The 60,948-nt window shown below is 39.9% G+C and overlaps 1 protein-coding gene and 4 long non-coding RNA genes across 7 annotated transcripts; 1 reads left to right on the top strand and 4 right to left on the bottom strand.

Moving 5' to 3' along the window:
- Positions 1–497: 497 nt before the first annotated feature.
- Positions 498–7,619, bottom strand: LOC112843334 (uncharacterized). 2 transcript variants are annotated; one of them, XR_003215633.1, is made up of 3 exons: positions 7,254–7,619; positions 1,203–1,334; positions 498–825 (listed from the first exon to the last, which is right to left on the bottom strand). It is a non-coding gene; the product is annotated as an uncharacterized LOC112843334 (long non-coding RNA). The 2 variants fall into 2 exon arrangements; XR_003215632.1 differs by lacking the exon at positions 7,254–7,619 and adding an exon at positions 1,631–1,728.
- A 1,267-nt stretch (positions 7,620–8,886) lies between these two features.
- Positions 8,887–15,204, top strand: LOC102077162 (uncharacterized). Its single transcript, XR_267275.4, has 4 exons — positions 8,887–9,032; positions 12,156–12,191; positions 12,613–12,715; positions 13,396–15,204. It is a non-coding gene; the product is annotated as an uncharacterized LOC102077162 (long non-coding RNA).
- Positions 15,205–19,988: 4,784 nt separating this feature from the next.
- LOC106096562 (low affinity immunoglobulin gamma Fc region receptor II-a-like) lies at positions 19,989–24,405 on the bottom strand. Its single transcript, XM_019354905.2, has 8 exons — positions 24,310–24,405; positions 24,192–24,233; positions 23,591–23,842; positions 23,144–23,404; positions 22,895–23,050; positions 22,212–22,280; positions 22,033–22,101; positions 19,989–20,083 (listed from the first exon to the last, which is right to left on the bottom strand). The coding sequence occupies exons 1-8, from the start codon at positions 24,338–24,340 to the stop codon at positions 20,010–20,012; spliced, it is 954 nt and encodes a 317-aa protein (XP_019210450.1). The 5' UTR covers positions 24,341–24,405; the 3' UTR covers positions 19,989–20,009.
- An 11,507-nt stretch (positions 24,406–35,912) lies between these two features.
- Positions 35,913–36,715, bottom strand: LOC109199624 (uncharacterized). Its single transcript, XR_002059942.1, has 3 exons — positions 36,660–36,715; positions 36,153–36,413; positions 35,913–36,062 (listed from the first exon to the last, which is right to left on the bottom strand). It is a non-coding gene; the product is annotated as an uncharacterized LOC109199624 (long non-coding RNA).
- Positions 36,716–36,718: 3 nt separating this feature from the next.
- Positions 36,719–59,582, bottom strand: LOC109199628 (uncharacterized). 2 transcript variants are annotated; one of them, XR_002059947.1, is made up of 3 exons: positions 59,488–59,582; positions 59,367–59,411; positions 36,719–36,911 (listed from the first exon to the last, which is right to left on the bottom strand). It is a non-coding gene; the product is annotated as an uncharacterized LOC109199628 (long non-coding RNA). The 2 variants fall into 2 exon arrangements; XR_002059952.2 differs by lacking the exon at positions 36,719–36,911 and adding an exon at positions 58,855–59,017.
- Positions 59,583–60,948: the final 1,366 nt, after the last annotated feature.

Below are 60,948 nucleotides of genomic sequence, written 5' to 3'. Positions count from 1 at the left end.
GTGGAACCCCGACTTACGAAATTAATTCATTCCCGAGGGTCTTTCGTAAGTCGAAATTGTTTTTTAAGTCGAAGCCCCCATCGCGCCTTCTGAGTGAACGATAGGCTATAAGCTAATTGCTAACTGCAACAACAATACGTTGTTCAAGTGGAACAGCGAAGCGCAAGTACGAAAGCCAAGGGGTTGTCACATGATTCGGAAGGCATTCTGGGCATTCTGGGCTCAGCCAATCAGAGCCAGTGGATTTTGTTACCTGGGCATTTTGCCGTAACACAGGCAGAAATATTGCCGTTAAGTGCCTTCGTAACTTGAATTTTTCATTAAATGGGGTATTCGTAAGTCGGGGTCCACTGTATAATAATGTATAAAGGATTAGCAAAGCTGATAAAACATTTTCTATGTAATGTACAAGTATGTTAAGAGTGTCATTTAAATATTCAAATATATGGTGATTTGATTGCTTAAGATATGATACAAACAGTTGTGTTTGAATTCCAGCTTTATTCTGTAGTTGGGTGTTTATACACTCAGTGATAAAAACACACAGGTTACTTGATTTTCAGTTGGCTTCACTTTGACCTTTGACATTCAGAGTCTCTCTCTGTGACAAAATTAATTCCATTTGGTTTCAAAGGACTGAAACACTGGAGGTCTGAAACTGCCTTTGATATGAGTCAGATTCTGATCTGAGAAACAAATAAGAAAATTACACAAGTTATGAAGGCATAGCATTTTAAATACTGGCATGTTTAAAGGCTTACTGTCAAGTCTTACCATTGCTCATGGCTGAGTAAACCACTATAGTCTTAAGTTCATCTTTAGCTGCTGGAAAAAAAAGACTCAAATGTTATCTAAAGACATGTTGGTATTATTAATGACAATCTGGGGCGGCTCTAGCCTGTTTGGTGCCCTGAGCGAACAATCCCTCCCTACAATGTAGCTTGTCATCACCAGTGTGTGGATGGGTGGATGACTGAATGTAGTGTAAAGCGCTTTGGGGTCCTTAGGGACTAAGTAAAGCGCTATACAAATACAGGCCATTTACCATATGCATATTTATGTGAATTTGACTCGATACTGTTGTCCATTATTGTTGAATAGAGTCGCCTCTTTTCACAGAAAGTATACAATAGCTGCATAACAAATGCTTATTGGCATGATTAAAGTCATTTTGCCCTTGTTTCCAGTTGTATATATTTTACCTATATCTCTTGTACAGTGATATAGTCCCATCATTAATAGTGGTAGAGCAACCAGGTAAACACAGATGATAATCCACAGTGGGGACGGATACGAGGAATGACTTTGGTGTGGTTGATTTTCTTCTTTAGACACTGAAAAAAAAACAAAAACAAATCAGGATTCCACGTAATCAGTGCATTTTCCTGTATGAGCTTGTGTAATACTGAACCCTGAATTATGAAGGTAGTTTCAATATAAGATTGTTTATATAGGATTCAAATATCCTAGCAAGGCTCATGATTATTACGTTGTATATTAATACTGTTCTGTTTTGCAATGTTTTTTCCTCATTGTTTAAACTTCAGATCTAAATCTTTTTTGTGCATGTTTCACAAATAATTTCTGAAAGTAGAGTAGTAATTCATACATTGGGATGAGAAAATCGTACTTATTCTGGATGATATCTGGACTATACGGTGTAAATCAGGGGTATGAAACAAGGTCCAGGTGGTTGAATGGCCCAGTGAAGACTCAAATCTGGCCCCAGTTTTAGAAAATATGAAGGAGTGCATAGATTTTGATTTGTAAACTGTATTTTCACAAGTTTTTCCTATTGATAAAGACTGCCCACTCTTATAATATGCCAAAGTAAATAACACGAAAGTTCCTGTTTTTCCACTGTCATTGGATCATGGGTGATCGTGGCTCAAGAGTTAGTTAGGAGTGCGCCTTCTAATCGGAAGGTTGCCGGTTCGAGCTCCGGCTTGGACAGTCTTGGTTGTTGTGTCCTTGGGCAAGACACTTCACCTGTTACCTACTGGTGGTGGTCAGAGGGCCCGGTGGCACCAGTGTCCGGCAGCCTCGCCTCTGTCAGTGCGCCCCAGGGTGGCTGTGGCTACAATGTAGCTTGCCATCAACAGTGTGTGAATGGGTGGATGACTGGTTGTGTAAAGCGCTTTGGGGTCCTTAGGGACTAGTAAAGCGCTATACAAATACAGGCCATTTACCATTGAGTCTATTTATATTTATTATCACAGGACATTATGAACTATTATGACTTTTTCTGTAATTTTGTAGTTTCACTGCTCTGGCGCACTTAAGATTAAAGTGGGCTGTATGTGTCCCACAATGTAAAAAGACTTTCACATCCCTGTTGCCATCAAAAGCAACACAAAAGAAAAAAATCTAGATTCTGAGCAGTACTTAAAAATTGTTACATTATTAAGAGTTTATACCTTCAAACACATATTTTCGGATAGTCAGCCAGCTCTGTGGTGATTCTCCCTCTCCAGGGAGATTACAGCTGTAAAGTCCTTCATCAGATTTAGAAAACATTGCGGATGGTAATGTATCCTTTATAGCCAGTTTTTAATAAAAGTTTATACTTATAAAATTCAGCCACAAGTTCAGCTGAACTTTTCTTTGTACAGCGCAGAGTCACACTGTCTCCCTCCATCACAGGCAGAGCAGGACTCTCTAAGATCACAGAACCAGCTGAGGAAATTACATCAAATGTCAGATTGAATCAAAAAACATTACAAACAAAACAACCAGTTACTGATATTGATATAGAGAGTCATTAGTGACACTATCTGTCACTAGTGACATTATCAGCATTATTGTATCTATGAGTTGCTAAATGTTGTATAGCTGTCAGCTTGAAAATTGTTTTGTAAATACATTTTTTCTCCCTCTTTGAATGGAACTGAATATTATAAGGCACTTGTAGACTATGAATTAGCAAGAAAACTTCAGTGTATAATGGGATGGCACATGACAATATTTTTTCTCCGTACCGGTCACACTAATGTTGATAATGCTGCTTTTTAGTCCACCTTCATTTTCACACCAGTATCTGATGAAAATGCAGGTTCAATGGTGCTGGACAAAGCTGATGTTACCCAGTTAGAAATGTTTGGTGGAACTGTTTCTTGGACGTCCCTCATCCCTTTCCACACAGATGAGCCATCAAACTCACAGTTTAAAGTGATGGATTCATATTCAAAAAACTGCAGTCAGTTTGGAGAAATACGAGGAAAAGCTACACCTGAGGGATATGGAGGAGGAAACACATTAGCCTTTTGTCATGATTTCCTGTTTTAAAATTTTTCTCAATTGCATATTACCATACTCCTGAGCAAAGGAACTCTGCCGTGTGCAACCAGCAGAATCAATGCATTCATCATCCAAGGTTCCTCACAGTGTTACTGGAGGCCAAGGTAATGCCATCCAGAGTAAGAATCTGGTTAGATACCATATTTCTAAGATTTTCAGGGCCGAGTACAATAACCTCAGTTTTATCTGAATTAAGAAGCAGAAAGTTAGCGACCATCCAGGTCTTTATGTCTTTAAGACATTCCTGCAGTTTAACTAATTGGTGTGTGTTATCTGGCTTCATTGACAGATAATGGACCATTGATATTCATTTAGAGTTTTTTTCTCCAATTGATCTTTCTGAGTTAACTTCAATAATTACTTCCTCCAAACCATCAATGTGTCTTTTAGACCCCATTCCTACAAAACTGCTCAAAGAAGTCCTGCCATTAATTAATGCTTGAATCTTGAATATGATCAACTTATCTCTAATAATCGGCTATGTACCACAGGCCTTCAAGCTGGCTGTAGTTAAACCTTTACTCAAAAAGCCATCTCTAGACCCAGCTGTCTTAGCTAATTATAGGCCAATCTCCAACCTTCCTTTCATATCAAAAATTCTTGAAAGAGTAGTTGTCAAACAGCTAACAGATCATCTGCAGAGGAATGGCTTATTTGAATATATTTTATTATATATTGAATATATTTTTGCATTGTTTGATGAATCCTTTAAATTCTTTCCATTTGCAATCAAACTTCTGGCGTTCCACCGTAAAATAATCATATTGTACTCTCCCCTGGTCCTCCTGCTTTCCCTTCCCCTCCAAGTCTTTTATTGATATGTTCCTAAGATATATCTTTAATGCCAAAGAACCTCTCTGCTCCTTTCACAGTTATTTAAATTTTCTCTGTTTTGTGTTTCACCTGATCTGTGCAATTTATGACATAGGCAATAAACAAAATTCTCCACTGTCAGTCCTGAATGAGCTCCTTGTGTTTGTACCAATTCTGACGTTGATGGTTGAACCTTTCCTGTCTCGTTCTTTGCCTTCTGTACCCTTTTGACAGCCTCAGCGTAACTTATGTTGTGAGCTACTTTGACCTGCTCGACCTTCTTCTTTACTTCACACCCACCATAACTCACCCTGTGTTGCCCCCCACAGATACTGCATTTATCCTGTACACTATCCCCACATTCGTCATATCGGTGTCCCCCTCAACAATTGGGGCGCCTCTGTTTCCATTTGCAAACTGCAGCGATGTGTCCGTATCTTTGGCATTTATAGCACCTGAGGGGCGGTGGCACGTATGGTCTAACAGGAAAGCTCATGCATCCTATTTTAACTCTCTCTGGCAGGACAGCCTCCTGAAATTCCAATAATACCGACAAACTACTCACCCTCTCCCCATTAATTGTTTTTAACAGTCTTTTTACTTTGCTGACCTCACCACCATTAATACATCGCTTGAGCTTCTCCAGGTCCTCTTCTACAGGGATACCCGTAATCACCCCTGTGTCACTTTGTTTTCTCCTAGGATCTTTTTGTTTCCTACAGTCAGGCCCGGCCCTAACCAATCTGGCGCCCTAGGCAAGATTTTAGGTGGCGCCCCCCTACATCGGCAGTGTAGTGTATGTACTCACAAGAAACCGAATAGCTTTGTCTTTGACCTTTTTTTTTTTTTTTTACTTAAAGAAAGCAGATTCAATCAGAATAATTAACAAGATAAAAAAAATATATGAATAAATAAATGAATACAAAAAATTAAAAATGAATATATGAAATACAATAAATTTTACATACAAACACAATAAAACGTGTCAACAAGTTGGATAAAATAAATTAAAAATACAATATAAATAAGGCACTGCACAAAACAAGATATTAAATAAACCAGTATGACTTTAACAACTATATTACAAAAAAGGGGATCCTACAGAGTTCTCTAGTTGTGCTTTTTAATACTGCATTAACTAGAATGACTTACAAATTACTGTACACCACCCCCTCATCAACCTCACATCACCTGCTACAGCCTTACTCTCCTAGTCCTTCTTGCAGCAAAGTCATCTACAACATCATCATATGACAACTGATTTGAAACCACATGATTTATGCTTATGATGGAAAGTCCACTGAGACGTTCTCGCATCATAGTAGATCTCAGGTAGGTTTTAATGAGTTTGAGCTTAGAGAAGCTTCTTTCAGCAGCAGCCACTGTAACAGGAAGAGTGGCAAAGATTCTCAGAGCAACCCACATGTTGGGGTAAATTTCTGCCAGCTTCTTCTCATGCAGGAAGGTCAAGAGTTCCATGTTTGTCATGTTCTTTGATGGCAATGGTGGGAAATTCTGCATTTCCATTGCAAGTTCTGTGCCATTAATGTCCGGCTGGCTGTCATGGGTCAGAGTAGTACTCAGTGTTTGGCACTGCTGTAGCAGCTCTTCTTTTTGTAAGTTGTGGAAATTGAGGAGTACTCCAAACTTGTTGTGCTGCTGAGGTGGAGGCAACAGGAACACCGCTTGATGCTGCTGCAAAACTGGTGGGTTGTGCTGCTGAGGTGGAGGCAACAGGAAGACCGCTTGATGCTGCTGCATCATGGCTGGGTTGTGCTGCTGATGCTGCATCACTGGTGGGTTGTGCTGCTGAAGTGGAGGCAGCAGCGGTAGATGTGGTAGATGGCCCAGGGGTGGGATTTAGAAACTTCAACAGTGCATCTGAAGAGAGGAGTATGTGACACCACTGAGTATTAAAGTCTAATAATAAAAACATATGATTCCAGGAATAAAATGAAATGATATAATATAAATGAAAAACCAAAGAGATATATGTATGATGTTAACTGATATGCAAATTAGATTAGATTCAATTTATTGTCATCATTACAGTGAAATGCTGAATAGCAGAATGCAAAGTAACAGTATAATATCATATGAGAATGTTATGTTATGATTATCTTTGACCGAATCACAGCAGTGCTCATATTAAAAAACAGCATTCCCTCTCATGTGATATTGCTTAATTAACATTAATGATGTGCACTTTAACAACTAGGGTTACAACTATAATATATACAGGGGTGGAAAAGTGACTATTACCAGCAGGGTAAACGTTAGCTAACCAGAAGGCAATAACAATGTAAACAAAAAACACCTGCTTAAAAGATGAATACAAATGAGGAATGGTGGGAAAGGTGGGAGTACTGTAATTACCTAACGTTACATTATTATTTTCCATAACAATTTAGCCCCCTCCACAATATTAACTGACGTTAAAACAGTTAACTAGCTATTTATTGATTAGCAATTAGCGAATCATGTAACATTAGCTTAATGCTAAAAATTTAGGTTACTATCACATTCAGACAAATAATTTCATGTAGGCTAACGTTACCTACCTCTGTCTTTTTCTCGTTTCTCCTCCTCTTCTTTTCTCTTTTTTCTTCCCTGGGCACCTGACAGTTTTGGCCGTTTTGACATCTTGTGTTGATTTTTTGATGTGGTGACGTCCAAAAGGAACCATGATACGGGAAGGGAGGGGGCGCACCGTGCGGGGGGGGGTAAATGTTGTAACAAATAATATTTCTATTAAATAAGCTTTACTTTGCATTTTAATTAACGTGGGATTATTTTTTGTATTTAGAAATAATAGTACCAACTTTTTTCTTTCTTTTTTTTTCAACATTTGTGGCACTGGCGTGGCGCCCCCTGATGGACGGCGCCCTTAGCATTTGCCTATACGGCCTATGCCACGGGCCGGCCCTGCCTACAGTCTTCCTACAAATACTTTCAGAATTCAACACTTTATTTTTTTGTTCTTCTGTCTTAACCACTATTAGTAAGTTTCCATCCCTGAGAATTTTAGCCAGCTGAACTTCTCCAAAATTCTTTTTCAGTTCTCTAGACAAAGCTGTTGGCCTTAGCTGCACATCCTCATCTTCCTTCCTGAACTTTAGAATTATTTTGAATTCCTCACTCACCGTTTTCCTCCGGACAACCCTGGACCCCTCTTCCGAACTGTTCTCCTCCAAGCTCCGTTTACTAGTCTGTGTCCCAAACAAACTTGCTTCCTCTCTCCTGCTTCTCCCTCTTCCTGATCTTCCCCCGCCAGCAACCGGGGTCCATTCACCAAAATCCATATCATCATCCTCATCCACCTGAGATGCCATTCCAGCCAGTCACATACCAGTTTATGCCAACCGCCAAACACTGTGATCCAAATCCGTAGCCAAAGTCAAAAAACAATTCCCTTAAACCCTTTAGTGCGTCTGCCGTCAAATTTCCCGCTGTCCTTCCTCCTTCACCTCGCAACCACCTCGTGAAGACCAAGCCCCACCAGAGCCAGAGCTGGGTCTAAACGCTGCAGCTTAATTAACCTCAGGTGCAACTCCCTAGAGATGAACCCGACTCCGCCCTGGAGAGGTGGTGTAACAGGCTATGGAAAAACACTGACACTCACCCAGACCATGACAATCACATGATTTTCTCACCCAATAAAGGAATATTTAATATATCAGTCTACTCTTCATTTTATCAGAAACAGTTATCACAGCTCGTATATTTTCTTTTTACACATATATGTAAGCATTGAGACAAATTTAGTAATGCCAACATATTAAAATAACAATATTTGTCTCTTATATATATAAAATACATCTATATATACACTATAACAGATACTTGTCTTTGAGTGAAGATTTAAGGTGATAGGAAATATAAATAATTGCAACTTGAATCTTTACTGAAGCTCAGTATTTGACACAGAGTTCAAGGTCACTGCTGTGATAACTAATAATAATTAAGATATTAATAAATTTAATATTGGACATATATTCAAATTACCAAATTGAGATGACAATAGTCTCATAAACAACATTAGCTAATTGTTACTAACTCATTTCATCTTAAAATTACTGTTCGGTACAGAAATGAAGCCCAACAATCAGAATTTGAAGCATGGATGAAATACTTTTTATGAAAGTTTTACCATATTTGACCCTAAAGAAGAGGTCAGAGGTCCAAAGTAACCTGATATTTACAATCCACATGTATCATTCTCTACATGCTGTCAGTACCAACAATGACAAAGTTTTAAATAAACGGCTCTATATAGCAATATCATTACTTTGACTTTCAGGTTGATCTGTTGAATTTAGGGAGAGGTCAGAGGTCAAATGTGATATTGTAAATATTTGTACTTTATAAATGTTGAAATTACACAGTGCACTTTTAAAAATCATAGTTTCTACTTTTTAAGGCTTTTTGTCAATTTTCCACCAACAAGTCATAAAGTTGACCTTGAAGACCTCAGTGGATGTAAACCAGACTTTAATGAATTGCTATAACATGATCCTGCTCTACAGCCTACAGAGTTTTATCAGAATACATTCAAAACTTTTAGAGCTGTTGTGTTTACAGACAGAATTAAATGCAAATGCTGCCAAAAACATGAGCTCCTTGTTGAAGGTAAGAAGAAACTGCTGAAACCATTTTTAGCTCCTCCTCTTTTTTACACATGATCTGTACTGATTTGATGCAATATGCAATCAAGGTCAACTGTCTCTGTGTTTGTCATGCTCAGTTTTTATCTGATAAAAAGACCGATGAATGTTAGAAAGTGATCCGACCGGAGTGTCTGGTTTGCAGTGACTCGTTCATACTTGTCTCAGTTTTTGTTTCCTGCTCGGCTCCAACCACTCGTTTCACTTTGAGAGCGATAGTTTGGATCACTGTGTCAGAGTCTGGGGTCTTTGTCTGTGGTAAGCCTTTTTGTTTATTGGGTTTCTTTATTGTTTGTTTTGTTTTTGAGTCAGAGAGGAAATAAACAAGAACCTTATAACAAAACATTAAAACTGTAGTAAAAAACAAAGGGATATTTTCTACATGTTACTGAATGAAGTCAGGATGTTTTTTCTCCATCAAACTGTGAGCTGTGAGCTCATACAAGATAACAAATGTCTGTCAGTGTTTAAAAGCTCCCACAAAGCTCCAAATGTAGCGTGAGAAAAGCTTTATGTACTTTACTTTATGTTTATGTTTATAAAGAACTGTTCTTGGAATCGTGCAGAGACCTGCACTTTAAGCAGGACTTTGTCTCATCGACTTTGTGTGTGTGATGTTGCTTATATGATATTTCACCATCAGTAAAGATTTTACTTTTTTTTATACCGAATTAGATCTTGTGATACATTAACTTTAATTGATGCTGCATGGTTAAAGCTTTTCAAATATATATATATTCTAAAAATGCCTAAATGACAAATCAATTTTGTACTACATTATGTGATGATGATGATGGAGCCTTTATTTGTAACTTGTAGTTTCCTGCAGAGAAATTGGACCCCTTCCAACCATACAAACATTACACAAACATCACATTGGGGCGACAGGTCAGAACAGGTAGCATTAAAGAAAAACAACAAAATGTACAACACACTCTGACTGAGCTGCTGGTAGGGGATCAGTATGAGAACAAAAAATAGAAACTCCTCAGCACAAAAACACATGAATGTTCACAACATAACACCATGAAAACACATGGCAAGCAACAGGGGGGGATAAATAGGGTTAGAGTGGGCCATGTACTAATTTCACAAATATGATGAACTTACCAGTTATGGTAATGTTGACACTGTTGCTTCTCTGACCCCCTTTAACCTCACACCAGTACTCTGCACTGGCTGTTACATAAGTTTGAGTAATTGTGCATGAAGACAAAGTTCTTTTACTGTTACATAATGGATTAAAATGTTCTAACTTTTCCTCAGTGGATCTGACTCCTGAAGCAGGGAGTTGGACCTGTTCCTCTTGTTCACTCAAAAAAATTAAATTGGGTGGTTAGTCGATTTACAAGAGTCTAACTAATTGCCTGGACATGTGATATCACAGGCTCACAAGAGATTTCAAACCACAGGAAAATCAGTGGGGTTATAATAGGAAGAGAAGAATACACACTCCACATGTATGCTATTATTATTATTGTATTATTGTTATTATTGTGACTTAATCTATCAAGGACAAATAAGTAAAGATAATTCTGTATCAAGCTTTGTAATCAGTGCTTTCCTAATTTTTTTAAATATGGAGGAACAGCTCAGTGGTAGGTGGTTAGCACTGCTGCCTCACAGAAAAGAAGTTCCTGAGATTGCATGGTCTCCCTGTTTTTGCATGGGTACTCTGGCTTCCTCCCATGTTCTAAAGACATGCTGTTAGTGTTAGGCCAACTCAGTGGTTCCCAAACTTTTTTGCTAGGCCCCACTTTGTTTTTACAAGAAAATCTTCACAAGCCCCGCCTCCCTGGGTAAAAACACATCCTGCAACCACACACACCCATATTTTTTTTTAAACTCCATGCAACTAAAACCTTCTGTAAACGATTAAACAAATTAAACTGCAAAAAATTACAGGTTGCAATAAAATAAAACATTGTTATGATGTAATTATTTTATTTGTAGTACCCACATAGCAAGCAGGTCTGGCCCGGATCCGGCATAAAGCTGGCACTTCTGACTGACTGGTGTCATGGCAGGGTGTATGTCAACCAGATGTGGGCCAGGTCTGGCAATGATGGCACTATTTATGTTCCTATTTGCCTATTTTAGTTAGAAGACCCAAATGCCATGTGGCAATACTTTACTGCTAACGTTTCAAATGCAGGTTTAACAGGTTTGTGATTGTACACTTCATCTATAACCTAGTGACGGTTTACTCGTGTTTACCACTAGGTGGCTGTAGCTCAGGAGGTAGAGTGGGTCACCTGCTGATCGGAAGGTTAGTTGTTCGATCCCTGGTTCCTCTAAACTAAATGTGTGGGCTGCGCTCAGAGGAGGCTAAGGGCAGGGCGGTGTGTATAGTAGGGGTGTCTACAGTTCTCTGAAATAAAGCAATTTCAATCTTTGCCATGATTGTTTTATGTTCAATAGTTATTTGTTTGAGTATTAGTTGAAATAATTAATTAACAAAAGTAAAAGAAAAGCTCATAACCAGCAAACATACTCCCATGGAGACATGGACACTGTGGGCACCCCACTGTAGCCCCCATGTACTGGCATAAAATGTAGGATATATTTGTCCACAGCGTAAACACACAGTAAGCAAATACTCTGGGTGTGGACTGCCCTACTGGGATTCCACTGCGCAGGGCCCAGACTCACATGTCACATCGATACCGAGGCCCACAGTTGGCTGCCCACCTGTGCTCCACAGTGAATCATGGTACAAAGAAAAATTGACCTGACACACTGATATGTTTTTTATTACTGGGAAGAGCTTATTGACGTGACCCACTCCTCCCCTGCAGCTGAGCCTAGGACCACACCTCCACAGTACATTACTGCCACTAACTGGTATCAAATATGGAGTAGAACATTGCTCCATATACCTCTGAGAACTGTGGAGCTTTGTGAGGAGGCCAAACTTGCAATTATATCAAGTAGGCTCCAGGTAGGTGTGTCTGTGTGGGCACACTTACTATAATGAAAGTACTGAGGGGCAAAACTACTGTGAGGACATGGACTAACCCACAGGGAGAACAAAGAGGATTTCCTCTGAGCGATCTGTACTGGGGTAAACTAAATGGGCAAAGCTGCCTCAGCTTTCTTTCTTTTATTTTGGTTTTTACTGTTTAACTCTTACTTTTACATTTCTATAAGGTTGTAAGAGATATAGCAGCAAATCTGCCCCTTGCAGCCAAAATACAAAATACAAACAACTGTAAACTCTTTATTAAATTGATAATATAACAAAAAAGAGTCTTCATTAAGAGTGTTTATTTATTGCCGCTGCAGTGTTTGTGGAATTTATGTGCTACTTAGTAACAGGCTCAAAGTTCACACTGTAAGTGAAACTATCACTGATCATTTGTACTTGTTTTTCTTTAACAGTCATTCAGTGAGTTGCAGAGAGAGCACAGTCAACAGGTATGTCATCTTCTCAGTTTAATGTTATTATTAATGTGACATGTAGCTTCTATAAAAATCAGTCAAAACTTTGGAGTCAAACTGGGTTTGAAGAATATAGTCCAAGTGTAAGTCGATGTAAAGCTTTTATGTGGGTGGAAAAGGTGAATCTATAAATTAGATGTTTCTGTACCTTTACAGTAGGTGACACTACTGTAATTCCATAAGACAGTATAGATAGGATGATCCACACTCAGTGAAGTACTGCTATGAAAAAAAAAAAGCATAATTTTATGTAGATCTGTCAGTTAGATGACAGACAAGAATTCCTCCCAGAAATTCATTTGGTCTTAATTGTGTAACATATTTTACTGAAACACAAATTAGAATTTTCCAGTCAGCAGTGGTTTCTATTGTATTAATGTTTTCTGTCTGTTTTCAGAGCTGCAGGATGGCTCATCAGCTGAACGGACTGTTTCCTCAGTCACTGCTCAAAGCTTTCAGTGTTCTGATCTTCATCATTCTCCTAAAGGACGTCTGTAATGGTAATTCATACATAAATAAATGTTGTTTTTTGTCATATTTGAAGCACACATATTAATTATTTATATTTGTGCTCTTAATGTGCCTTCATTAAGATCCATGTTTTAAGAAGTCAAAGCAACACTGGCTGGATACAACACAGCTTTATTTTTATGAACCAACATATTTCAGTTTCTGTCAGCAGAGGTATTTAAATAGGATAGGTATATAATATTATACATCAACATACACTATACTCTGACACTAACAATAATCTTAATAGTTTTAGAATCAGAGAAGATGCTTGTTTGAGACATGGCTGACTGGACAGCTACATCTTGCAGGGAATTGCTGAAACAATGTTTAGGTCTTTACAAAATCATAGTGATTGTGATTGGCCATGTGATGCTGTTGGCCTCTGCCCGCACCAATTTAGTCTAGAAATAAACACATGACAGTTTGAGGTGAATTGTCTCTTAAAGGGAAATTACAACTTGGGGTGAACATAAAACAAGCAAGTCATAGACACATTAATAATAGATAGGATAGCTTATAGACTCTACCCCAGCAGAGTTTACATGCGTCTCTACGGTTTCTACATCAGACCTTTAGGTTCAGTAATTTAAAAAGATATTGTGAGATAATGCTAAAAAAACTCCTTCTGGCCATTTCTTATTTAAGAATTATGATTACTTGTTTTCAGGTCAGCCTCAGTTGATTGGTCCATCTCAGGTCCTGGTGGCAAGAGCTGGTGATGATGTCATTTTGCCATGTCATCTGGAACCTGCATATGATGTTTCTGCAATGACACTGGAGTGGACAAGATCTTCACTTGAACCCAGATTTGTCTATGTTTCACGTGGCAGTCAGGAACTCGAAAAACTAAAAAATCCTTCTTTCAAAGGAAGGACGTCAGTGTTTGTTGATGAACTCAAGAATGGAAATATTTCACTGAAAATCTCCAAAGTGAAATCTGATGATACAGGAACATACAGATGCTATGTTCCAGTTTTGGAAAAAGAAGCTTTTGTCGAGCTAGTTGTTGGTAAGTAGCTTCTTGTTGATGGTCTTGTCTGGTTTCCTGGGTCGTTGACCCAGTGTTTTCAGTTTTGTCATGTTCAGTTTATTTTGCCACATCCATGTTTTTCACTTCCTGTTTCCTGTTTTAGCCTGTGTACCTGTGTATTGTGTTCCAGCTCATTCCATGTATCATTAGTACAATTATGCTCAGCTGTTCACTCACCTGTCACCTATCAGACATTATTCAGCCAGTGTATTTAAGTCCTCAGTTCCTTCCTGGTCTTGGTCGTGTCATTAATGTTGATGTTGTCTTGCTACCGTTAGTGTGGGTGTAGTCAGTCAGTCCTCAGTTTCATATTCTGTTCATCATACTAAACACCACTATCCTGCACCATGAGTCCAGCGTTTGGGTCACTTCTTCTCATCTACACACGAAGCATCCTGGCAGGTCTTGTGTTGTGCAGTCCTGTCCCTGGGATCATTTGAAAGCTCTTTGTTCTTCTTGATGTTGATGGAGAGGTTAGAATAGAAGAAATTAAATCTCTAGACATTTTTTTCTGTGTTTTTGGTTCATGGTCTATCTCCCTCATTTAAAATTAAAACATGGCATAAAATTATGATACAATTCATTTCTTTGTAAGTGACAAAACTAATGAATTCAGAACTCAATTAGCTTTACAGGTACACATGTATATCATTGCTTCTTGTAAATTCAATAATGCCCCTTGACTTTGAATATTTCATGTTCTTTTTTCTTTTGCTCAACATCAGTTGCTGCCACCTCACCTGTCATCAGTTTATCAGGGATTGACAAAAACAGTTACACACTATGAAAGGCAGCAACAAGTTTAATATTCAGAAACCTAAAGTATGTATCAGCAGCAGAATGCACCTGAAAATAAATGTCCATATTTTTTTCAGTTATGTGAAACTTGTGAGTATTTTGGATTAGTAGCACTGCTGTGTTTGTTGCATCATATTGCTGTAATTGTTTATATGCTTTATATATTCTGAGGTAAGTTGATCTATAGTGTTACATCATATTCTATAAGGATGTTATGTGTTTGTAGACTTTGTGCCCAGTTTGACCCATTTAGCAGAAGTCAGCCTGTTTAAGGCTCTGATATCTATTCTGTATGACTTAAAGCAGTTATGACATGGTGTTGGGAAGCATTCATGTAACAAAGTGTTTTGCAGGTTACCTCTGTGGTGGCCATCTTGTTTTCCCAGTAAAGAGGAGGCCTGCCTCAATTGCAGCTCTTTTATAGGCCAGTCTGAATTGAGAAGGTGTGGTCTTTAGAGTATTTAAAGGGAGCAGGAAATGAATTGGGGGCCATTTTGAGACGTTGCTATCTGTATGTGCATGATATTGGCAAGACACAATAAAGCAATTACTTCAGTTAAGATGGAGTGAAGTCTGATGTTTCCCTCACCGCGTCTCTCTGCATAACACATGGTATCATTTTCTCACCCAATAAAGGAATATTTAATATATCAGTCTACTCTTCATTCTATCAGGAACAGTTATCACAGCTCATACATTTTCTTTTTACACATATATGTAAGCATTCAGACAGATTTAATAATGCCAACATATTAAAAGAACAACATTTGTCTCTTTCATATATATATATATAAAATCTATACACAAAGTGTAAAAGATACTTGTCTATGAGTGATATAAAATGATAGGAAATATAAATAAATGCAACTTGAATCGTTACTGAAGCTCAGTATTTGACACAGAGTTCAAGTTCACTGCTGTAATAACTAATAATGATTAAAATAATAATTTTAATATTGGCCATATTATATTTACATTACCACAGTGAGATGACTTTAGTCTCATGAACAACATTAACTAATTGTTATTTACTAGCTAATCTTAAAATGACTGTTCAGTACAGAAATGAAGCCCAACAATCATGTTTTACAGTCCCATGGTCTCAGCCTCAGATACTTATCAAATCACACAAAGCTCATATAAAAACAAACAGATGAACAACAATTTTGTAGTTCATTTCTGTCAAACTATGCTGTATGAAACGTTTCCAGCGGTTAGTATCATGGTTGCTAGGCAACCTGAGCAGCGTAAAGGAGGCTAGACCGTCTGATTTCACAAGCCTCGCACTTCCGGCCTTCTCGGTCTTCGGAGGACGCGGCCAACGTAGACCACGTAGGCCGGGTCCTCCGAAGGATGCAGCCCCTGAATTGGGACACAGCTATTGTCTGTGTTTTCCTCAGTTCAGTATGATCTCCATCATTCCTTCCTGTGTGTTCTGTCAGCCTGCCTGTTTAGTTATTTTGTATTCTGAGTTTTGTTAGTTTTTCTGCCGTGCAGTGTTAAAGCTGAGTTTGAGTTCATGTTTGCCTCCTGGAGTCTGCATTTTGGGTCCTCCGTTCCTGCCTGCCACACACAGACCATGACACTCTCCTGCACACATGTTTATGATTTATGAGTCCTGTGTAGAAAAACAACATGTGCCTGTAAGTAATTTAATTTATTAGTAATTTTAAGCCTCTTTTACCTGAAACCACCTATGTTCTATGTGACAGTTTTTAGTGTTTTTCAGCTTTATTTGATAGATACAATAAAGAGAAGACAGGAAAACAGGGGCAAGACATGCGGCAAAGGGCCATGGGTGCTGCTCTCAGCCATATGGTATGTGGTCACCCACTCATCGCACTGAGCAAAACCGGTGGCCATTCCATGTAACCGTTTTAAACAGAAACAAAAAACATAATTTATCCTGCTTGGCATATACTGTGATGTTTGTACTTGGGATATAGATGTGTGGCTGGGACTCCACACACTTTTTCCCAAACTTCTCTGATCACTGCTAGTTTGTCTTGATGATTGTTGACTACAGCCTGGTCTTATATAACACTTGTCAAAGATAATCACCTGTAACACCATTCAAAATTTCTGGAGTAACATGATGGCTTGAAGAATTGTCCAACCAGACTCCTGTTAGATTTGTTTCTGCATCTGTAAATACCACTTAAAATCAAAAAGACTTATGCTTTTATGTCTTTCTGGGCTACCTCACCTACCTAAATGCTTAAATGTTTTGTCAGGCCCATGCATAGTGGACTGCACAAAGCATATATGTAACTTCCCACAGTGGCTCATTAGAGGGAAGTACTGAGTCATCGATGACCCTTAAAGTTCATAAAATTAAGTATTAAATCAAAGGTTATGGTAGTTCATAAACAAAGGGTGCACTTTTTAATACCCCCACCCTGTACTGTGTGAGAAAAAAAAAAACTGACATGTTTAGTGCTTTGTTGTGCTATAGTTAATAAATACTTAACTATAGTAAGATAATTTTAAAGTCTAGTGTCAGTTCATGTGTCAGTTACTGTGGGTTGAACTAAATTTGAGTGTGCATTTCAGACAAACACCCTGCCGAATAGGCATCGTATCTAAAGAAATATCAGTGGTTTAATATGTCAATGGAAACATAAAAGCAATGTGCTGTTATATTCGTAGCTAACCACAGTGAATGTATTAAAAAAAAACAGAACCTGTGGTCATATGCATAGCATCTTCAGCTGTGTTAACAAACTGAGCAGGTAAGACAAAATGGTTTAACTGAAACTAATAGACGGAGACGGAGACCAATATAGAGGAGGTGTGTGTGGGTGGGAAGGTCTTCAATCTAGGCCAGATGCCCCACTTGCTCGCACACTTTGCAACTATGCAAAGGAACATCTTGATGCATGCTCAATCATCCAGGTAAGTAAATCTCCAAAGGTTGATTCTGTTCATCTGGACGTAGCGTTTTCAGCGGGAGAAACGTTTCATCACTCATCCAAGTGACTTCTTCAGTCTCAGCTGACTGCAGGTTTCCCCAACCTTACAAACAGTACATTTGCATAATGACTGAAACCAGCCCACTGAAGGAACAATGGGCTGGGAGGTCAGTTCCTTCATCAGAATTATGCAAATTCCATGACCATTGATCAACAATCACTGACCAAAACCCACTGATCAAAGAACACTGATCAATGGCCATGAGTACCATTCACAGAGAGTTGGGGAATGGCTGCAATCACAGCGTTGTAAGATGGCGAAAGATGAACCCTTAGGCCCCCTCCTCGATTCAGAGATGGTCTTTCCCTTTTCACATAAATGGCCTCCTTGACTCTGCGCTCAAGCCAGCGTTCTTCCCTGTCCAGGATGTGTACATCCTCATCATTGAAAGAGTGTCCACTGGCCTGTAGGTGTAAATAGACTGCAGAGTCCTGGCCTGATGAGGTTGCTCTTCTGTGTTGTGCCATCCGCTTCGCTAGAGGTTGTTTGGTTTCCCCGATGTATAAATCCTGGCAATCCTCCTGGCACTTAACAGCGTACACTATGTTACTCTGTTTGTGTCGGGGGACCCGATCCTTGGGGTGGACCAATTTTTGGCGCAGCGTGTTTTGGGGTTTGAAAGCCACAGAGACCCGGTGTTTGGAAAAAATGCGTCTCAACTGCTCCGATACTCCTGACACATATGGGATCACTACAGGTTTTCGCTTGGGCAGCGGTTGTCCTTCTCTCCTGGATCAGCTGGAGCTTTCTTTAGGTGCCTTCCCAGCTTTGACAAAAGTCCAGTTGGGATAAATGTCCCCCATTACTGATGGAAATCTCACAGTCTAAGAAGGCTAACCTGCCACTTTTCATATCCTCCCTGGTGAACTTGATGTGTCGGTCCACAGAGTTAATGTGATCTGTGAAATGTAGTACGTCCTGAGATTTGATTTTCACCCAGGTGTCATCCACATATCTGAACCAATGGCTTGGTGGTGTTCCAGGGTAGGATAGCAAAGCCCTATTTTCCACTTCTTCCATGTACAAATTGGCCACAGTGGGTGAAACTGGGGAACCCACGGCACACCCATGTTTCTGCCTGTAGAACTGACCCTTGTATGTGAAGTAGCTGGAATGAAGACACAGTTCCAAAAGCAAACGCACTTGGTCGATGCTGAGAGTGGTCCTGTCGCTGAAGTTGGAGTCATCCTGTAATCTCGTACGAACTACCTCCAACGCTTCTGTGACTGGGATCCAAGTGAAGAGAAATATAACATCGTACGAGACCATGGTTTCATCTGCCTCCATAATGACATCTCTCACCTTCTCAACAAAATCCAAGGTGTTCTGGATGTCGAGGAGGGGGCCTAAGGGTACATCTTTCGCCATCTTACAATGCTGTGATTGCAGCCATTCCCCAACTCTCTGTGAATGGTTCTCATGGCCATTGATCAGTGTTCATTGACCAGTGGGCTTTGATCAATGATCAGTGGGCTTTGATCAATGGCCTTTGATCTGTGGTTGTTGATCAATGGTCATGAGAATTTTCATATTAATGATCAAGGAACTGACCTCCCAGCCCATTGTTCCTTCAGTGGTGCTAGTTTCAGTCATTATGTAAATGTACCATTTATAAGATTTGGGGAAACCTGCAGTCAGCTGAGACTGAAGAAGTCATTTGGTTGAGTGACGAAACGTTTCTCCCACAAAACGCTATGTCCAGATGAACAGAATCAACCTTTGGAGATATGCAAGGGAAAAAAGCATTTTCAAAGGTATAAAGTCTGTATGTGTGTGTAACAATAGACAGAAGGTATTCTTTACCACTGAAACATAGATTGATAAGAGATCTTTTTTGAAAGAAGACATTGTTTGAACTTGAGGAAATGATAATAAAACACTATTTACTGGAACTAAAATATCTTTGGTTCTCCAAGTGGTTTCTGTGCATTTTGTACTTACTGAAATTTTGGTCTTTGAGGGTTCAATAGGAATAAATTGTCAGTTCATTTCGGTCCACTCCCAGCACCACCCTGTGACTTCAGTATTCAATAAAACCTCAGACTATAATTACTGCTATCAAAACAAAACAAAAACAGTAATTTCTTTCTTTCTTGTTATTTTTTCCCTTATTATTGTTGATTTTAAACATTACAATGACTGAAGAAAGAGATACAGAAAAGCTGTCATTCTTAAAAAGTACATAGGAACATAATATCAATTTCATAAATACATTAAAAAAAAAACCCTTAATGTGCCATTTAGGAAAGTGTTATCTTTATGAGATAAGTTTTGAGGCTAATTGTATTTCATTTCATTTTTCTATAAAGCTTGAAACAACAATAACAATCATCATTTTGTCTTTTATTTTTCTATTTTTCATTTTCTCCTTTGCTTTTAGCAAATTACTCTAAGCACTATCCTGTGATTTCAGGGCATGATGTTAACCAACCTCATGCAATGGTTTAATAGGAGTCCAACAACTACACTATGTATGAGGCTCACTTGACTGAAGAATAGATGACAGTTCCCTCTTGACAGCATGGATTCATGTCTGCTCTGGACAGTTTTGTTTCTGTGTTGGAAACAAAGGTATCTGTTAATATGTCAAGAAACACCTTTTTTTTCTTGATGCATGTTAGAGCGTCCAAACAAAGAAATCCCAGAAACTTGATTTGGTCAGATGAACAGAGCACACTAAACTTACTGGGAACTTCTTTTTTAATTTTTCTTTTTTACATATATATATATATATATATATATATATATATATATATATATATATATATATATATATCTATTCAGGGCTCGCAAAATTTCAAAATCCCTGTTAGCCCTTCGGGCAGGGACTCTTCAGTTTTTGGTAGCCCAAAATAAATTTAAGTAGCCCGGATAAAAAAGAGAGCAATTTTTGGATTGTTTTCTTTCCTCTTTTGTTTCCGTTACAGTATTATACATTAAAGTATAATATTGTAACGGAGACAAAACATTAATCAAAAAATTGTTGAAACACAAATTACAACATTGTATAAAAATTACAATCATCAACTCAAATACTTGGATCTAATTGAACAGAAATTTCTATGAACTTGTAAGAACTGTGTAGAACATGTATCAGTCTGTGTCAAATCCTGAATTTGAAATTTCCACTGATGTCACGGATAAGAGATAAGTGGAACCAAGATCGAGGCCATTTGCTTTTTGAAGTTTGCAAAGACTGCTAAATTTTGCCAATGGCAGTTCACTCTTTGCAACATGGTACGCTGTTCTAAACAGATTTTTCAGGTTTATTCTTAGTATGTTCTTTGCAATTGGTGTTTGTTCTGGGAAAGATATTGCCGACTGAGCAATAATGTTAAAGCTTGCATTTCTCATGGGTTCTACTGGGGGTCTTTCTTAAAATTACTGGTCCCAGTAACAAAGGCGCTTGTCGACTCAAAAATCGAGGGAAAACCAACAACACACCCGGCAGAACATTATGTTATTTACAGGGGTGCACATAAGTGGTCCGCAGGTGAGCATTCGCTGTCAAAATAAAAGACGCGCACCAGATAAGAAGTTGCAACGCGCGTTTGCGTCCATATAAAAGGCACTGTTTTTGTCCGCTAGAGCGGGATTTTCACGGCACATTCTGCACCACATCTCTGTGCGTTCATCATTTGTTTGAAGCCAGCTCACCTCCTGCAACCACTTTTCCGAGAATACGCGCTTCTTTTGTGGTTCGGACTCCTTCTGACATTTCTTTGGAGGTGGAGGAACACCAAAGTAATTGCTTAAAGGAGCTTCTTCGACATCTTTAAGAGTTCTAAACAAATGTCTTTCCTCCTACCGAAAATCTTATGTACGCAAACGCTCGTTGCAACTTCTTATCTTGTGCGCATTTTTTATTTTGACAGCGAATGCGCACCTGCGGACCACTTATGTGCACCCCTGGTTATTTAGCTCGTCATATTCCAGCCACAGAAATTCTTTTGTCCATGAAACCACAAAGCTGCACTTTCTTTTTGCCTCATAGTCTGATTTGTCATAGCTTTTCCGTTTTGTGGTAGACTTTTCTTTGGCTGTCACTTCTTCACCCTGACTTGTCTTATTTGGCTCAGCAGAACTAAAATATATATCCTGCGGCTTTTACACACGCACTCACATAACACTCAGCGATTCTCTGCGCAATCAACCTCTCACATGTTTAAGCTTGCTGTGGGAGATTTCACTTGTCACATTTCAATAGTAAGCTAATGAGTGATAAGACGATAAGTGATAAGTTCGCGCAATCGCAAAGTGAAAGCAAAAAACAAGCGCAAATTCAAACGCGATTTCAATATGTCACATATTGACAGTGGCTCACCGATGCCAATGACATAATTACCCAGCTACATTTCCGAAAGAATGCAAAAGCATTGACATATATTTTTCCTTCCTATGATAGCCCGACGGGCAGGGCTGAGATAGATTTTGGTAGCCCGACTGGAAAAATCGCTAGTCCCGGGACATCGGGTATGTGTGTGTGTATGTGTGTGTGTTTACCTTTTTTCTTCCAGTGATTTTTAATAGTGACATACAGGACATCATCTGGATGATCTGAATTGTCTCCATCTAACAAAAAAACATTAAGATAAAACCTGAAGACTAAAATGCTAATTTACATACTGTTTTAATTGTTTAACGTCCTTATAAAAATATAAAAGACTAAATAAAATATTTACTTTTCTGCTTCCTTTCTTTTCTGCCCACAGCATATTTCGCTTGATGTAGGTCAGTGGTGTCTTGTCGCACTGAAATGTAAAGGGAAAAAAAAATGTGTGGAGGACTCATATTTGGCACAAAACAATACCTTAACATTCATGCTATGCACACAATGCAAATCATGGTTACAATAGTTAGTATAGTATATGATTATTATATTGAAATCTCATCATTTCTAACTGCATGTTTGAAATACATGACTTTTTAGTGTAGTAAAGAGGATAAGTGAATATTTATGTAATGATATATAATAATCAAAATTGACAGCTAATACATTTGAAGAAAACAACCTGTTAAGGTTGTTTTGATCTAGTAGAGTGAGTCAAAATATTTGCTTTTCTGCTACTGCAGCGCCAGGGAGCTCCAGGCCTCGAGAGCTGGTGTCCTGAAGGTTTTAGATGTGTGCTTGTGTGTGATCCAGCACAGCTGATTCAAATGGCTAAATTACCTCCTCAACATGTCTTGAAGTTCTCCAGAGGCTGGTAATGAACTAATCGTTTGATTCAGGTGTGTTGACCCAAGGTTATATCTAAACCCTGCAGGACACCGGCCCTCGAGGCCTGGAGTTTCCCACCCCTGTGCTACTGTAACAGCAAAATGAAATTAATTTACAATCTGTTTCTGGGAGACAACTTTTCTGTACCTTTGTGCTTCCTATGTAGAACCAGGACTATTACCACCAACAACAGAGCCACCAATAAAGCACAGATGACAATCCAAAGCAGAATGTGGTTTTTAGGGAATTCATCATGTGAAATTTTAGGGACTTCTTGTGAAAGATCAGTCTCATTGTAAGGTGCTGGAAAGAACATGCAAATGTTAAAGTAAAGCTGAAAAGAAAAAAGACAAATGACACAAAATAGGGATATATTTTAAAAAAAATCTAAATCACCTGGATGATGTTGTTTTATAACAGTTAACCAGCTCTCTGGTGATTCTCCTGCTCCAGATATGCTGCACTTGTAGAGTCCTTCATCAGACTTGGAGACATTTTTGATGTTCATGCTGCTTTGATTCCAGGTCCCGAGAGAGACGCCATCTTTGTAGAAGTCAGTTATGTGTTCTGACTGAGTTTCCTTGTTTTTACAGTTAAGGTTCACCTCATTTCCCTCCTTCACAGGGTGGGTCGGGGTTTCCAAGATTACAGAACCAGCTGAGAAGTGTGATGAAAAAATATTTTATGAATTACTTCATAATTATTATTTTTAATTATTACATCTCACTATGCTAATAAAAAATGTGACTTCTGTTTTTTTGTGTTATTATAAAGTATGCTTACTATGGATATATATATATATATATACATATATATATATATATATGTATTTACTCAACATACCAGTAATAGTGATGTTCAGGGCCTCACTTTTTATTCCATCTTCAGTTTCACACCAGTATTCTCCACTGTGACTTTCAAAACTGGGATAAATTGTGCAGGGTGATGTTGATGTGTGGGAAGCATTCGCTATTTTATGGGATTTCCACTTCACGCTCCATTCAGTGATGTTGTTATCTACCTTGCAATGTACAGAGACAGACTCATATTCAAAGAACTGAAGTCTGTTTGGAACAATGCGAGGAAAAACTGCACCTGAGACAAATATGTGAAGAAAGAAGGCAATCAAATAAATTATCTCATCTTAATACAAGAAAATAAACATTTTTTTCAAAATCAATAACTATTACAAAACAAAAAAGTGCTAAATTTGCTATATTGTCAACCAGTGAAGGTTTATACTGGCAGGATCTGGATCTGTTGAAATAAATTCAAATCATTATAATTTTCAGAGCCTCAAACACTTTCGAAGGAAGTTTGTTTTAAATTCACTTCACAACATGTTGTCATTTTAAATTATTCTCAGTATTACAGGATTGTTAGCAATCTAAACATTCCTGTTTATATTAGTAACAATATACTGTATATATTTCTTCTAACTCACCAGCAAAGGTGCAGCCAGCTTGTATGAACACAAAGACCAAAACTGAAGAGACAAATGAAATTCTGTGCATCAAACGTATGTGACAACTGTATGCTTGATTGGTGGAATCAATACTTACAAAGTTGAATGCTGAGAGTTGTAATCTCCATGATGTCTTGCTGCTGACTGCGAGAGCATCAGACTGAAATACGACAGAAAAAAATGTAGGTTGGTACTTCCTGTTCCTGTTTATTTTTTTCTGATGTTGATGATTCAAATTGTACCAAGAAGTATCTCTAAGACACATAACTGCTATGACAAAAAAGATGTGATCCTGGCTCAAGCTATTCGCAGCAGTGACTGTTTGGGGGAAGAAAAAGTATTAATTTATTCATCAAATTGCAGCTACAGCACTTCAAAACAAAGATACTTGGGCTGGTAGGAAACAACAGCTTTCATAGTCAATTTAACCTGATATAAAATGAATAAACTTGAGATAAAAAATGTCCAGTAATTCACCCTACTTTATTTTTTATGTGAACATTTAAACGCAGTTCCACTCTGCCCTCTGATGTCAGTCACTTCAGTAAGGTGACTTGCTGAAGATCAAACAGAAGGTGACCTTAAATTTACATGGATGGTCTGAATTTCGAAACTGCAGATTAAAGTTTGGACAGGCTCACCAAAATGTCTAGAAGAATTTAAATCTGGAAAAATGTCTGAGTCTTGATATGATTTGATTTGATTCAAAATTTGGCATAAACTTAGAAGGAAAAATCGATCCTGGCTTAGAGTTGGCAGTGGTGGTGCAATGGTGTGGGGGATATTTCTTAGCACACTTTTGCCTCTCTAGTTTCAGTTTAGCATTTAAATGTATCAGACTACATGACTGTTGTTGCTGTTTGAAAATCCCCTTTTCACCAAAATGTACCATCTTCTTGATGGCTGCTTTGTAAGATTCACATCAAGAATGTGCAGATGACAAATTTGCAACAACCAGAGCTAGACGGTCATAGTTATAGATGTAGCAATATCAAGTGATAGCAACATCAGGAAGAAAGAACTGAGAAGTTAGAGAAATTCCAAGGGCTCTGCTCAGGTGTCACTGTGGATGATGACAACATCCAAATATGCAATGGACACAGCACCCAGTCCATGAGGCACTCTCTAAACAAGTCAAACGGAAGTGTGACAAATTGGTACAAGCAATAGAGAGTAGAGAAGCATGTCTTTTGCTTGGATGTTTTTTGACTTGGACTTTACCTTGGACTTGCAGACAAGGAAATCTCCCAGTACCCCTTGGTTAAATCCAGTGTTGTGAAAAAACAAGTAGTGCCTGATTGGTCTCGGAACTTGTCCACCTGGTGTGTGGGAATAGCATCAAGTTGTGACAATTTGTTCACCTTGCAGTGCTCAACACAGAATTGTATAGAGCCATCTTCCTTCACCACAAGAACTATGGGCCTACACCATGCACTGTGTGACTATAATAATGACAAAATCGGCCTTTCCATAAAATATTGATATAGATATATGTTTGCAGCAAATGTTCTTCTGTGCTTTCTGCATGTCTTGCTTTAGATGTCTTCACGACATTGGTCTTGATAGACTTCTCCATTAAACTCAGCATATTTTTGAGATCACTGCACATAAATGGCAGCGTGGATTTGTCAGTCTGGTGTAACTTTAAAAATAGCGTGATTTCCCTGGCTGCCATTACAAAGAAGTTGACCGTTCCTGGGAGGAGTTCATCTTTCAGAATCTTCTGAAGCCATTTTAAAAACTTTGTAATTGGCTCTGTTACAGTTTTAGTTTTTGCAGCTGTCATGTACATTTTCAGATTGGGTAAAATCTGAATGGCGCACTCAGCCACCTCCATATTTTCCGGCAATTGATGATTACAAAAATCAAAAAGAGAAGATGTGGAACCAGTGACTTCTGTCTCGTCTTCCCTATAAGCTGGAACATCCTTAAAAAGCTATAAAGGCTTGACTGAGCATTTCACAGCTCCCAGTCTGTGGATGCACACCCTGATCTGAAGGCATCATGCATTATATGTAAACAACAACTTCTGAAATTTTACTTTTTTTGTTTGTTCATTAATTTTATGCTGGGCTTTTGAGAATGTCTTCCAAATTCTCATTTGGACCATCCACAGCTACATCAGATTGTGGAAGCCTGTATCAGAATACACCTTTTTAATCTTCTCATACATTGCAGTGTGACGAAAAATGATGTCAGGTACCACAGGTTTACTGTTTATCATTCCAGAATGTGAATGTCAAGCTGACATTTGTTCATTTTCCTTTGGAGACTTTCATCAAATAGAAGTACATATGCAGACTCTTTCTTGGCTTTAGCTTTCATTGAGGAGAAATGAGGAGCAATCCCAAACTTAGTGAGGTATTCCACTTTTCTCTCCCCACCAGTAAATTGCTTTGCTATGTCACTGTCAGGGAACATGCTTCTGAAAATGTCCCCTATTATTCTCACAAAATTTGTAGGAATACTGGCTGGTTACAACGTTTGTTGTTTAGCATATTTCTGCTTTTAGAGTTTCATTTGATGTAAGAAATGATGTTGTAGTGCTTGTGGTCGTGGTGGTAAGCACATGTGGATTAGATCAGCGGTCCCCAACCTTTTTTGCCTCATGGACCGGTTTATGCCCGACAATATTTTCACGGATCGGCCTTTAAGGTGTCGCGGATAAATACAACAAAATAAAACCAGTACCGGTACCGAAAAAAAGAAGATTTATTCATAACACACATGAAAAGACCCAGGAAAACCGAGTTAACGATAAAAACGATAAAAACGATAACAAAATAACGCTGAAAACCGATAAAAACCCTGAAAACCATACATTTCACACCTGAGCCTCAACTCTCGCGGCCCGGTACCAAACGACTCACGGACCGGTACCGGTCCGAGGCCCGGGGGTTGGGGACCTCTGGATTAGATGACTGTGAAGAGTAGAGGGCCAACCCATGCTGCTACCACAATGCCTGGCTCCTTCCACTGCACTGTCACTCTCTACACTGCTGGATCTTCAAGTGGATGTAGCTTTAATGTTTGGGGGGCTGCTTGTCAGCTAGAGGTGTGAGAGGCTGCGGAAGCCTGTCCATCTTATCTTTTGCCAGAAAGAAAAACATTTTAGTGCTCAAAAAATGTTATTCCCCTGAGTAACACACTACTAAACATACTATTACTAAAATAGACCTAAAATATGTTTGTTTTGTTTTTCAAAGTCAAATTCAAATTTAGATTTTGAAATTTACAGTAAATAATAATAATAATATTAATAATGATTGCAATTAAAAAAGGTCTACCATATGTAAAGAATAATTTGAGAATTTTACCTAGGAAGTAAAGACTAAACTAAGAGTTAAAGGTAAATTATAAAGATAAAAAATAGAATGTGCAAATAAACAGAATGCATGTGGTGCAGTGATGTATGAGAGTCCAGTCCTACACCTGCTTCAGGGCCCAAATAGCCTGGGGAAGAAACTCCTCCTCATTCTCTCTGTTCTGGTCTTAAGGGAGCGGACATCAACAGTGAGAAGAGTCCATTGTTTGGATCGGAGAGGTCCATCATAATCCTACTGGCTTTGGTCTTGCGCCGCTTGGTGAAAACAGACAGCAGGTCAGGAAGATCAGAGCGAATGATGCTCTGTCTACATCCTGCTTGCTGCTGTTCCCAAAACAGGTGCAGATGTTTCCTGCCAGGATGCTCTTGATGGTGCAGGAGTAGAAGTTCTTAAGCACTCTCAGTGGCAGATGGAAGTCTCTATGTCTTCTGAGGAAGAAGAGATGCTGGCGGGCTTTATGACCACGGTGTTGATCACGTGACCATGACGGGTCCTAAGTGTCGTCAGCAAACTTGACAATGGAGGTGGTATCAGATGTGGCTATACAGTTGTAAGTGTAAAGTGAGTACAGCAAGGGGCTTAAAACACAGCCCTGAGGCACTCCAGTCCTGAGTGAGATGGAGGGGGAGACATGTTTTCCCACCCTGACTAATTGGGGTCTGTCTGTGAGAAAGATGAGGATCCACTGACACAGAGTTGAGCTGAGTCCTAGATCCTTCAACTTGGTGAAAAGCTTAGAGAAAATTATTGTGTTGAATGCTGAACTGTAGTCCATGAACAGCATCCTAAGATAATTCCCTCTGCCAGTGTCCAGGTGAGATATGGCATTGTCTGTGGAACGATTAGTCCAGTATGCAAACTGAAGTGGGTCAATGGTGGCAGGAAGTGAAGAAGTGGGGTTTTTTGGACATTGAGAGTGTATATATGTATCAAAGTAAGAACACTAGGGGGCAACACAGAGTCATAAATAGTCATTGGTCCTGGGTCATTTGATTCAGTGTTTCTATGTTTCTGAACTTATTAGTTTTTTTTTTTTAATATTCTATGTTGATTCATGGTTTAATATGTACTTCATGTATTCTGACATGAATTTGGTCTTGTCTTCAGTTTACAATGTATGATCTGCATTTCCTGCAGATGTCAACAACCTGGGGCTTGAAAATTTAAAGAAACAATTTTTTGAAATGGCTTATTATCCAATGATCAAACTTAAATCTAGATGCAGATGTTTGCAAATTGTGGTCGCCGTACTTCAACATCAAGCTACTGCTACAGCAGAGGGTTTGAGCATAAGGGGAGTAATGATTTTTCAAGTGGCAGGTACAAATATTGTCGAATACATAAGAACACAAAACCAGTGATGCAGTGAAAAAAAAGGAAACTAAAACTCAAAAGCAGTCTAAGGGAGTCATTTTTGTACTGTACCTGCAACAATGGGTTTTATAAAAAAACAAACAAAAAAACAAGGGCATACTGTGTTGTGTGACTTTATCAGTAAGTACTTTCTCATTACTGGCTAGCTGCAGTGAAATGGGAAAATCTATCCATGAGCTATAATGCTAGAATTTGTAGAGCATTTCATAAATGATTGTGTTATTCAGGTGAACCAGTGGTTCATGTGACTGAAAAGCTAGAGTAAGACACTCCTCCTGATTTTGCACCATAGTTGGGCGTACTGAGCAGTGCAATCAGCTGAGAGACCACAAGTTTGCAAGGTCCAGTCAGTACGATATTATGTATTTTTCCCGAGGATATCCAGTTTACAACATAACTGGATATCCATAAATGCTCAGCTTACTTCACTGAAGTAAGCTGGATGCAAGATGGCGCCGCGGATGGCAGCCTCGGTACTGCGTTCTCTCGCGCTTTTCTTGTTTTTGTTTATTTTCTGCGCTTTTGGTCACTCAGACCACATCACTTTCTTCAGAGATCAACTGCTAAACATCAGGCAGTCGTCTCAAAATAGTTCTCAACCATTTTTCATAAACCCGGAAAGTTTTTCAGAGATTTTAGTCGGAGGCACAGCGGCTCTCTGTGGCTCCCGGAGGAGATGCAGACAGGGGACTCGCGCTGGTGCGCTAGTAAAACTACGTCGGCGAGGATTCTGCGTAGCACTCCCCTCCATTCACTTCGCGAATCCCCGCTCTTTTCCAAACAAAGTCGACGAATTACTGCTTTTAAACCGGACTAACAACAACTTTGCACGCTCTGCTGCCCTCTGCTTCACTGAAACCTGGCTCAGTGAGCAAATCCCAGACGCTGTCTTAAATCTGCCGGGCTTTCAACTTCACTGGGCGGACAGCGGAATGGAGCTTTCAGGGAAAACAAAGGGTGGCGGAGTCTGCTTCTACATTAACGAAGGTTGGTGTAGTGATGTCACAGTGTTACAGAAATACTGCAGCCCAAACCTGGAAAGGTTTTTTCATCAACTGCAAACCATTTTATTCACCGCGGGAGTTTTCTTCCTTCATGCTGGTCGGTGTTTACATCCCTCCTCAGGCTAAAACGAACAACGCACTGTGCGAGCTGGCTGACCAGATTACCACCTTGGAAAGGAAATTCCCGGATTCCTTTACAATTGTCCTTGGGGATTCTAACAGAGCAAACGTAAACCACGAACTTCCTAAATACAGACAGCACATAGACTGCCCCACCAGGGACAACATCACACTGGATCACTGTTACACCACTTTAAAAGATGCCTATCGCTCTGTGCCCCGGGCAGCTTTGGGACATTCTGATCACTGCCTGGTCCATCTTATTCCAGTTTATAGGCAACAACTCAAACGTGCCAAGCCTGTAGTCAAAACTGTGAAGAAGTGGACTAACGCAGCAAAGCAGGAACTGCAGGACTGTTTTGACTGCACTGATTGGACTGTTTTTGAAGCTGCATCTGATAACCTGGATGAGCTGACGGACACTGTGACATCATACATCAGTTTTTGTGAAGATGTGTGTGTGCCAACCAAGACCTTTTTCACATACAACAACAATAAACCATGGTTCACTCCTAAACTTCAACATCTTCATAAGGCCAAGGAGGACGCCTACAGAAGTGGTGACAGGGCCCTGTACAAGCAAGCCAGGGACACACTGACCAAGGAGATCAAAGCAGCTAAAAGGATCTACTCCCAGAAGTAAGGGCCTGCGGGAAATCACCAGCTACAGACGCCCCCCACCCCCTGTTGAAGCAAACAAAGACCTGGCCAATGAGTTAAACACTTTCTACTGCAGGTTTGAGATGGACAGACTCTCACCCCTCACCCTCCCCTCCCCAGAGACATTGTTTCAGACATTGACCCCCAACACACCTCTCACACCTCCCCCCTCCCACCATCACCCTCCCCAATCCAGACTCAACAACCACCACCACCACCACCACCCTCCCCAATCCAGACTCAACGACTACCATCACCCTCCCCAATCCAGACTCAACGACCACCATCACCCTCCCCAATCCTGACTCAACCACCTTCATCACACCTCTCACCCCCCTTTCCTCCTCCCTGAAACTCAGAATACGCACTCAGGATGTGAGCCGACTGTTTCAGAAACAGAAGCCCAGGAAAGCCCCTGGACCAGACGGTGTTTCACCCTCCTGCCTCAAAACCTGTGCTGAACAGCTGGCTCCCATCTTTACCCACATCTTCAACAGATCCCTGGAGCTGTGTGAAGTTCCCTCCTGCTTCAAACGCTCCACCATCATCCCGGTCCCCAAGAAATCCACCATTACAGGACTGAATGACTACAGACCTGTCGCCTTGACATCTGTGGTCATGAAATCCTTTGAACGACTGGTGTTAGCCCATCTGAAGGACATTACAGGCCACCAGTTGGACCCCCTGCAGTTCGCCTACCGGGCAAACAGGTCGGTGGATGATGCAGTGAACATGGGGCTGCATTACACCCTGCAACACCTTGACTGCCCAGGAACTTATGCCAGGATCCTGCTTGTAGCCTTTAGTTCGGCTTTTAACACCATCGTGCCTGAACTTCTCTCCTCCAAACTCTCCCAGCTCAGCGTGTCACCAGCTACCTGTCAGTGGATCACCAGCTTCCTGACAGACAGGAAGCAGCAAGTGAGGCTGGGGGAGATCACCTCTGAAACTCGGTCCCTCAGTACTGGTGCCCCTCAAGGATGTGTCCTCTCACCACTATTGTTCTCCCTCTACACTAATGACTGCACCTCCAAGAACTCGGCTGTTAAACTCCTAAAGTTTGCAGATGACACCACCGTCATTGGCCTCATTCAGGATGGTGATGAGTCTGCATACCGGCAGGAAGTTGAGCGGCTGGTACTCTGGTGCAGTCAGCACAATCTGGAGCTGAACACGCTTAAGACCGTAGAGATGACAGTGGACTTCAGGAGACATCCCTCAACTCTGCTCCCCCTCACCATATCAGGCAGCCCGGTGTCTACTGTGAAGATCTTCAAGTTCCTGGGTACCACCATCTCCTAGGACCTGAAGTGGGAGATCAACATCAACTCCATCCTCAAAAAGACCCAGCAGAGGATGTACTTCCTGAGACAACTGGGGAAGTACAGTCTTCCACAGGAGCTGCTGATCCAGTTCTACACTGCAGTCATTGAGTCTGTCCTGTGCTCCTCCAACACAGTCTGGTATGGAGCAGCCACTAAACAGGACAGGTGCAGACTGCAGCGGACTATACGGGCAGCAGAAAAGATCATTGGCGCCCCCCTGCCCTCCATCCAGGACCTCTACCTCTCAAGAACCAGGAAACGGGCAGGGAAAATCATCACAGACCCCTCACACCCTGAATACAGACTTTTTGACCTGCTGCCCTCTGGCAGACGGTATAGATGCCTGCAGACCAGGACCACCCGACATAGGAACAGTTTCTTTCCCCTCGCCATCTCCCTCCTAAACAGCTGAACTGTCACACTGCTCCCACTGCCAGACTGCAACTGCACCTTATTTATTTATGGTTGGTTTCCACAGCTTTGTGTATGTTTGTGTACGCATGTGTACATGTATATATTCACACGTGTGTGTGTGTGTGTGTGTGTGTGAGTGGGTGTATTGTGTTGCTTACATTGTGGAGATTTATTTACACTGCTGTGCTTGAGAGTCAACATCTACCGGAACCAAATTCCTTGTATGTGTGTGTGCATATACATGGCCAATAAACGCGATTCTGATTCTGATAACAGGTTACTAACTGAGCATCACATGACAAACATAACAATGTTTGTTACTGAAGCACAATTGAAACACACCTACAATATTAATCACACTGAGTAAATCTGAAATTCGTGTTACTCGGGTCATGTTCAGTTAGGAAAGAAACTCACACAAGCTCATGTGCTGCATCTCTGGAAGGGGAAGGAGGGGAAGAACACTGTGCCATTTCAGTTTCATTTTCATTCTAAATGGTTAAAATATAAATGCTTAACTGAACTATCATAAAAGAGATGGAAAGTTTTAGTGTCAGTTCATGTTTCAGTTAACTTGAGTTGAACTTAATTTGAGCGTGTGGTTTTCAGAAATACACAGTGCTGCATTAGTGAGGGTGTGTTTTTAATAGATGTCAGTGGTTAAATATGTTAATGGGAACATAAAGCAGCAGTGTGCTGTCATGTTGGTTGCTAACCACAGTGAATGTATTTAAAAAGACGAAGCATCTGTGTTTATTTGAACAGCATCTTCAGACGTGGTGACAGACCGAGCAGGTAACACAAGGTGGTTTAACTGGCACCAACAATGTGACTAAGACAGAGACCAATATAGAGACAGTGGGTGGCAGATCTGGTGAATGTATGTTTGTATGTGTAATAATAGGCAGAATCTGCTCTTTGCCACTGAAACGTACATTCATTATGGTAGTTTTAGATAGAAGAACTAAATGTTTTAGCCTGAGGAAATGAGAGTACAACTTTATTTGTGTTAGAACTTGAATATCCTTGGCTCTGTACTTTCTGTATTTCCTGAGATTATGGTCCACGGGAATTAATCTTCAGCAAATTTCATTTCAGTCAACTCCAAACACCTTTCTGTGACTTCAGTGTTGTCCAACAAGATCAAACACTGACTTCTAAAGAAAATAGTTCTTTATTTACTTATTTTTCCTTTATTATTATAGTTTTATAAATTACAGTGATTTCAGAAAAAAAACAGAAAAGCTGATAGTTTAAAAAGTACAAAACCAGACAATATGAATTTTAAAATGCATAGAGAATAATGTAAATGTGCCATTTTACAGAAAAAAATTGAAAGAAAAAAAAATACAAATAGAGAAGAAAGCTATATTTACAGGATAATAACTGTTTAATAGTCCAGCAAATAAAAAATGTATGGGCCTCAGTCAGTCAGTCAGTAGGTTAATTGATGTTTCTGAATTCCCCACAGGTGTCGATGTGAGTGCAAATGGTTTTCTGACTCTATATGTTAACTCTGCGACAGACTGGCAACCTGTCCAGGGTGTTCCCCACCTCCCAGTGTCATAGGCTCCAGTCCCCGTGACCCTATAATGGATAAGCCAACACGTTCTCACTCCCACAGTGTAACATTTTACGCTAGGTGACAAATCGTCAACATATTACGTTTTCGGCTACCCAACACGTTCCTAAATGACGACCTCGGAAAAATGAGGAAATATGAGAACCGTCTGGACTCAGTCTACACATGTTCCCTCTTTTTCTTCAAATCGCTTAGAAACACGCTATTTCATGTCATTAAAGTCCTGGTTAAGGTCAGGAATAAGGTTATGCTTAGGGCTAGGGATAAGGTTAGGTTTAGGGCTGGAATACAGGGCTGGAACGTCTATTACCGCGGGAGCGTCATTCCACTGGATTTCAGCCATAACCTGGCGCATACCATAAGAACGCTGAAGGTCTCCTTTCGCGTTCCTCAGGAACGCCGCGGGACGTGACAAAACATCGGCATGGATAGGATGGATGGATGAGCCTCAATTCACTGAAGAATATATCACAGTCTCGATGTGTTCTCCAGACACTTTCAGTTCTGTGTTGGAAACAAATATATCAAATTAAAAATCTATTTTTTCTCCATAAATTTAGATATTTATAGAGTATGTATACACACACAACATAGTAGTTGTGGTTGCTCACAATGACAATTCAATTGTCTCCATCTAACAACATAATACAAAACTTTCAAAGAGTTTTCTCACATGCTTTCAGTTATGTACTTTAATTCTTAAAACCCTCACAAAATATAAATGACTCATAGAGTTTACCTTTCTGTACAATGGCATATGACACTTGAGTGTACTCCTCTTGCAAGACTAAAATGTTTAAAAATAAAAAGGGGGCATTATGAAAAGGTAACATGCATTTCATTGACACAGTATGTATCATGGTTAAAATATGATGGTTATATAAGGCATCGTTATCAGGAGTTTGAGTGTCAGACAATAACTTGGTCTAGAGCACTCTGGTGCAGATTATCAACAAAGATGTCTCTGTAGATTGCTGGATAATTTTTTTTTTTCTGCACCCTTCTGTAGATCTGTGCTTTTAAAAAACCCTGCTTATATTTTTGTTTTTTATTAAACTTTGTCTCTTTGTCATTATGGAGTATTGGGTGTAAAATTTTGAGGTGAAAATTAATTTAATCAGTTTTCTGTAGATCTGTGTTTATATACAACCTTGTCTTTGAGGTTTACAAACAAGACCTGTCTACAGACATAACCTGTTATTTTTTATTTTTAACATTATCATTGTCACTATGGAGTGTTGGGTGTAGAATTTTGAGGTGAAAATTAATTTAATAAATTTTGAAATAAGGGTGTAACATGACAAAATGTGGCACAAGAGAAGCACTGTGAATATTTCCAGGATGCTCTGTACATGTTAAAGTTACTGTGGAAGGAAATCAGCTCATTAGGAACTTTGCGATTTGTCTGATGTTACAGAGAATGACTCTGTGGGTAATTTAAGTTTTTATATGATTGTGACCTCAGACTGAGCATCCAGACTTTAATTTATTTTTATTTCGTTATTTTATTTTGTTTTGTTTATTTTGTGTTCACTGAACAAGGATGCAGTTTCTCATCTGTGTTGTCTTCACATGAGCCTGAACCTTGTACTGATGAAAAACAGGCTGATACTGAAAAACCTAAGAAAAAAACCCATCAGTAAGAAACAAAGCAGGGCAAATGTAGCGGGGTTAGGGAATGTCCTGGTGTCTAATAATCAACAAGTCAGCAGCTAAAACATTTAAAAAAACAACAAAAACAAAACATAATATTGCCTTGCATTTTTTTAATAGTACAATTTACTTATCTGGTAAATACCATGATAATAATACCTGACATATTAGCAAATTTAAATGAATGAATAGTCTATTTATATCTGTCTAATTTCTAATAGAAAGTGTTTCTGTACCTTTGCATTTGCTTTGAAGAAGCAGGCCCACCAACAACAACAACAGATCCACCAGTAAAACACAGATAACAGTCCACAGCAGGATGTGTTTTTTAGGGACTTCATCATGTGATATTTTAGGGACTTCATGTGAAAGATCAGTCTTATTGTAAGGTGCTGGAAAGAAAATGAAAACATTAAAGTGGAAAAGAAAAAAAGACAAATGACACAAAACAAGGATATATTAAAAAATAAAATCTAAATCACCTTGATGATGTTGTTTTATAACAGCTAACCAGCTCTCAGGTGATTCTCCTGCTCCATCAATGCTGCACTTGTAGAGTCCTTCATCAGACTTGGAGACATTTTTGATGGTCATGCTGCTTTGATAAGAGGTCCCGATAGAGACGCCATCTTTGTAGAAGTCAGTTATGTGTTCTGACTGAGTTTCCTTGTTTTTACAATTAAGGGTCACCTCATTTCCCTCCTTCACAGGGTGGGTCGGGGTTTCCAAGATTACAGAACCAGCTGGGAAGTGTGATGAAAATATATTTTATGAATTACTTCATAGCTATTATATTATTTTAAATTATTACATCTGACTATGATAATAAAAAATCTGACTTCTTTTTTTGTGAAAAGTGTTGAAACAACCAAAATGGTCCAGCCCTGTATTATAAACTATGCTTACTATGAGTCCAGTCATACAAGGTAACACTTTAAAATGAATCTTACATACATATACATATATTTATATATATTTACTCAGCATACCAGTAATAGTGATGTTCAGGGCCTCGCTTTTTATTCCAGCTTCAGTTTCACACCAGTATTCTCCACTGTGACTTTCAAAACTGGGATAAATTATGCAGGGTGATGCTGATGTGTAGGAAGTGTTTGTTATTTTATGGGATTTCCACTTCACTCTCCATTCAGTGATGTTGTTATCTACCTCACAATATACAGAGACAGACTCATATTCAAAGAACTGAAGTCTGTTTGGAACAATGTGAGGAAAAACTGCACCTGAGAGAAATATGTGAAGAAAGAAAGCAATCAAATAAATTATCTCGTCTTAATAGAAGAAAAGAAATTTTCTCAAAATTCATGACTATTTAAAAAAAACAAAAAAGAAAACGTGCTAAATTTGCGAGATTGTCAGCCATAAAAAAATAAAATCATCATCATGGAAATCATTAACAGTTTCAGAGCTTCAAACACTTTTGAAGAAAGCTTATTTTAAATTCACTTTACAACATTTTGTCATTTAAAATTATTCTCAGTATTACAGGATTGTTTACAATCTAAACATTCCTGTTTTTATTGGTAACAATATACTGTATAAATTTCTTCTAACTCACCAGCAAAGGTGCAGTCAGCTTGTACGGCCATGAAGACCAAAACTGAAGAGACAAATAAAATTCTGTGCATCAAACGTATGTGACAACTGTATGCTTGATTGGTGGAATCAATACTTACAAAGTCGAATGCTGAGAGTCGTAATCTCCATGATGTCTTGCTGCTGACTGCGAGAGCAGAAATACGACAGAAAAAAATGTAGGTTGGTACTTCCTGTTCCTGTTTATTTTATTTTCTGATGCTGATGATTTCAAATTGTACCAAGAAGTATCTCTAAGACACATAACTGCTATGACAATAATAATGTAATAGATATGTTAATGTCTCAAGCTATTCGCAGCAGCGACTGTTTGGGGGAAGAAAAAAAGTATTAATTTATTCATCAAGTTGCAACTACAGCACTTCAAAGCAAAGATACTTGGGCTGGTGGGGAACAACAACTTCCATAGTCGATTTAACCTGATATAAAATGAATAAACCTGAGATAAAAATTGTTCAGAAATTCACCCTACTTTTTTATGTGAATATTTACATGCAGTTCCACTCTGCCATCTGCTGTCAGTCAGCCAGTTTACACTTCTCAGTAGATATAAATATATTATTGCCCATTTTTCTGACCAAATGAACTCTGAACCTAATAAAGTACAGCACAAGAGGATGATGATACTCTGTGGCTTAAATTCGGTCTTTTACCCAGGCTTATCTGCCATTTTCCTTCCTTGGTTAGGTTTAGGGATTAGAGATCTGATATAGCTTATCATTTTAAAATTTGGGGCACATCGTCAGTAGTGGACCTTGGATTCATCAGGTGTTTCGGCCATCATCACTAGACACCCTCAATCAAGGAGGCCCTGCCAGGGTTGATCAGGCCCTGGAGTGTGTCACTGGTTTATGTTAACTTGTTATTTCTCTTCTTCTTTCTTCTGTTTACTTTCCTACAGTTTATTTTCTATCTATTCACTGCAACTGAGAAATAATGCTGACCTCTTTAGCATTTATGGAGCCCTACTTCTTCAAAGGGATAGAAAAGGTGACAGAGAGAAGTAAGACAAAAGGGACAAGATAGGAGGGAGCAGAGATTAGAGCCGGAAGGAGGGCACCCGATCTGGCTTCCCACACCTCCCCGCCGGATCGGGCTGTATCCTCTACCTCCCCACTTCCTTCGAAAAGGGGAGAAGAGCAGAATATTTCTTTTCTCTCGCGGTTAGCTGACTGCCTTTGCTGCCCAAGTGATGTGAGCCCTTTTTAACCATAGCCAGTGACTGGTCCTCTCAGCAGTGTTAGCTAGTTCTCTTATAGCCTGCCGTTGCGCCTGTCCTCTGATCCCAGCCTCTCTAAGCAGTTTTGCTGTTGTACTGGCAACAAAGCCCGTGCACACCACTTCCACCGGGCACACCTTGATCTTCCAGCCTCTGTCCTCTGCCAAGCTGACATACCGCAGCTTCTTACCCTCAAACGCTTCCTCAATTGCTTCCTCCCATGGTACCGTTAGCTCAATGATGTACGCAGGTTTTTGGGAGTTAGACCAAAGGACGAGGTCTGATCACAAAGTTGTTATTACGATCTCTGTGGGAAAAAATTACCCTCTGATCCAAGTCCACTTGCATCTGCCAATCCCTGGCGGCCTTCAGCAGGCCCAGGTTGAGGGGCTCGTCCTCGGCTTGTCTCCTTCCTGGACAAATGTTGATGAAAACTGACGCTCCTCTTGGTTCGTGAAAGGTTGAGCGCTAATGGATTTTCTTTTGCACTCAACTTTCTCGACTAGACCCCTGAGGACCTGGTTGTGTCTCCATGTGTATCTGCCCTGAGTAAGCTTAGTCCTACAACCAACCAAGATGTGCTTGAGTGTTGCTGGAACTGTACACAGGGGGCAGGATGGGTCCTTTCCAAACCACAGCTGCAGATTTATTGGGGAAGGTAGCACATCGTATGTCGCTCGGATGATGAAACTTAGTCTATTAGACTCCATGCCCCAGATTTCACTTCATGAGAGTTTCCTCTTTTCCACACTCTCCCAATTCATCCAGCAACCCTGCTTGGCCAGTGCCACGGCTCTGGCATGTCTGCCTGTTTCCTCCTGTCGACGCACCTCCTCCACCACCATTTTTCGAAGTTTGGTTACAGATGCCTGTTGCCACCGAGGTGTTACTGCGCCAAGACCAAATCCTCCTCTGCCCTGTTGGACGTGACCCACCACATCACGATGCCGAAGAGCGGATTTCGCCTGTAGCACAAATGTGGCTGGGGTCCACTTCCTCCCCTCCCCTTGCTGGGAGCAGTGCCTCTCACTATGGGGTCCCAGGAGTCTGTGAGTGACATCTCAAGCCTCACTTTTGCACATTTAAACTCCTCATCCAAGCTAGGGATAGGCAATGACAGTATCCCGTCGCTGTAGAGTCCAACGCTGCTGAGGCATATAGGAAGTCCGAGTCACTTCTTAACGTAGGAGCTCACTAGCCTCTCTAGTCGATTGGCATGATGGAGTGAGACCTCGTACATTGTCAACGGCCACAGTAGTCTGGGTAATAACCCAAACTGGAAGCACCAGAGCTTCAGTTTCCCTGGGAGTGCAGTGTTGTTAATCCGCTTGAGGTCATCAGCCAAGTTCTGCCTTAGTTGTTCTAGTTGCCACGTATCATTGACGTCTGCATCATACCACCGTTTCAGGCTTAAACAATATGTGACCCTGTTTGTGTTTCTAGTAATGAAATGTGCCCCTTCCTAAACATAGTGTCCTGCATAGATAAACCAAAGATGATAGGCAGAGGTTTCACTGTTAGACTTAAATAAGCTCCTTACTCTTAAATCGACAGTCATTACGTGACTTACCAGACAGACCACATCTGCTTTTCTTAAGCTACACACACATCTTGTACTTCTGTTTTGTTCCACTCAGCTGTTAGAATTTTTTAAAGGTGTCATGATGTCTTCTCAGTAATAACTCAAACAGTCCAAAAGGTGCATAATCAGAACTTTAGGGATGCCAGTGGGTGATTGGCAAAGAATATCCAGTTGCAAGTTTTGTTATGTTAGAAAAAGTCACTCTTTGTAAAAAAACAAAAAAAACAAAAAAAAAACCCAGTGTATCTTCCCTACCAATAATAAGAACAACATCCTACAATATTTAAACAGACATCTAGTGGATTGGAGGGAAGATCCCTTTCACATTTTTTGTAGAGAACTAAAACAATCAGTCATCTTTTCTTCAGTAATCAATAAACATTTTTCACAGGGAACAGCAAGTGAAATATAAGAAGCACCTGAAAAACATCCTCACCGACCACTGCAATTAAATTGTCCAATTCACGGCAGCTGTTCTTTGAATGTTGTTTTCACAAACTGTTTATATTTTCAATTCATACTGGGAGGCCGAGTCTTCAGCTTTCAGGCCCCTCTTATAGGGAACCAGCTTCTACTTTGGATTTGGGTGACAGACACCCTCTCTACATTTAAGATTAGGCTAAAAATGTTTTGATAAAGCTTAAAGTTATGTCTGGATCAGGGGACCATGGATTTTCTCTTAGTCTTGCTGCCATGGTGCATCATGGGAAGCCCCCAGCACCCCAGAAATAGGAGTATTTCTTCTACTCGCTGCTCTTTTCATTGTTTATACACAATTCTGCATTTAATCAGTATTTTTAAATTTTTTTAATTGCTGGGTCTTTATGTTGAAATATAAACCACCTTGAAGCCACATTTGTTGTGATTTGGTGCTCTACAAATTAAATTGAAATGAATCTTCCACTGTGATCTAACAACTATAGTAGACGGTGCTGCTGTATTGGGCTCACTGACATTTAGCTTTCTTTTTCGCAGAGAGAGTAAGAATGTGACTTGAAGATCCCTCAGACCTCTGTGGGATAAGTAGGAAAGTCTAAATGTCTGTGAAGGTTCTCAGTCATCCAGGTCATCGTAGTCAAAGGAGCTTGCAAAGAAAAGCGTCTGGACTTCTTTAAGTTGCTTGAAGACGTTTCACCTCTCATCCGAGAAGCTTCTTCAGTTCTAAGGTCAAATGGCCGAGAGTCCCAGATTTAAACCCAGTGGGAGTATCCCCCCAAGGAGGGACAAAGGACCCCCTGGTGATCCTCTAATCACATGAGCCAAGGTGTGAAAGCGGGTGTGGGACCTAATCAGCCAGGGTTTCGGGTGAGCTCATTGTGAAACCTGGCCCCACCTTGTCATGTGATTTCCTGAGGTCAGATGGCCCAGGGTGTGAGTGGGCGTTAAGGCGTCTGGGGAGGGAACTCAAAACTGGATTATAGATGGCAGACAGTTGGTGTCGTAAACCACCACCTCTGTTCAAAGGTGGTCGCTCACAGTGGACATAGATGGCCTCTTTCAAGAAGTGGAATCCTTCACTGCGCACATTAACGCCGTGGATAAAAACATCAAGTTCACCAGGGAAGACACTAAGGATAACTGTTTGCCTTTCCTGGACTGCGCTGTGCACATTGAAGAGAATGGCAACCTCAACACTGAAGTTTACCGGAAGCCCACACACACGGACCAGTACCTCCTCTTTGACTCCCATCACGCTCTGGAACACAAACTTGGAGTAATTAGGACCCTACACCACCGGGCAGAACATGTTCCCTCTAAGCCTGAAGGGAAAAAGAAGGAACACACACACATGTAAAGGAAGCACTGAAAACATGTGGTTATCCTAATTGGGCGTTCATAAAGTCAGCAAAGAGGCACAGAAAAGAAGATCAGACACCAGCGAGGGAGGATAAGAAAGACAGACGCAACAACATTGTCATCCCCTATGTAGCCGGTGTATCAGAGAAACTCAGGAGAGTTTTCTCCAAGCACGACATCCCAGTGTACTTCAGACCCAGCAACACACTCAGACACAAACTGGTTCACCCGAAAGACAAAACTCCGAAACACAGACTGAACAACGTGGTGTATGCTGTACAGTGCAGTGAGGAATGCCCAGACCTCTACATTGGAGAGATCAAACAGCCACTTCACAAGCGTATGGCACAACATAGAAGAGCCACCTCCACAGGACAAGACTCAGCAGTTCATCTGCATCTTAAGGATAAAGGCCACTCTTTCGAGGATGCCAATGTTCACATATAGGAAAGTCTAAAGTTTTTCAGCATGTCTTGTTTTGCTGTAGCCCATTTGCTTGTAGGTTTGATGTCTTGTGTCTTCAGAGGTGATCTTTTGCATACTTTTGTTGCAACAACTTGTTGGGTTACTGTCGAGTTCCTATTATTTTGAAGCAGTCTGGCTTTTCTCTTCTAACCTCTAATATAAATAAACCATTTTCACCCACAGAACTGCCTCTGACTGGAATGTGCTCTTTTGGAATATTCTCTGTAATCTATATAGGTGATTTTGTGGTAAAATCCCAGTAGATCTCAGTTTTTGACCGAGATGCATAATTATATTATTCACAAGAAATTAACGCATAATGTCATTAATTTGACCACAAGATGGATTCGGACAAGCACATACAGGCACTAATAGTCTGTATTTGTGCGCTAGTCAGATGATATCTATCAACCCATTGACAAGACATGCAGCATGTGAGGGATTTATATTGATTTGTTGAAATGTGAAAGTGCAGATAAGCTGGTCTTAACCAACATTAAATGTGGAGACTTTGTTTTGAAGAAAAATATCAGCATCAGTCCTTTGAGCCAGTTCCCCTTATCAGCATAAGACAGACAATAAGTCCCTCTAGTGGCTGTAGGACTTATGACAAGTTTTTCAGAACAATGGAAGAAGTCAGCTGATCGTGTGATAGTTTACTTGTATGCGTGTGTGGAATAAAATGGTAGTTTGCAGAAAGAGGAGAGTGGGTTGAATTGATTTATAAATTAAGTGTAATGAATGTGAAAATTCACAGCATAACTTATGTTCGTGGCACATGTTGGCAGGGACTAAATTTAATGCTCTTATGTTGTGATACTGATTTGTGTGAAACTCCGCTCTTTTTTTTATTCACTGGGGTCCCCGTGACAGGATTTTATCAAATGTACTCCTGTTCTGCCCTTTGTTTTCATAAGTTACTCACATGTCATCTGCAATTTAAGAGAGAGAGGAAATCCATTGATGTCAGTGAGAAGGTTTTTGAAATTCTTCTGTATAGCAGAGTTTCATTAGCTGATTTTATGACAGGTCATTAGATACCCTGTATGGACATGAGGAGGAAACAGTGACAGGAGCTGTGTGAGGCTACTAAAGACAGTGGATCCCTCACCAGCTGCATTAAAAAGAGCACAGGTAACAATAACACATGTAGCAGTTGTTGCATTGCAGAGGTATAAAAACAATACTAAACACAATGTTTTGGTTCTATAACATTTTTTTATTATTACTTTATTATGGATTAGGTGCAAGAGTCCTTAAGTGTGGATAATTAAATAATAGATTAATTCAATAGTAAACTGTCCCTTGTTCTCAGATGTACAGCAAGTGGAGAGTGATAGATGAGATGAGGAGATGGAAGGAGGAAGAGAGGCAAAGAGTGAGTCACAGGCAGAGTCTAGTTTATTTCTCACAGTTTTGTTGCCTTGTGACTCCAAGCGCTGTCACCAATCTTTGCATTTTATTATTATCTCATAACACTTGTTTAATCAGCTACCATCTCTCCTATGGACTATTTAATGTCTACGGTCTCAGATCAACACAGCCCTGCCCAGCAGGAGCAGCAACAAACGCTCAAAATCAACATCAGGTAAAACAAAGGCTATGTTTGCTTTGCATTGTCCCCACCTGATCACAGTGATATAGTATGATGTAATTACATATTAGATTCTTGATGAATGTGGGTTGTTGTTCTTCCGCCTGGTTTTGTGTGCCCCTTTTTAACTTTGTGCACCGGCCCCTTCAAACATCTCTGCACGGCCCTGGAGCACCCACCTCCGCCTTCAACCATCTGTCCCTCCTACTGCACACCTCACCACTGCTGACACCACCCACATATACTTCTCTGCCACTGCTGACTTCCACATGCAGCACCACAGTTCCTTTCTCTGCAGTCAATCATCTGCTTACTCTGATCCACAATGACGCAGATAAGCTCTTCCTGACCTTCTCTAAACTTCTACATCAACACTCTCAGAACAAACATCACATCTGTAGAGGTCTTTCCCTGCATGAAGCCATACTGCTGCTCACTGCTCACCTCCTTAACCCTAGCTTCAATAATCGGTAGCATATTTCTATTACATCTTGGTACTAAAGTGGTAATCATAGGTAACAAGGGAGAAACAAGAGTGTAACAATGTGGTAATTTCTAAGTTATTACAACTCAATTACCTGTAGTAGTTTCTGTGTAATAAGCAGGAAACAGAGCTGCAAAATGCAAAGCTGTCCATTTCTATTTAATAGCATATTAATAATCTATTAAGGCAAAATTAAAAAGTGTCTAATTATTACTTGGAAACACCTGAGGAAGGTTCTGTGTAATAAGCATAGATAGAAACAGCCTGCAAAGAGCTGGCTGCCACTAGGTGGCAGACTACTGCAACAGTGGGTTGTGCAAAAGACTGAGCAAAATGCAAAAAGTAACTTGATTTATGAAGGCGTGTGTGTGCGTGTGTGTGTGTGCGTGTGTGTGTAAGGCAGCAGGGTGAAGAGTGTGTGTGAGGGGTGTGTGCGGTCCTCCACAACACTGGTGGCTTTGTGGATGCAGCAGGTCTGATACGTGTCTGTGATGGAGGGAAGAGAGTTTCCAATGATCTTCTCAGTCACTTTGTTCTTTAACATGTGGTTAAATCAAAGGGATCTGCTGTCCTACTTACCTCTGTTGTTTAGACTCTGCTCTGCTATGTGTCTTCATCTGTGTATAATCTCCAGAGGGTTCATTACTCAGACTACATCCATGCATTTTCTGCAGCTCACCAGGCTGCAGACATCCCCACACCTCCCTCTCTCCAGCCACCTCCTGCAGCTCTCCTGGTGGGACAGTGAAGCCTTTCCAAAACAGTCAGGAGACATAATCTCTTCATCATGTCCTGGCTCTGCCTCAGGATCTATCTAATCCCGAGGTTCCCAAAGTGTGGGGCCCGCCCCCTAGGGGGGCGCAGAGCCATTGCAGGGGGGGCGCGGTATGAAAAGAAAAAAAATAATTCAGAAGCGATTAACACCTTACGACCAACTCCCAATCAGCAATCGTTTGGTCACAAGAAAATCAGACCTGTTTGAAATCCTGGTCGCCCCTCGTGAGGGTATCGCACAGTTGAAGCAGATCCACGAGCTGATTTAACACAACCTCTCACACCGCGCATGCGCAGACACAGAAATGGAAGTGAAAAAGACGGAGCAGCGTGGCAGTCCAGCTTGTGATCTGGACACAAGTGATGGAGGCCCAACTTGTACAACTTTGGCAAGTTCATGCGAGTCTTTTCGATGTGGCCTCACAAAATTATCTTTGTGCTTTAGTTTATCCTGGTTATGTTTTCTGATTTCTAGTTCCTAGGTTTTGGTTTCCTTGTTCTCTCTGTTTTCAGTTCGTGTCTCTGAGTCTGTGTCTTTGCATGTATGTTGTGTTTCCTGTTTTATTGTGAAGGTCCATGTCTTATGTCAGTGCATTCAGCATTGTCTCTCATTATACTCACTTTGTTCAGCTGTGTCTCCCTCCTGTTTCTCATTCCTTCATTGCTCCTGTGTCTATATTAGCCCTGTGTTTTCTCCTGCTTGTTACTGGTCCATCTGTGTTCCTCCATGCTGTTCTCCCTGCTTATACTCCTTCATGTTACCTCCACTCTCTGTGCCTTTGTGTTCAGGTTCGTTGTTTAGTCCCTCTCTGAGCCTGGTTCTGTTGGTCGCCTCTTCCTGTTAAAAGCTCATTCATCCTCCACACTGTTGCTAAACATTGTTCACAGAGAACCTTTTGATTTTGGGGGTTTCTCTGTCATATTGTATGGTAAAACTATACCTTTGATAATCACTAAAAAACCTGAGTTTTGAAATTTTTACACACCTTGAACTGTACTGTTGTCTGCAGTTTCATCTCAGTTTCATTCCTCCAGTTCTTCTTTGTAACCTTCACTCAACGCAAACATTATAGGAGCCATGAATACAAACAAGCAAATCTAAAGGTCAATAATGGATCCATGTCTTTACTAAAAAGAGTGACTGATTTAGCTACTTATAACTCAGCTGTAGGAAGTGAGACAGACAGAGATTAGAGATCAGTTATCAGTTAGAAATCAGCTGTGGAAGAATTATCTTGCAGAGTAAAGACGACTTCCTGTCAGCCTTTCAGTTTCCACTGATCATTAATCAGCAGCTGTCAGTATCTTCACCGTGGACTCGCTCTCCTCTAGACACAGCAGTCTAAGCAGACATTCCCACACCTCCCTCTCTCCAGCCACCTCCTGCAGCTCTCCTGGTGGGACAGTGAAGCCTTTCCAAACCAGCCGGGTTTGGAAATTCAATTCAATTCTATTCTATTCTATTTATATAGCGCCAAATCAAAACAACAGATGCCTTAACCCTCTGGGGTCCAGGGTATAATTGGCCGTTTTTGACTACTTTTGATTTTAGCTCTATATTTCACCTTTAAAAACTGTTTATCTTGCCTTGTTTGGTATCATTATTTTCAGCACAACCTCAAATATCTGAAATTTTAGTTATTTTTTTCATTTTGGCATACTATATTAGCACAGTTGATCTAAATTTAGACAAAAAATTCAAAATCCGAGCAGAAAAAAGTTTATTTTTTACTGTAAAACCCACAAACATGTTTAACGAATCATTTTCATAACTTGAAATGCAAATAGAAATTGTACATTTCAAAAAATTCTGCACATGTTTTGCAAACAACAAAGTTATATGGCACTATTTACCTAAAAATGCAGCCAAGGCCTCAGGCATTTTTTATATAACCATTTAAATCTATTTACAGAACAATCAGGTGTGCTGCAAATAAGAAGGTACACAAATTATTTGTGCCAGTCGTTATTTGTGCCGCTTTCTGTCGCGGGTGTCACTCCTATAACTTCCCCTTCTCCCTAAACAACCAAGTGCCACATGTTGCCATATCATTTTTTTGATTGGCTGACATGGTAAACTTTAACACCAATAGGGAAGGGGTGTTTTTTCTTTTCCTTTTTTCACTCGCAAGCGGAGAGTGTTTGCTAGCGCTGTCCGTAGAAAAAGCAGTTTTTAGCGTTCTTCCCGCTGTAAACACCACTGTTTTGTTCAGAAAAAAATCGCGTGTATTTTTTATCATAACTCTGGTTTTACATGGCCCATCGACACAATTCAAAAACTGGTATATAGTTTTTTAGTTGGTATATAGTCCGCACTTTCGACCCAAGTTGAAATGGAGACTCTGAGTCATTCCATCTTGTAGCTGTGTCGTCTTAAAATGGTCATGTGATTTTGACGCACTGGCGCGTCCGTCGACCCCAGAGGGTTAAGGTGCTTTATATTGTAAGGTAAACCCTACAGTAATACATACAGAGAGAAACCCAACAATCATATGACGCCCTATGAGCAAGCACTTTGGCGACAGTGGGAAGGAAAAACTCCCTTTTAACAGGAAGAAACCTCTGGCAGAACCAGGCTCAGGGAGGGGCGGCCATCTACTGCCACCAGTTGGGGTGAGAGAAGGAAAACAGGATAAAGACATGCTGTGGAAGAGAGACAGAGATTAATAACAAGTACAATTCGATGCAGAGAGGTCTATTAACACATAATGAGTGAGAAAGGTGACTGGAAAGGAAATACTCAATGCATCATGGGAGTCTCCCAGGAGCCTACACCTATTGCAGCATATACCTTAACCCCCTCAGTCAAACCACTGACAAGACTGGCTGTGGATAACAACCATAGAATGGAGTAATTGTCACTTCCTCTACATGGATGACATCAAGCTGTATACAAGGAGTGTTCACAACCTCGATTCACTGACACACGCCACAAGGATCTAAAAGCAATGACATCGGAATGTCATTCAGATTCATTACCCTGCTGGGATAAGCTGGTCAAATGAGGCGATAGAAGCTACTGACATCAAGAAGAGGAATCTCCTGACCGTGCATGGTGGGTTTTGCCTCAAATCCAGCACCCTGAGATTGTACACCAAGTGAAAGGAAGGAGGGCAAGGATTGGTGAGTGTCAGACCCAGTGACCAGGATGAGACAACAAACATCCAGGAATACATCAGATGGCCACAACCGAGTGTTTTTAATTAATAGCTCAGGCAGCAGAGGAGGAGCAAGAAGAAGGGCAATCATGGAAGGTCAGGCCTCTGCATGCTTTTTACCACCAGCAGATAGAAGAAGTTGCTAACGTCCAGAAATCCTACTAGTGGTTGGACTGAAAGACAGCACAGAGGCACTTATCATGTCAGCACAGGAATGAGCTTTGAGCACAAGATCCTTAAAGGCTGGGGTCTATCACACCAGGCAAGACCCAAGGTACAAGCTGTGTAAAGATACCCATAAGACAATCCACTACATAACAGCAGGGTGCAAGACGCTAGCAGACAGGGCATACATGGAACGCCATAACCAAGTGACTGGCATAGTATACAGAAACATCTGTGCCGGATACGGCCTGGAATTCCTGAGGTCAAAATGTTAGACGTCCCCTAGGGTGCTCTAGAATGACTGAGCTAAGACTTTCACATACAGACAGGCAAACTGGTGATGGCTACCCAACCAGACATATTGGTGGATAGACAGAGGAAGACAGCCGTAGTGATAAATGTAGCTATACTGGATGATGGTAACATAAGGAAGAAGGAACAAGAGAAACTGGAGAGAAGATCCTTATTATTTTGTAAATTGTTATGTTTGTTGTTGTTATTGCTTGTGTACAGTGTCCTTGAGTCTTTTGAAAGGCGCTTTATTAAGAGCTCGAGAAGATGTGGAGGGTGAAGGTAACAGTGGTACAAGCCTCAACCCTCAGATTACCCGACCCTCTCCCCTGCCAGCGGGAGACCAAGTGCACAAGGTCCTGAGGAAGATCCTCAGGAAGATCATACCCCGCAAGGCAGCAGGACCAGACAACATCCCTGGACGGGCCCTTAGAGCATGTGCTAATGAGCTGGCTGATGTTTTCACCTATATCTTTAACCTTTCCTTCAGTCAGATCATCATTCCCACAAGCTCAAAACCACAACTATCATCCCTCTCCCCAAGAAAAGCCCAGCCACCTGCCTTAATGACTACAGACCAGTTGTACTCACTCCAATCATTGCAAAGTGTTTTGAGAGAGTGGTGCTGCCCTACATTAAGAACAATATTCCAGACACTTTGGACCCCCTGGAGTAAGCCTACCGGCCCAACAGGTCCACGTCAGACGCCATCGCTGCTGCTCTTCACTACTCACTCTCCCACCTGGAAAATAATGACTCCTACATCAGGGTACTCTTTGTTGATTATAGCTCCGCCTTCAACACAGTCATCCCTCACAAACTCATCCACAAACTGTCTATACTCGGTCTGCACCTCACCCTCTGTGACTGGCTACAGAACGTTTTGTCTGGCAGGCCTCAGTCTGTCAGGATCGGCAACAGGACCTCAGCCAGCATTACCACAAACACTGGAGTTCCACAGGGTTGCGTCCTCAGCCCCATCCTCTACACCCTGTACACTTACGACTGTGTCGCCTCCAACAGAGACAACATCATACTGAAGTTCACGGATGACACTGCAGTGATCGGTCGCATCACTGGAGGGGACGAAGCAGCTTACAGGAGAGAGGCGGCTGGTCTGGTGTCATGGTGTGGGGAAAAAGACAGTATCTTCACCGTGGACTCCCTCTCCTCCAGACACATCAGTCTAAGGAGACATCCCCACACCTCCCTCTCTCCATTTATATTAAGACATTTATTTAATCTTAATATCTTGTTGTCTGGACTCAAGAAGTCCAGACGCTTTTCTTTCCAAGCTCCTTAATCTTGTTGTCTTGTTTTCTTGTTTTTATCCTTATTTATCTTGTTCCTTCAACCATACCTAACTTGGCATTTGTGTATGGACAGCAAAGGAAGAATTTCATTGCACAGAGAAATGCTATTTCTTCTGTACACATGACAATAAACACTTTGAATCTTGAATCGTGGTAATCGGAGCACTACATCTGGTGACTCCCAAGCTAGGCGAGTGGCTCCAGCAGATCCCAGGAAGAACATCGGAGATCTCTGTCCAGAAGAGCGCAGTCCTAGGAACAGCTAAGATACTGAGCTGGACCCTCAAGCTCCCAGGCCTCTGGTAGAGGACCGGAGCTTGAAGAATTTAAAAAAAAAGGGCATGGGCAAGAGGATATATTTTTACATTAAAAATATCAATTACCCATAGAATGAAATTTAACAGAGGTGGAAGTTAGCAGGGAGTTAGCTCCCTAGCTTCCATCTAAATATAATACACCATGTTCTGATTGAGAGTTTTCTGAAACAAATAAAACGAACAGCTCTGCTATCACTTCTAACATAAATGAAGACAGGAAAGTAAACAGCAGTGATGTTTGTAGGTTTACTGAAGTTGGTCTAGCTGCTATATAATGATGTGCTATGTGATCGCTAGCGACACAGCTATGTTAGCATAACATAAACAGTGAGGGTGGAGGGCGAATGCCAATGAACGGAGGACTTTTTTCCTCTCGATAAAAGTTAATGTGAGGGTCCCCAATGGTTAGGGGCAAATGCACTCGGATGGTAGGATGCTGTAAACGGACCAAACTTCAGTCAGGAGAACAACCGAGATAATCCATCCACAATATGAGGTTAGTCATTAATACACTGCTGCATGGGCTGGGCTAGGAGAAATATGCTCTCTCTTTCTAGTCCTTGTCAGTACTCTTGCTTAACTGAAGACTTTTGAGGGAGTTTTTAGAACATCCTGATAATAAGGAATTACAGTAGTCCAGCCTAGAAATAATAAATGCATGGACTAGTTATTCAGCGTCACTCTGAGACAGGATATTTCTAATTGTAGAGACGTTGCGCAAATGGAATTGAAGGACATATGCTGGTCAAAAATCACTCCAAGGTTCCTCACAGTGTTACTGGAGGCCAAGGTAATGCCATCCAGAGTAAGAATCTGGTTAGATACCATATTTCTAAGATTTTCAGGGCCGAGTACAATAACCTCAGTTTTATCTGAATTTAGAAGATGGAGGCCATCCAGGTCTTTATGTCTTTAAGATCATCACTGGACAAGATGGTGCCTGTGTTTGGCTTCGCCGCTTGTGCAGCTCACTGGTATAGTTTTTCACTGGCGGTTATCTGGTCTTTAAGTCTGATGTCATTAGCCGTGCCTGGGTCCAAACTCAGCTGCAGGTCCCTAAGTCACACGATCACTGTGGTATCACTGTCTAAATTCTTTCATCTGTAATAAAATGATCAGTGTGGCTGCTCTACCAGGTGTAACAATTAAATTTAACATCTAGGCATCCATGAAAACTGAATATATGAAATTTAATGGAGTTAGACGTTAGCAGGGAGTTAGCACGCTAGCTTCCATCTAAATATAATATACCATGTTCGACTGAGGGATTTCTGAAACAAATTAAAACGAACAGCTCTGCAGAGCCTCAAGACAGGAAAGTAAACAACAGTGACATTTGTAGGGTTACTGAAGTTTGGCTAGCTGGTATATAATGATGTGCTACGTGATCGCTAGCAACACAGCTATGTTAGCATAACATAAACAGTGAAGCTGGAGGATGAACGCTAACTTTTTTCCACTTGATAAAAGTTAACGTGAGGGTTCCCGAAGGTTAGGGACAAATCCAGTCGCATGGCAGGATGCTGTAAACGGACCGAACTTCAGTCAGGGGAGATAATCTGAGATAACTGAGATAATCCATCCACAATACGAGGTTAGTCATTAATATATTGCTGCATGGGCTGGGCTGTAGTTACATTGTAAGGTTTTAAAAACTGAGCTTTAAAATGATTAGAGGTAATAAAAACCGAGAGAGGCCGACAGTGATCACTGACTGTTTTTAGGGGCTTATTTAGATTAAATAGAACAAGATACAAATCATTAAAACATGTTAAAAACACAACAGCCTTATTAAACGCAGAGTAGTTTGGGCCCAGAAGCAGGATTCATCACGTCATCACTTAAAGACCAGATTGTCGCTTGCAATATTATTTTTACTTTTTTGTGTCTAGACTTTGTTTCTGCTGCTAAAATTTACAATCGGAGCACGCTGTTGCACATTAAAGATTCAGTGGAGAGCTACTTTGACAGCTGGGACAGTCACAGGGAAACTTTTCCTCCTCCTTTTGTGTGTTCCTCACCTAAGTGAATGCTAATGTACATACCGGTGGGATTCAATCCGAAGAACCAGGGCCGGTGTCCAGGTGAGACTGAGATAGTACCAAAGGTTTCAGCCCGGTATGCACGGCTTAATGGCAGCATGCTCATCCTATGTCCGTCATTAAGGGTGGGTATTGATTATCAATTTATCAATTAAAATGGATTCTAGCTTGGATAACGTGATATCGAATTACTAAAATCCTAAAATGATTTTTAAATATAAATTTATTTTTCCCAAAACGCCAGAATCTCAGGTTAACCCTCACAAAATTTCGACAACCACCAAACAGCTAAAAGAGTAAATGAGAGCAGGTACACGGATTCTGCAAAAATCCGTGTACCTCCGTGTACACAAAGTGCTGACCCACCGAAGCATCAGAATCAGTGAGCTGTAGCCGACAGCCCACTGATTTTGATGCGTCAGCGGGTCCGCACTTTGTGTTCACGTCGTTTTTATGCTAGATTCTGAAGCTCCAGGTTTCATCTTTCTCCAAACAATATTGACTGAACCAGCAGCAAAAGAAGATCCAAACTACGCTTCACATTTCGCTTCACATAAACATTGTCATGAATTCCCTCTTACTTTTGCTGTTTCGCTTCCACCACGATAAAATCACACTTGCAGAGCTCTCTCTCTCTCTTTCTTTCAGGAATAGTTTCCCATCTAAAAATCTCTGTTTTCTGCATTATTCGCTTGCTTATTACCCACCAATCTACCGTTGTTTACAGTCTACTCTTCATTTTATCAGAAACAATTATCACAGCTTGTAAATTTTCTTTTTACGCATATATATAAGCATTCAGAAAAATTTTGTAATGCCAACATATTAAAAGAACAATATTTGTCTCTTATATATAATACATCTATATATATACTGTCAGAGATTCTTGTCTCTGAGTGAAGATTTAAGGTGATTGGAAATTTGAATAAATGCAACTTGAATCTTTACTAAAGCTCAGTATTTGACACAGAGTTCAAGTTCACTGCTGTAATACCTTATAATGATTAATATAATAAAAACTTTAATATTGGCCACATTATATTTACATTACCAAAGTGAGATGACTTTAGTCTCATGAATAACATTAGCTAATTGTTATTTACTAACTAATCTTAAAATGACTGTTCAGTACAGAAATGAAGCCCAACAATCATGTTTTACAGTCCCATGGTCTCAGCCTCAGATACTTTTCAAATCAAACAAAGCTCATATAAAAACAAACAGATGTACCAAAAACAATTTCTCCCTCATTTCTGTCAAACTACGCTGTATGAAATGTTTCCAGTGGTTAGTATCATGGTTGCTAGTTAACCCGAGCAGCTTCTTGTCCTCTTAGGAGGACGCGGCCCACGTAAACTGCGAAGGCCGGGTCCTCCGAAGGATGCAGGCCCTGAATTGGGACACAGCTATTGTCTGTGTTTTCCTCAGTTCAGTGTCATGATCTCCATCATTCTTTCCTGTGTTCTGTCAGCCTGCCTGTTTAGTTATTTTGTATTCTGATTTTTGTTAGTTTTTCTGCCGTGCAGTGTTAAAGCTGAGTTTGAGTTCATGTTTGCCTCCTGGAGTCTGCATTTTGGATCCTCCGTTCCTGCCTGCCACACACAGACCATGACACTCTCCTGCACACATGTTTATGATATATTAGTCTTGTGTAGAAAAACAACGTCTGTAATTTATTGATTAGTCATTTAAGCCTCTTTTACCTGTCACCTCCATGTGACAGTTTTAAAGAGAAACAAAAAAACATCATTTATCCTGCTCAGCATATACTGTGATGTTTGTACTTGGGATATAGATGTGTGGCTGGGACTCCACACACTTTTCCCAAACTTCTCTGCTCACTGCTAATTTGTTTTGATGAATGTTGACTACAGCCTGGTCTCATATAACACTTGTCAAAGATAATCACCTGTAACACCATTCAAAATTTCTGGAGTAACATGATGGCTGTTAGATTTGTTTCTGCATCTGTAAATACCACTTAAAATCAAAAACACTTATGCTTTTATGTCTTTTGGGGCTACCTCACCTACCTAATTGTTTAAGTGTTTTGTCAGGCCCATGCATAAGTGGACTGCACGAAGCATATATATAACTTCCCAAAGTGGCTCATTAGAGGGAAGCACGATGACCCTTAAAGTTCACTAAAGGTTGATTTTGTTCATCTGGATGTAGCGTCACTCATCCAAGTGACTTTCATAAAATTAAGTATTAAATCAAAGGTTATGGTAGTTCATAAACAAAGGGTGCACTTTGTAATACCCCCACCCTGTACTGTGTGAGAAAAAAAACTGACATGTTTAGTGCTTTGTTTTGCTATAGTTAATAAATGCTTAAGAGAACTATAATAAGATAATTTTACAGTCTAGTGTCAGTTTATGTGTCAGTTACTGTGGGTTGAACTAAATTTGAGTTTGTGTTTCAGACAAACACCCTGCAGAATCAGTATGGTATCTAAAGAGATGCCAGTGGTTTAATATGTCAATGGAAACATATAAAAGCAATGTGCTGTTATATTGGTAGCTAACCACAGTAAATGTATTCAAAAGGAGCCAGAACCTGTGGTCATATGCATAGTATCTTCAGCTGTGTTAACAAACTGAGCAGGTAAGACAAAGTGGTTTAACTGAAACTAATAGATGGAGACGAGTATAGAGGAGGTGTGTGTGTGTGGGTGGGGAGGTCTCGGCCAGATGCCCCACTTGCTCACATACTTTACAACTGTGCTAGAAAACGCAGCAGCATTTTCAAAGGTATAAAGTTTGTATGTATGTGTAACAATAGACATAAGTTACTCTTTACACTGAAACATAGATTGATAAAAGATTTTTTTTGAAAGAAGACATTGTTTGAACTTGAGGAAATGATAGTAAAACACTATTTACTGGAACTAAAATATCTTTGGTTCTCCAAGTGGTTTCTGTACTTTTTGTACTTACTGACATTTTGTTCTTTGAGGGTTCAACCCATATGGAAAAGATATAAGATCCCTTGAAAAGTTATATAAATGAAACTTGTATATTTTAGATACTTACTAAAACAATATATGAAAGTAATGAGAAAGTGGCCACTTTCATGAGTAAATCATATAAGCCTTATATGATCCATTATATGAAGCAAGCTAAAGCTGATGCAAGTCTTTTATAAGTTTTTCCTATTTCTTTTCAGTATGGGAAAGACCAAAGGACCAAGGTTGTCAGTTAATTTCAGTCCACTCCAAGCACCACCCTGTGATTTCAGTATTCAATAAAACCTCAAGACTAGATTTACTGCTATCAGAACAAAACAAAAACAAAAAAACAGTAATTTCTTTATTTCTTCTTAATTTGTCCCTTATTATTGTTGCTTTTTAACATTACAATGACTGAAGAAAGAGATACAGAAAAGCTGTCATTTTTAAAAAGTACATAGGAACATAATATCAATTTCATAAATACATTAAAAAACCCTTAATGTGCCATTTAGGGAAGTGTTATCTTTATGAGATAAGTGTTGAGGCTATTTTTTTTTTCATTTTTCTTTGATGCTTAAAACAACAATATCAATCATCATTTTGTCTTTTAATTTTCTGTTTTTCATTTTCTCATTTGCTGTTAGCAAATTACTCCAATCACCCTCCTGTAATTTCAGGGCATCATGTTAGCAAACCTCATGCCATGGTTTAATAGGAGTCCAACAAATACACTATGTATGAGGCTCACTTGACTGAAGAATAGATGACAGTCCCCTCTTGACAGCATGGATTCATGTCTGCTCTGGACAATTTTGTCTCTGTGTTGGAAACAAAAGTATCTGTTAATATATCAATAAACTCTCTTTTTTTCTTGATGCATGTTAGATCATCCAAACAAAAAATCCCAGAAACTTGATTTGGTCATACCCAAAATCGAACCTCCCCCACCCTCATTCAGATCTGGCGTTTGGAACTATCTTGGTTTTCATGTGAAGCATGACCCTGATGGTAAGCGCGTCATGGACAAAAGTAAAACAGTATGTCGGATGTGCCACGCAATGCTCAATTGGTGGGAACTAGTGTGTTAGCGCAGTTAGCTTGTTAACGTGTTGACGCCGTCCAGCCCCACGCTCGGGGCGATCCGTGGTAACTCGTTAACGGAGATTTGCCGCGTTATGGCGTTGATGTCATTTTAACAAGATTAACGCTGACAGCACTAGTGGGAACACAATGAATATGACTGCACATTTACGCCGACATCATCCTAGTGCAAAGACAAGTGGAAGCAGACAAAAACAACAAGCACGCATGCTACAAACTTTACCCGAGTCATTTAGACAGCCGTTAGCACATGATTCTCCTCATGGGGACCTGATATGTTTAATATGCTGCTGAGAATATAGCCCAGAAGAAGCGTATAGTATAGCTTTTATTTTGGAAAGAGCCATTTCTCTGTAATAAACTCTCTTTTCCAAAGATGAGTGATTCCTCGATCTGATAGATTTATTTATTTTTTATTATTTTGTTGTTTCAGCAACATTAAATTTAAAAACTGTACTTTTGAGTTAAAATATATATTTATAATTTTAATAAATGACAAATTAAAAAGACATGAACATTTTTTTTGTATCGAAAAAATATCGAACCGTGACACAAAAGTATCGAACCGAACCGAACCGTGAATTTTGTGCATCGTTGCACCCCTACTATATATACATATATATATATATACATATATATATATATATATATATATATATATATATATATGTGTGTGTATGTGTGTGTGGATGTGTACCTTTTTTCTTCCAGTGATTTTTAATAGTGACATACAGGACATCATCTGGATGATCCGAATTGTCTCCATCTAACAAAAAAAATGTTCACACATTATTTATATACTGTTTTAATTGTTTAAAGCCCTTATAAAATATAAATGACTAAATAAAATATTTACTTTTCTGCTTCCTTTCTTTTCTGCCCACATCATATTTCGCTTGATGTAGGTCAGTGGTGTCTTGTCGCACTGAAATGTAAAAAAAAAAAAAAAAAATGTCCGGAGTACTCATGTCAAGTGTAGTAAAGAGGATAAGTGAATATTTATGTAATGATATATAATAATCAAAACTGACAGCTAATACATTTGAAGAAAACAATCTGTTAAGGTTGTTTCGATCTAGTACAGTGAGTCAAAAGATTTGCTTTTCTGCTACTGCAGGGGTTTGGAGCTCCAGGCCTTGAGAACTGGTGTCCTGCAGGTTTTAGATGTGTGCTTAATCCAGCACAGCTGATTCAAATGGCTAAATTACCTCCTCAACATGGCTTTAAGTTCACCAGAGGTCTGGTAATGAACTAATCATTTGATTCAGGTGTGTTGATCCAGGGTGATATCTAAACCCTGCAGGACACCGGCCCTCGAGGCCTGGAGTTCCCCACCCCTGTGCTACTGTAAAAGCAAATTTAAATTAATTTAAAATCTGTTTCTGGGAGACAACTTTTCTGTACCTTTGTGCTTCATATGTAGAACCAGGACTATTACCACCACCAACAGAGCCACCAATAAAGCACAGATAACAGTCCAAAGCAGAATGTGGTTTTTAGGGAGTTTATCATGTGGAATTTTAGGGACTTCATCATGTGATATTTTAGGGACTTCATGTGAAAGATCAGTCTTATTGTAAGGTGCTGGAAAGAACATGAAAGTATTAAAGTGGAAAAGAAAAAAGACAAATGATACAAAATTGGGATATATTAAAAAAAAAAAAATCTAAATCACCTTGATGATGTTGTTTTAAAACAGCTAACCAGCTCTCATGTGATTCTCCTGCTCCATCAATGCTGCACTTGTAGAGTCCTTCATCAGACCTGGAGACATTTTTGATGGTCATGCTGCTTTGATTCCAGGTCCCGAGAGGGACGCCATCTTTGTAGAAGTCAGTGATGTATTCTGACTGAGTCTCCTTGTTTTTACAGTTAAGGGTCACCTCATTTCCTTCCTTCACAGGGTGGGTCGGGGTTTCCAAGATTACAGAACCAGCTGGGAAGTGTGATGAAAATATATTTTATGAATTACTTCATAGCTATTATATTATTTTAAATTATTACATCTGACTATGATAATAAAAAATCTGACTTCTTTTTTTGTGAAAAGTGTTGAAACAACCAAAATGGTCAAGCCCTGTATTATAAACTATGCTTACTATGACTGAGTCCAGTTATACAAGGTAACACTTTAAAACTAATCATTATATATATATATATATATATATATATATATATATATATATATATATATATATATATATATATGATATTTACTTAACATACCAGTCATAGTGATGTTGAGAGCCTCACTTTTTATTCCATCTTCAGTTTCACACCAGTATTCTCCACTGTAACTTTCGAAACTGGGATAAATTATGCAGGGTGATGTTGTTGTGTGGGAAGCGTTCTTTATTTTATGGGATTTCCACTTCACTCTCCATTGAGTGATGTTGTTATCTACCTCACAATGTACAGAGACGGACTCATGTTCAAAGAACTGAAGTTTGTTTGGGACAATGCGAGGAAAAACTGCACCTGAGAGAAATATGTGAAGAAAGAAGGCAATCAAATAAATTATCTCGTCTTAATAGAAGAAAAGAAAAACTTTCAAAATTTATAACTATTACAAAACAAAAAAAGTGCTAAATTTGCTAGATTGTCAACCAGTGAAGGTTTATACTGGCAGAATCTGGATCTGTTGAATTAAATGCAAATCATTAACCGTTTCAGACCCTCAAAGACTTTTGAAGGAAGTTTGTTTTAAATTCACTTTACAACATGTTGTCATTAAAAATTATTCTCAGTATTACAGGATTGTTAGCAATCTAAACATTTCTGTATATATTGGTAACAAAATACTGTATATATATTTCTTCTAACTCACCAGTAAAGTTACTGCAGTCAGCTTGAACGGCCATGAAGACCAAAACTGAAGAGACAAATGAAATTCTGTGCATCAAACGTATGTGACAACTGTATGCTTGATTGGTGGAATCAATACTTACAAAGTCGAATGCTGAGAGTTGTAATCTCCATGATGTCTTGCTGCTGACTGCGAGAGCATCAGACTGAAATACGACTGACAAAATGTAGGTTGGTATTTCCTGTTCCTGTTTTTTTTTCTTCTGTTGATGATTCAAATTGTACCAAGAAGTATCTCTAAGACACATAACTGCTATGACAATAATAATGTTATAAATATGATTCTGACACAAGCTATTCGCAGCAGTGACTGTTTGGGGGAAGAAAAAACTATTTATTTATTCATCAAATTGCAACTACAGCACTTTAAAACAAAGATACTTGGGCTGGTGGGAAACAACAGCTTTCATAGTCGATTTAACCTGATATAAAATGATTAACCCTGAGATAAAAAGGTGTCCAGAAATTCGCCCTACTTTTTTATGTGAACATTTAAACACAGTTCCACTCTGCCCTCTGGTGTCACTCACTTCAGCAAGGTGACTTGCTGAAGATCAAACAGAAGGTGATCTTAAATTTTGTACGGATGGTCTGAAATTAGAAACTGCTGATTAAAGTTTGCACAGGTTCACCAAAATGACTGGAAGACTATAAATCTGGAAAAATGTCTGAGTCTTGACATGATTTGTTTTGATTCAAAATGTGGCATGAACTTGGATGGACAGATCCATCCTGCCTTAGTGTTGGCAGTGGTGCTGCAATGGTGTGGGGGATATTTCTTAGCACACTTTTGCCCCTCTAGTTTCAGTTTAGCATCATATAAATGTATCAGCCTACATGATTGTTGTTGCTGTTTTAAAATCCCCTTTTGACCAAAATGTACCATCCTCTTGATGGCTGCCTGGTAAGATTCCTCCCTCATGACTGTGTGCCCCTCCGTGTGTTTCCTCGTGAGTCAGTTCCTTTAAAATCTCCCAGTTTAGTTTTGTATTACTTTGTATCGCCTTTTCTTTCTTTCAGCAATACAGCTGTATTTTATGTTTAGTCCTTTCGCATGAGTTTACGTTTGGGTCCAATTCCTGCCTGCACTACAATGTACATTTTAGGACATCCTCAGGTCTCAGACAAAAAGTCGTCAGGTCTCAGGTCTCAGAAGTCAGGTTTCAGGTGTCAGAACACAAGCTATCAGACAGAGAGAAGCCTCCTTCAGGTGGCACTGTTGTCCGGTGCCAGCCAGTGACTGTAGAAAACATGGACGACACGACAGCACTTCCTCCCATTGTACAAAAATGAAGCCAAAATATCCCACTTGTAGAGGCTGCAATGTTGCACTTTTGGAGGCAGAGTCTGCACAGTAGCGACTTGAGGTGGAGCATCTGCATGACTCTCCCATCCACACACTCGCTGGATGTGACCACGAACACGTCCCCTACACTTTTTACATAGCCCGGCTGCTCCAGTTTATCTGCTGATGGGTTTACCGCGACTGACGACTCGTTCAATTAAGGTAAATACAACCATGTCACTATTATCAAGAAGTCACA

Source organism: Oreochromis niloticus, linkage group LG3 (assembly GCF_001858045.2).
Source record: "Oreochromis niloticus isolate F11D_XX linkage group LG3, O_niloticus_UMD_NMBU, whole genome shotgun sequence".
Classification (NCBI taxonomy): domain Eukaryota; kingdom Metazoa; phylum Chordata; class Actinopteri; order Cichliformes; family Cichlidae; genus Oreochromis; species Oreochromis niloticus.
This window is presented reverse-complemented; position numbering and strand designations above follow the sequence as displayed.

Excerpts from the sequence above, each read along its gene's own strand:
- LOC106096562 (XM_019354905.2), bottom strand. The coding sequence starts at position 24,340 with ATGGAGATTACAACTCTCAGCATTCAACTTT. Across the intron at positions 23,843-24,191 it reads AGCTGGCTGCACCTTTGCTG|GTGCAGTTTTTCCTCGCATT; the intron begins GTGAGTTAGAAG and ends TATTTGTCTCAG. Across the intron at positions 22,102-22,211 it reads AAAAGAAAGGAAGCAGAAAA|ATGGAGACAATTCAGATCAT; the intron begins GTAAATATTTTA and ends TTTTTTTGTTAG.